At 34.0% G+C, this 72,089-nt stretch overlaps 2 protein-coding genes and 2 long non-coding RNA genes across 4 annotated transcripts; 2 read left to right on the forward strand and 2 right to left on the reverse strand.

Moving 5' to 3' along the window:
* The first annotated feature begins 3,393 nt into the window (after positions 1–3,393).
* On the forward strand, positions 3,394–12,111 carry LOC135127111 (uncharacterized). Its single transcript, XM_064053442.1, has 4 exons — positions 3,394–3,534; positions 3,587–3,777; positions 3,833–3,943; positions 11,949–12,111. The coding sequence occupies exons 1-4, from the start codon at positions 3,394–3,396 to the stop codon at positions 12,109–12,111; spliced, it is 606 nt and encodes a 201-aa protein (XP_063909512.1).
* Positions 12,112–12,192: 81 nt separating this feature from the next.
* LOC135127112 (uncharacterized) lies at positions 12,193–12,772 on the reverse strand. The gene is made up of 3 exons (XM_064053443.1): positions 12,754–12,772; positions 12,408–12,702; positions 12,193–12,358 (listed from the first exon to the last, which is right to left on the reverse strand). The coding sequence occupies exons 1-3, from the start codon at positions 12,770–12,772 to the stop codon at positions 12,208–12,210; spliced, it is 465 nt and encodes a 154-aa protein (XP_063909513.1). The 3' UTR covers positions 12,193–12,207.
* Positions 12,773–14,380: 1,608 nt separating this feature from the next.
* LOC135127408 (uncharacterized) lies at positions 14,381–15,261 on the forward strand. Its single transcript, XR_010280217.1, has 3 exons — positions 14,381–14,482; positions 14,543–14,618; positions 15,241–15,261. It is a non-coding gene; the product is annotated as an uncharacterized LOC135127408 (long non-coding RNA).
* A 34,512-nt stretch (positions 15,262–49,773) lies between these two features.
* LOC135126677 (uncharacterized) lies at positions 49,774–53,548 on the reverse strand. Its single transcript, XR_010280117.1, has 3 exons — positions 53,170–53,548; positions 52,639–52,857; positions 49,774–50,420 (listed from the first exon to the last, which is right to left on the reverse strand). It is a non-coding gene; the product is annotated as an uncharacterized LOC135126677 (long non-coding RNA).
* Between the last annotated feature and the right edge of the window lie 18,541 nt (positions 53,549–72,089).

Here is a 72,089-nt window from a genome sequence, read left to right on the forward strand (position 1 = left end):
GTTGGTGATGATGTTTTTAACATACACATAAAATATGACAACAATTGGTCCATTAGTTTCGGAGATTATCTATTTTAATAAAAATTGACACAGACAGGCAAACAGATGGTAGCGGGAGACCACTTTTTTCGTACTCTAGAGCTCGTGAAAAGTAAGAAAACGTGAAACTGACAATTTGTCCGATGGACTCGATTACTACTATTATTTTTATTACTAAACATATGTTGTTTTTGGAACTTTTGACGACGCTACCAAACAAAGCTATACTAAAAAAGATACTCTTATTTAATATTTATGTATTTTTTTGCGTCTGTTAGATTTTTAGGAAAATTGTATTTGTAATCATAACATCCTGTATATCTGAAATATAAGATTTGAGGCCCCGAAGTACAGTGTTTCGCGGCCCACGGGGAAATTTCCCGGTGTCTCGGCGGTACAATCCGACACTGACTAACGGATGCATGAATGTACTTTTATTATATTTTTAAGATGTATTTATTTAGTAATTTTTGGTAAAAATAAATTTGAAAAACATAAAATTAATTGTAGTAGGTAAATAAAGTCGATGGTATTCTATCCTAACAATAATATGGGAGAAATTAGGCGAAACTGTTTGTTAAATAGATAAAAATCTCCAGAGGAAAGATTCCGAGGATCGAAATCGTATATAACGTTTCGTATTCAATGTAGAAGGTTTTACCAATGCCACTACACGCCTTATTTAAAAAGATTCGTAATTCTGTTCATCGAAGAATAAACCAAAAACACTATAATAAAAATAAATTTTAATCGTTACACTGTTCAATCAGTCCTTGTGTATGACCAAAATTGGCACAGACAATGGAGTTAAAGTTACAAAACAGATTTATTCAATAAAATTTTGATATGATGTCATCAAATTTTTGGTCGTGATAAACAGACAAATTTTTCTTGCGGTTTTATCATCTGCTGGATAATTTTAAAGCAACATTATAATTTTATTCTAATCAGTACAATCGTTTAGGAAATTTTTTACCCAGTAAAATTACCAACAATTATTACAATATTTCTCTAGCTTTTGCAGTAGCGCTTAAAAAATCCGGACACCCAATTTTTTTAAGCATGATTAATCATTAAAAAATATTAAAATTGTCAAGAGTTTTTGCGCAAATAGTTTTTAATTTCAAGTATAGGATATAACCCACATATCGATTCAGTCATGCTTGGTCTAATTATGCTTGAAACTGAAAAAACATGGGGTGTCCGTTTCTTTAATAATATCGATTTTTTAATAAGTAACTCATAATAAAAGTTTTTTTTAACTACACTGCCTGACAAATAAACCCGAACACTTGAATAATTGTAAATTTACGCCAATGTTTAGTGTTATAACTTTTTTTACTTTTTTTCTTTTTCCACATGTTGTAGAACAAAGTAATGTTTTCTATTAGTGAATACATTAATGAGTTGCCTTTTTGGAATATTTTTTACAGAAGCTCGATCAGTTGCAAGTAATCACAAAAAATTCAAGTGTCCGAGTTTTTTTGTCTGGCAGTATGGTCAAATGAGCCAGGTGTTTTAATTGTTTTTAAATTAACTTTTAATATGTTAGGAAAATTCCTAATTTTTATATTAATCGCTGAACTCTAACAAGTAAAGAAAATTAAGTAATGTTGATTTGTTCTTACAATTATTCAAGTTGGAAATATGAAAGTCGTAAAATCTTTGAGAACGTTTGCTAACTACTGTTGACTCTAATTTCAATATTTAAATATTGAAAGACATGTTAGATAAATTAAAGTTCCATTAGAATACACCATCTGATCTACATAGCAATTATTTGCTGATTAAAAATTCATGACTAGGACGTTAAAACTGGAAGTGTTGTTTCAGTCTGTAAAATAAATCTTGGGAACGTCGGCGAACACTTTTTTAAATGTTTATCCGCAAATTACTTGTATCACTTTTTGTTTTGCTTTTATATTCTTCATCAATAATTTGTAGTCAGTATGTAAAAAATGTTGTAAGCCGAGAAAAGCGCACCTTAATTTGGCAAGAAGGAGCCAGCAGATTACAAGTCCACACTCTAACAATTTTTACAAAAATTTATCAAAAATTATTTTCAGGTGATTACAGGTTTTGGCATTCCTCTTGATTTAAAAAGAGAGACTGTGATCGTGGGAACAGTGTTTAAAGCGAATTATGTCGTACCCATGAACATCAGCCAGCTCGTCAATCCTTATGTCTTCTATCAACGGAAAAAAAGAGCCTCCAGTAGATGGGACATTTACAAATTGTTATCTCGAGCCATCGAAATGTAAGAATTTTATTTGCAAACCTGAAGTAATAAAGTAAATTGTATTTGTCGCAAGGCGAGGATTTGAAGGAAAACCATGCATTTTAAGAGCCATCTGTGAAGTGGCTGGTGCACCTCTAGAGAAAAATTACGGACTTTTCAACGAATTGATTCACGTGCTTTTTACGTAAGTGTTACGGTTTTTCGTTTCGTAACAAAAAGATACGGTTTTAGGCCTTCGAGCACAAACGAGAAAGTAGAGCATCATTCTGATAACGAATACTATGCGGCGCAAAACATTGGTGAAAAGGATGGGAAATGCGACAGAATTTTCCACGATTGCAGTTCCAGTTTGATGGATATGTTCACAGTTTACGGGAATGAAATTGGGTCTAATTTGTTTTAGCGTATTTGAATTCTTTCAAGATTTACGACGCAAATACATTCTTTGGTTGAAATATATGAATTCGAGAAAATAAAAATTGCATTGAAACATATCTAATTCGTGATGTTGAAACAATATGTGAGTAAAGCTCCAGATTTGTGATAAATAGAGAAACAGAATTCAGATAGAAAATGTTCTATATTTAATTTTTTTTCATATTATGAATATCTGGAAAAGTTCTGGCGAGTTAAAATTGCTATAGAATTAGTTATCGTACGTATAACCGCTACCTCTTTGAACAAAATTACTGCGTCAGCTCTCATTGTTATTATCGATTCTGTCTTCGCTCTTTCATCACTTTTTTGCTCGTTCTGGAGCAGCTTAATTACATTTTTAATAGACACATTCCATTAAGTATACTCGAGTTGACTTGGTTGATTTTTGCTAAAGCAAATTTTTTTTTAACTGGTTTTCCGCGTTCCGACCTTCGGCCGAACGTTGTAATAGAGACATCAAAGATGACATTTCAAGAGTTCAAAGCAACGGCCTGTACTTATTTCAATATTTAAATAGTGAGACACATATTAGATAAATTAAGGTGTTTAGTGCTTCATTCAGTACAATAAAAATTTGTATTTTTGATTAAGTCATCAAAGGCTCTCAAATTGAAAATGTAACTACTCATAACTTATTAAGATCGTTGTAATCAACGTCACCTCTATTTCGTCGCAAAATGATTAACTGCCAGTCACTTTTATGCGTTCTAATTTTATCTGATGTTGCGTGGATGAATTGCGCACAATACGTGAAAAATAGTGCTCTAAGGAGAGAAAAAAGGACTTTAATTTGGCCTGAAGGTGGCAGCAAGCTGCTGGTTAAAATTTTCTTGTTCGGTTTTTTGTCGTTTTAATAGAAAAAATTTGTAGGCGATCTGTGGCTTCGGCATTCCAGTTGATTTAAAACCAGAAACTGTTATAGTCGGCATGGTACTTAAGGCGAACTATAGGTTTCCGACAAATGCGTCAGAAATAACTAACCCTATTGTTACGTACGCAAGAAAAAAAAGAGCCCTTAATAGATGGGATTTGTATGCTTTGTTGTCACAAGCTTTGGAAATGTAAGATTTGTTCTTGTTACATTGGAAACAAATTAGACTTATAAAACGTTGACAGGAAAGGATTTAGGGGAAAATCTTGTCTGCTGCGAGCTATTTGCGAAGTGGCTCATACGCCTGTGGTAAGAAATTTTGGATTATTCCATGAGTTGGTTCACACCTTTTTTACGTAAGTATCTGAAGATGACTAACTGAATCTGTTTAAAGCATAAAAAAATAATACCCAAGTAAGAAAGTTAAATACTTTTTATTCCAAAAATATCTAACTTAGAACATTATTCTTATTATTTCACTTACTTTTAATCTATATTTCATTCTATATTTTCCTTACACCAGTAACTGAATGAATAAGATGCTATTACCATAACCCAGATTTTATCTGACTTCAGAGTTTATATAAAATTCATTGAAATAAATGAAATATACTAATTTTAATTATGCTAAAAAATCATTATGGTAATTTAATTAGTTACATAAAGTTAGATAAATGAGTTATGTAATTGCGATCAAGAAATTGTTTAACGTAGGTATTTAAAACGTATAAAAGTCGGAAACCAACCAAGTATTAAAAATCTGAAATTTTTTTTTCGTTTGCACAAATACATATATTAATTTAGATGTATGTAAACTACAACTTAACCATATTTTCGAAATTTAGAGAAATTCAGGTGACACATTTCTGAGTTATGTATAAAATAATAGGTTATATAAAAGAATTACCCAAAAACTCATTCCTCCGTATTAATTTTTATTAATTTATTGTTGTCAAGAACAATATGTAGGACTTATTACATATAATAATACTAACTACAGTGGATGTGAAAAATCCATCGGTGTGAGAAACAACAGAAACAAGGTTTAGATTCGTTATATCCATGAGGATAATGTTTAGATGGCAGTGAAGCTTCGGAATTCACGGCAGACGTTTTTTAGATTGAAAATAAATTTGTTACTGAAGGGAAAAGTTGTTTGAAGACTAACAATGTAAGCAAGTAGCAGATTATTTTTAAAAATTCTCAAAGAAAGATGAGTCAGTTTAATATTTTGTATAAATTGAAAGTTTTCATATTGGTTTTTTAATAAGATTTAAAGGTAAATCTAGTTTCATTTAAGCTATTTAGTTTAAACTCTTTTTTAAAAATCTTAAGCAGCTTATTTATACAATTTTTTGATGCACTAATTTAAGATCATACAATTATTTAATTCGAAAGTGTTTTAGAAAACCTTTGGTCTAAAATAAATTCGTTTTTCTCACACACGATACGAAATCATATCAATTAGGAGTAATAAATAATGCTCTGAATTTCAATAGCTAATTTTTAGCTAATTTTTAAAAACAAAAAATTGATCCGAAGTTATTTCGACAGAACTCCCCTCGCCTCAGAAATATAATAAGACATATTGTAGATTTTTTGAGGGGGGATACACAAATACATTTTGAACAAAAATTTACCATCCTTACGATAACTTTAAAACATCTGTAACAGTTCAAAGCAGCCGATTTTGCGGATTCAAAATTCAATTTCAAAATGCTGTTATACAATGTTGTTTTTTTTTTCAAAAAATCTGGATGTTTCGTGTAAAAACTTAATCTGGATTCATAAACTATACGTGTAGAATTATGTTATTTTATACAATTTAAAACCTATTTATTATGTACAATTTTGAGGTGGCGTCCTAAATTTTGGTTAGCTTTTTAGCATATACAGGGTGTTTCAGAAATAAGTACATTAATTTTAATCAGTTATAGAGTTCATCGAAATCTACAACTTTTTTAATAGGGTTTTGTCACAAACTTTTTAATTATTAAGTTAAAAATTGTTAAAGTTTGATCCTAATTAAGGTTACCCGCCCATTGATCCTCAGTCACCTATGGACACTAATAATAATTATAACAATTAATGATTTATGGTCAAAAACAATTACTAGGATAGGTATTTTTCTAATCATGTCAACATGACAATCATTTAGAGAGAAATTGAAAGTGCTGGTCCCTAATGGCCTACGGAATTTCATCAACCCAAATGTGGGTGTTGATTACACCTTCCCTCATGTATCCGGCCTCATCAGTTGACGGTACAGAGATACAAAATTTGCTTGTTCGTTTATTTTTCTGTTAAACTACTCACAAAAGTTTTGCCTACGTGGTAAGTCTGTTGGTGTCAATAACTGAGTTGCTAGTCCTGAAAGAGGTACAGTTGTTCTTTGAATATCCTCCAAACTACTACTCTCCGATACATCACACTGGACAGTGACGCGTCCTAGTGTCCGGTCGAGCTTCGACAAAACAGCCTCTTCAATATTAGCAATTCTATTACTACGTAACCTACCCCGATCTTGAGCTGCAAGTTTAAAAGATCCGTACTCTCGAAGATGCTGCAACGTTCTTACAAGTGCCCACATTTGGCAGACGACGATTTGGGAGGCTTTCTGAAAAAATTCTTTGGGTGCGAGCGCCGTTTCCCTGAGCCTCACCGTAGGTTAAAACGACATCGGTGTATTCAAGATTTGAAAACAAAACCATTTCAACACATTTCGTCTATAAAGTAGAAATCTGTGCCAAACAAACTTTAAAGAGACGACATTTAATTACACTTGACAAAAAAATGATTGTCAGTGTCAAAACAGTTGCTAGGGTACCTTATTTATTGTTGTAGTGTTGTTATTATTTAAGTTATTATTTAAGGTAAACATAGAGGGTTCGTGAATATATGGGTGGGAAAATTCTAAATTCGACTTGAGTTTTCGAAAAAATGCTATATAAAAAAGTTGTTCCGTTTCACGAGTTCTGTCACTGGTTAAAATTAATCTACTTATTTCTGAGTCACCCTGTATATGATATTCCTAATATACATCAAAATTTGATAGCAATCGATCCGATAGTTTCGTAGATTATCTGTCTAATAAAAATCGTCACAGGCAGACAGGAAACGTCGAGAAAATATGAAACTGGGAGATCGTCCGATGATCTCGATTAGTATATTTCTTTAGCTTACGATCGGGAAGTAAAATGTTGAAAGATATATGTAAAGTTTAATATTTACATTGTCGCAATCGGCTGTGGAACTATTAAAGCAAGTATGACTTGTGACGTAAAAATAGATATCATACTTTTCCGAAAGGGACAATAAACTCTTATGTTTCAAAGGGATAGTGTATATTTGTAACTGGCTGTATTGGTGACTATTTCTTCTTTTTGCAATAATGTAATTTTTCTTGATATTTTTCTATCTTCGGAAAAACTTGATACTTATAATAATTATTCTTTGTATTAGAGTAAGCGTGGATCATATAACGTATTTTTCAATAAAAATGTATTCATTTTAATCGGTGTTGGTCTTTTTAAGACAGTTCTAAATAAATTTCAAATTCAATCTGTAATTCAATGTAAGAAAATATAAAATCGGTCCTAATATTGTCTAAAATGTGTATGGTTAATCGTTTTATATTCGGTCTATTTTATCTGCAACACGAGCCGTTAGGAGGCGGTTGTTGGGATTGTGGGGGTTATCGAATATGTTGAGAAAATAATTTTAAGTCCTGTCTTTTTTGAGAAAAGACTTAAAATGTAAAAACTAAAAAGGCAACACCGCAGACGGCAGCAATAAATTTAATTGCGCCTATTTCCGTTGTCGAGTAAAATTAGAATTGAAAGACGTGCATTGCAACAATTTGAACAAACATTTATTTATTTTTAAGCTAAATAAAAAAAAAACAATAAAAACAAAACAATTACAAGATTACAACAAATGGGAAAATCCTCTACCGATAGCCAACCAACAGGTTTCTGATCGTTTTCGTAAAGCAGCAGGTATTCTATGCAAAACTTCAGGTGTTACAGTTACAATAGCATGAAAAATTAACTGCCTTAAATCTTCTAAATTTTTTGGGATTGTTTGGTAAACCAGATCTTTCATGTGACCCCAGATATAAAAATCAATCGAATTAAAGTCGAGTGCGACCCCCGCGACTTAATCATCAATCTGGGTAAATTGCGTTTAAACACGTCCCAACTGGCACAGTATAATGTGGTCCAGCGCCATCCAGTTGTATAAACATGTCGCTACTAATTGCCAAAACAATCTCATCCAAATGATTTCCAAGCTTATATTGAAGAAATTGTAAAAAATGGTTTCCGGTTAAATTAATGGGAAGAATGTAAGAACCGATAAAACAATTCCCTATGATTTCTGCCCATACGTTCAAACTAAACCGATGTTGATGCCTTATTTCAAAGTATTTCCGTGGATTATTATCAATGGAGTAAAAATGTTTATTATGTCTACTGAATATACCACTATTCATAAAGAGATTTATACGTTCACAAAACCTTGGACAAAAAATCATCGTCCCTGAAGTATCTATCGACCAAATTCCATTCTGGAGGCATAATCGGTAGGAAATAGGACTTTTACTTTTGTGTAATGATGGGGATGTAATTCTTCATCACGAATAACCCTGTTCACAGTTTTGAACGGTACATCCAATAGCCCACCTACTTGCCTAACACTAGTTGTAGGATCCTCAAGAGCAACATCAATAATTGGTTCTTCGGTTTCCACATTGTTTTTGGACTTCCAAGTCCTTTAAGACTTGGTACAGGTTGTCGATTTGCTCTTAGACGTTGGTTAAGCCGCCTAAAAACATTGGAATTAGGATCATTTGGGTAGCGCTTATATAACGTACTTGCCCACCGCTTGGTCACTTGCACCTCTCCGAGCATTAAATACATGTCACAATATTCATTTGTTTAATCAAACAGTATCGATTAATTTAAATAAATATTTGAAAACTGTCATAATAACTTTCTGACAGTTGTTGAGAATTTATAATGCAATTTTTGTTGTTGTTGTGATGCCTAAACCATGTTGCAACATTTTAAACTGACAATCTTCCACCAATTTTAAGTGACAAAGAACGTAATATGTGGTACTTTGATGTCATGTAACGGGTGTTCAATTGAAAAATCACTCAGACTAGGCGCTAGAATGTCATTTGAAAAGGATGTTATAAGAACAGACATGCCGTTTGTGTCACATGAAACTCCAACGCCTACTTTGCGAGATTTTTCAATTGAACACCCGTTATTATTGAATATCTACTCACAATACAGTTACAGATCGAAAAAAAAAAACTTTCGAAATCACACACCACGATACTGGGATTTGTTAACGTTTGTTCGCAGAATTTCCAGAAGCTCTAACATTTAACGAAAAACTCTAAGTAAAAAATAAAACTTGTTAACGTTTCTAGAGCGTTTCGAAACTCGCTTTTTTCCGATTTTCCGCGACTTTTGACACATCCGATATACAGGCTGAATCACCAGGCGCGCTCCTCGATATCTCATTCATTATTAGAAACAGAAAAAAAGTTACAGACTAAAGTTATACGTTTCATTTAGGATTATATTCTAAAATTATTTTAGGTTCTGTATGTAATTATAGATAATTTGATTGACCTCTTCTTAGGTTTTACAACCACAGTTTATTCCCTACTACATACTTCCTTAGCTTACGCTGGGGAAATAAAACAGTAATACATTAACAAACCTCAACTATCGACCCACAATATTTTGCATATTTTAGATAGAATTTATTCGGTAAAATTTTTAAATCATGTCGTCAATATTTGGGACGAGGGCATAAAAGGATATATTTTGATTTACCATGCTTTATCTAAACATCCCCAGCATCTTCAAAATTTATAATAGTGTATGTTATTTAAATTTTACAAAATAACATACACCCGCAGTTGTGGTATATCAATTTGTGCACGAGTTTTTACAGATAGCCATCCAGACTTTAAGAAAAAAAAAATCAAGACCTTTTAAGGTTATCGTAAGCATGATAAATCGTTAATCAAAATTTATCCGTTTAACTACGCTAAGAAAATTGATAAAATGATCTCCAAAGGAATAAAACATACCCAAAATGTTTAAAAATTCTGAGTTTCTGAGTCTATATTTGCAGTTTATCAGGGCATTCATAGTTTTTAGAATTATGTATAAAAAAATAATTATAACTGAGGTAATCTATTTTATTGATCAAAGCATGAACGACTCACCCCACTTTTCCGAAACTTTGAGTACACTGTTATGATTACAATGTATATATTCAAATGTATATATGCGTCTTTGCTAAAATGTCGATGACGTCATTACAATGAACAAGTGCTTATACTATAATTTTAGGCCGATTTTTTTACAATAAACCACTGGTAAAGAAGCATGCAACCATATGAGAAGATCTAGCAAATTTGGAAATGATTTGGTCAAATTTTTGGCGGGAAAAACAAACAAATTTAGGTTAGCGTTTTTCCTCTTACACGATAATCTTAAAGTATAATTAAAATTTCACTGTCAGGAAACTTGGAATATTTTCTTTTTACTAAGCTCGTTCATGGATAAATAGATAAACGACAACGTTGTAGAGACATGATTTTAGACATTTGCCAGAATGACTACGAGTATATTAACAAATACACTACTTCTTTAAGTTTTTCTCAAGGCATATCTAAACGCAGGTCAAATGTTTATAATTATTATTTAACAAATACACTACTTCTTTAAGTTTTTCTCAAGGCATATCTAAACGCAGGTCAAATGTTGATAATTATTAAAACGAATTCAAATGTTTTAATTTTCTGTAAATGTAATATTTATTACCTACTACCAAAACTTCTATATCTAAGCTTCAGTAACAGGTATAAAGTTCTATTTATTTCTTGTATAATATATTGCTTCAGAATTTATAGGCTGTAATTACATAAATTAGGGAATTGTCTGTTTATACAATTAATGTTTTTGCACAAGTGACGACCCTCTTTTGTTGAATTTCTTTCACGCGTGCTTTTTACTTTCCGTTACCATGGTAACCTAAAATAGCCTGGAAGCGATGTGTTTGCAGCACTGTCAACGTCTTTGTTTATGAATAACTCACAGTTAATATTTCAATTTTAAAAATTTATTTGTGGCAAAAAATGTGCACACAACACGTTCGTGAAACCTGTTTTCCGTATTCAAGCGTTCATGCGGGAAGCAGTAATTTACACAACTAGTTAGGGATAGCCTGCTTCCCTCATGAACGCTTGTTTGCGGAACGATTGAAAGGAGTGCCGCATTTGCTGGAATGCGGGAAGCAGGCTTTACGAACGTGTTGTGTACAATATTTTTTGCAACGAATAAATATTTAAACTGAAAAGATTAACTTTGAGTGATTTATAAACAACGACGTTGGCAGAGCCATAAACACATCACAATGTTGACAGTTCCCGACTACTTTAAGGTTACCATGGCAATGGAAAGTATCAAAAATGGTCATGAGTGCAAAAATTACATTTTTTCACTAGCAGCCTTGACGCATGCAAATGTCGACTCCTTTAGTGGTAGCAAATTCAACTTTTGCGACCACCGGTTCAAAAAGAAAAATTGAGGTTATGTACGGAATGTTTGATGTGATTATTTCTTAAAAAATGAACAAATGTGTGCTACAAACATTACTTGAGTATACGCATGGTAGTTGGTAGACGGTAGAAGATAAAATGATTAACTCAGCGACAAGTATAAACGGTTTTCTTTGTGTTGAAGATTTAGATCAAGTTTGATTAGAAATCAAAACAAAATCATGTTGCGTCAAAAAATTGAACGTTTATTTTTTCAGTTTATTGTCTTATGGTTTCTACTAGTGAAAAAAATAGTATATTAACCACGGTTGCAAAGCCACTTCTAGACCTCGCGCTTCAGAGCCCTCGACGCTGCGCGTCTCGGGTTCTAATTTGCGCTCGGTCTAGAATGCTTGGCTCTGTAACCTTGGCTAATAATATACTATTTTTTTTCAACTCACAGTTAATTTTTTCAGTTTAAACGTTTATTCGTTGCAAGAAATATTGTACACCACATTGTCGTGAAGCCTGCTTCCCGCATTCCCGCAAATGCGACTCTCCCTTCGGTCGTCCGCAAACAAGCGTTTATGCGGGAAGAAGGATATCCCGAACTAGTTGTGTAAATTACTATTTAATACTTTTATTTAAAATAACGCGTCAGTTTAAGCATTTTTCAACTTAAAATTAGAAATGTAACTTAACATAATTTGGTAAAAATAGCTGTGGTTACTTTTTTACGACTTTTTCCCTTTTATTTATCGTTTCATCAATTTTAAAGTGAACATAAATTTTAGACCCACCAGTACCAACGATAAACTTAATCGGCACAGCGATAATGAATATTATGCTGCTCAAATGTTTGGTAAAAAGAAGCAAAATTGCGAAAACATTTTCAAAGACTGTACCACCAGTTTTTTGGACATCTTTACAGTACTTGAGAGTACAATTTTGTTGTAAGTCACATTTCTTCCATAAATAAAAAGTAAAATAAAACTCTCTTATTTTATTTACATTTCACTCACATTCCAATTTCTAAGTTCTATTATGTATGTTTTACTCTAACATTCTCGTAAACTGCTGGAAAAAATTGAGAGGACATTCCGGAAACAAAACGGCGCAATTGTCGACTTCTCTTCCAAATTTTTCAGCTGCGTGATACTCGCAGTTCGAATGATTGTCGAGAGGTTCACGAGTCGACGACGGTCTGAAAATTACATTGTAATGGAATTTTCCATAAAATTCTTATTGCTCACGTCAGAACTGCGTGGATTATTTCGGCTAAAATTCCCGTTTTCCTTTCGAAAGGCTGTGCGGCTACCTCGCAAATGCTTCTCAGAAGACAAGCTTTTCCATCACCATAACCACTTCTTTGCAAAAAATTCTCGATGAGTTTATAAGTAACCCATCTTGTAGAAGAACGCTTTTTTCTGACATAATCGATCGAGGGTTGTGTGTAGTCAGTGCTGTTCGTTGGTAATAAATAAAAAGCTTTTACGACAGTCCCTATGGTGATGCTTTGATCACGTAATTCAATCGGTATGCCGATTCCTGCAATCATCTTTTGAGGGTTTGTATTAGTTATATTTTAGCTGCCCTTACTCCAAGTTACCTGTACCATTATTACCTGAACCCAGTTGACACCTTCATGCCAGATTAAATACCGCTTTTGTCGAGATAGTAATTCACCACTTGTGTCCAAAAGTTTGCCGAAATTGCAATTTACACAAATTATAATGACTGTTAAAAATATTAATACTAGAGAGAATTTCATGCTTGCAATATATTTAGATTTAACTTTAGCAATAATGTTGATTTATATTTCATAATCATGATTTAGTTAGACACGGTGAGTTAAATGACCCGTCCACAATGTTTAGTATGTAAACATGAAGTTTAGCAGCTTGGTACTAATGAAAATTATTTTCTAAGTAACTACGCATAATAAGAAGAGAGTAGGAGAATACGAAATATGATTTAGAGAACGTCATATAAACCTCTACAAAGGGTAGCCCAGATAAAAATTTGCGGTATTAAAACCTGTGATCGGACAGAAATATTGAGATTCTACAAACGTCATTATTTTTAGCTTGAAGGGGGAAGCTTAATTGAGTAGATTGCAAATATGACACATTTAAATTGCAACTTACATTTTTTTGACGGATTTTTATAGATAATTAAAATATGATTGATTATGATACTTTTGAAACACTTAGATGCGTTGTATTAGTTTTAAATATATACAGGGCTTATATAAATCAGTCTAGCTGCGTAGTTGGCCATGGACTTCAAAAATCCCACTTCGGTGAAATTATGCTTCATTATGAGATTATGAAATTCTTACTTGTTATTAATGTCATTTGTATCTGTCATTTAAAGTCATCCCTTTTATTATTCTAACGTTTTTCAAGTGTGAATTACTACAGTAATTCTCATTGATCCAAGCTCAAAACAACAAAACAGTCGTTTTCAAAACCCTTGGTCCTTGGTTACGAAAACTTTGTTTTTATGCTAGGAAGCAAAGATGAAAATGGTTTATTCTGTTGATAAGACATTTTCATTGTTATGTCTTTATTATCGCAATGCGACATTCGTAAACGCAAAGTGTGTGTATTCTATAACCACTTGTAAGTAAGAATGCCTGGCTAAATACCCTGATTTGCAAATTCAAGAATCATCGTTAGAGGCTTACATTAGAGAAGTAATCAACAGATTTGTTCGAATTGGCAGTGTCAACAAAGGGAAATCTCCTGGAAGACCTTCGGTCTCTGAGGAAGTTGTGGATGATTTGGGACGACTCGAGCAGAAGAAATTTAGTTTACTAATGTAGAATAATAGTCGGTTTGCATAGTTCATTATTTATTTTTATTTATACTATTTTGGTGGTACCGGTTTCAGGGTTCATCTCCTTCCTCAACTACGTCGTCAAATAAACTTATAACAATTCAAAAAACTCAATATTTGGTTAGATTTCTAAAACTTATTAGTGTTAATACTACCAGGAACTGGATCTACTGTTTTTTGAGCCTAAAGGAAGAATCGCTTCACTAACGAACTGGTTGTTAAAATATCTTTCGAAATTACTGATAAAAATAAGTTTTCAGCTATGGTAATGTATCTGGGACTGCGAGTTTCCGCCTTTCCCGCTTTTTGACTTTAAGGCGCCTCCGAAGGGATGATCACCATCAAGACACTTTACTTTCCACTACCCCCTCAAGTCCAACTTCAATGAGGGTTAGTGCAGAAGAACACCCGTCCGGTGGGGCTTGGAGCCCGACCCGAGGTCCTAGGTTTTGTGTACGGAGGGGGCACCTCGAACAAATAGATACTGGTAAGCCTTCGCCAAAACCCCTTTGGCTTGCAAGGTAATGAGCATCAATGTTTTCCCTAGTCTGTACAACAGGAGATGAAACTGACGAGTTTGTTCGATGCGAAATAAATTTCGACATGCAAATCTTTTGAAGTAGGTATGTGAAAAAAACGAATAATTTGATGAGATGCCAATCCCATATACTATCCGAATAGCTCCTCAGTTTGCAGGTAGACCTTTATCAGAACACAAGTGCTCTGCCTCGGGCTAGACATCTTTACACTTTTATGTACCAGTTTTGTATGGAGTTAGTCAGTGACGACTGTACCGGCCTGGGCCAATGCATTGCTTCAACATTTAGTAAACCTCGCGGTCCGTGGCCTGCAAGTAGGTAGATTAGTTAATCTCTAAGACGTGAGAGGCAATATTTTCACATATACCGCCCCATAAAGTTGCGCTCCGAAGAAATACATGCCTCCCTTGCCTCCCATGTGGGTAAGGTTAACTCAGAACTATCATCCAAACAGGCTTGTCAAATTCTAAGGACCATCTTCTAGGCACCATCGGTCCGATGACTAGTCTTGGGAGCCTATGCCACATCAGGTCTGGCCTGGGATCGGGTACCGGCAGAATTGGCGTGATAAACAGCTATTCTTATTCCCCGAGCCCCCAAAGACACTTCGCCCTCTCAACCCTCTGGTTTCCACCCTTATCGCCCCTAAAGCGTCTCACTAGCCAAGTATCAGTGTTACCAAAGTACCTGTTACTAAATGTTGTAGGTCTTTTACAAGAAACTGAAGGGTATGGTTGGTCTCCTCCATAGCTCCTCTTTGCGAAAACGGTCGGCACCCACGAGAAGGTTCCCCAATCCCGAAGACGTCCGACCTTAGTTAAACAGTCAAATAGTGTAAAACAGGTTGTATGTACTGCTAAAAAGACCTTGCCTAACTTTACAATATCTAAATACAGGGTTTCTATAAATGATTATATGGTCGCAGTAGGTGATGTAAACATGCCGCCTCTGCGACTTGAAATGTACATACTAAATGAACAAGGACGCATGACAAAGACCACACGCATCTGTATAATTGGTTGCCTAAATGCTTCATATCTTTTTAAAAAATAAAACTAAATCATTACAATAAAAAGGAACAAAATTTATTGCGGTAAACATGACAGTAAATGTTGAAAATGTTCATCACTTTGTTTAAGGTCCATTGTTCAATTTCATGTTGCAACATAAACTCCTGACTGCAGAGGAAATTTTGTCAAACATATTTGCCGATTCTGCCCAAATCGTCTCAAATCATCAACTTCCTTAGATACTCAACGTCTTTCCCGATGTTTCTCTTTGTTGACACCGCCAGTTCGAAGAAATTTGTTGATTACACCTTTAATGCCTAATGTGAGCCTCTAACGATGTTTCTTGAATTATTAAATCACGGAATTTGGCCAGATATTCTTGGTTACAAGCGGTTACATACTATTCGTTTACGAAGTCCCATTGTGGTCACAAGACACAACAATGAAAATGTCTTGTTCAACAGAATAAACCATTTTCACAGTGTACGCAACCACCAAGAGTTTTGAAAACGACTGTTTTGTTGTTTTGAGCTTCGATCAACGAGAGTTACTGTAATTCACACTTGAAAAACGTTAAAACAATAAAAACGATGACTTTAAATGACAGGTAACAAATGTCATTAATGACAAGTGAGAACTGTCATAATGAGGCATAATTTCAACGAAGTGGGATTTTTTAAATCCATGGCCAATTACGCCCTTAGAATCATTTATAAAAGCCCTGTATAAAATTTCTATTGCTGAAGCAATGATAATGCTATGATTAGTTTCAGTGAAGGTACCGAAAAAAAACAAAATCTGTTATTAGTTTAGTGCCAATTATTATTAGATCTGTAAAATAAAACGAAATTACGAAAGATCAAAATAAGTCACTTACCATTAAATTAAATTTTTACTTTTGTTGGACTCGTGAACTTTTTCACAAGTCGTAAAGACAAATGTGTTTACTTAAACACTTATTAGCTTATTTTCTCTACGTGTACATGTTATTTGCAGTCGGTACTTGAGCTATCTCACTCTCTCCATCATTCCTCTGGACTCGAGGTGTGGGGGTGCATGCGCATACAGTGCTAACAAAGTAGGGAAAGCGTTAATTCACTAACATTACCGTAGGCTTTAGGAAGGAATTGATGTTTGGCGCTCTTTTGTCTATTCAGAGTTTCTGTCAGTGCGATGAGAATAAGCTTACTTGTCCTACGTCCCAAGTATATGGGTACATATTTATTGAAAAAGCAGATACGAGACCATTCTTCCGATTGCGATTAAACTGTGATTCGTTTCTGCGTGTGTGTGCGCATGCTGCGTAGACTTTAATTGAAGCAAATGTAAATTGAAACAAACGCAAATAGTGACATTTTGATTGCCGGTAGACATTAATAATAATAATAGTAGTACTTTAATGCCCAACAGATTACACTGGTCAACAGCTAAGTTCTAACTTTTATTATAGCAGTCAATTATTATTTAATTAGCAATTTTAAATGATATTATAAAGGGCTAAACCAAAACTTAGCTCTCATTTAAAAGTAATCTTAAAATATTATCCTTGAAAAATACAAAAATCGTACTATTAAGTAATAGGAAACTTTATATAAAGTGTATTTTTTTGTAATCAAATTGCTACAAACTTCTTGGGAAACAATAAGAAAACTACTTTTAGTAAGTAGAAGACATGTTCTCATCATATAAAAAATTTAAAATTAACATATTCTTAAAAGTGCATTTTATACACTCGCACCTTGATTTTTTCCCCAAAAATTGTGACGACGTGAGTGACCATCATAGAGAACACATTCATCTGGGCATTTTGTCGATAGAAAAACGTTACCAAGATCAATGGAACACCTAAATGCTCGCAGAATACTGCGGGACCATCAAGCGAGAGATCTCCAATAAAATCTATAGGAGGCAACCGAAAAAACGTCGGTCTTCGCTGTTTCTTTTGTTTTTTTCGTTTTTTAAACTACATTCGTTGTTTTTTTCTTATTTATGGTTGTTTTTTTGTTAAAACTACACTTTTTGCCGTTAAAGATACAAAAATTAAATTATTTTACCTGATTTTGTGTTTCTAACATCAAATATGCATATTTTTTTTAATTGAGCTAAGTTATAAGATTTATGCTCTCTGTTACAAACACAGAGACAAATTAAACGAAAACATTACAATTATGTCAAAGTTAGAGAGAAAAAATTAAATTTTGTTGACCAGTGTTATTATCCAATGACACGACCATAAATGTATTACGAAGTACTTCCCTCCCTGATTTTGCAAATTCTGCTTTTTATAATAACCCTTACAAGTTAAAATAAAGTGTAAATGTATGTAATGTTCTAGTAAAGATAAAGAAGCGTGCTACACGTTTGCTTCATCTGAGTTTTTCCGTTAGAAAAGAGATGAATCTAAGGGCGTAGTTGGCCATGGACTTCAAAAATACCGCTTCGCTGAAATTATGTCTCATTATGACAGTTCTCATTTGTCACATTAATGTCTAATGTCATTTGTAACCTGTCATTTAAAGTCGTCGTTTTTATTGTTTTAAGGTTTTTCAAGTTCGAATTACAGTAATTCTCGTTGATCCATGCTCAAAACAACAAAACAGTCGTTTTCAAAACTGTTGGTGGTTGCGTACGAAAATTTTGTTTTTGTGCAAGGAAGCGAAGACTGTGAAGATGGTTTATTATGTTGAAAAAGACACTTTCATCGTTATGACTTGTAATCGGAAAGAGACTTCGTAAACGAATAGTTTGTGTATTCTGTAACCGCTTGTAAGCAAGAATATCTGGCGAAATACCATGATTTAATAATTCAAGAAATATCAAGGCTCACATTAGAGATGTAATCAACAGATTTGCTCGAACTGGCAGTGTCAACAAAGAGTAATCTCGTAGAAGACCTTTTAGATATCTGAGGATTTGAGACCACTTGAGCAGAATTGAACAAAGGATGTTAGTGATGTTACAGAACATTTTTGAAATTAAAAAGAGAGTGAACATGTGCCTTGAATAAAATAATGAACATTTTCAATATTTACTGTGATGTTTAACCCCAATAAATGTATTTCTTTTTATTCTAATGAATTAGTTTTATTTTTTAAACGATATGAAATGTTTAGGCGACCAGTTATACAGATGCGTGTGGTCTTTGTAATGCGTCCTTGGGCATTTAGTTCAGATTTCCGTACAGTTAAATCTGAGAGGCGGCACGTTTACATGACCTACTGCGACCCTATAAGCATTTATAGAAAGCCTGTATAATTACATAATAAAGAACACGACATCACAAGAATTAATTACCTTTGTTAAGTAGCATTGCAACGTGTACCGTGTAACAGCTAGTTTGTAATAATGGCGAATGTCAATTTAATTATGTTACGCAATTTTGTACGTAAGCAATATACCTATCTTTTCATTGCCAAGCTTTTAATGTCTCAAAAATGTTGTCATTAGCGCATGATTGACTACTGAGCAATATTTTAATATTTGCCAACTTACTGTTATCACTTCTCGTTGATAAACAAATTACATTTTTAATCTTTTGATTACGTCAAGAGGAGTGGAACAAGGAAAAATAACGCCTCACGGTAAGATAATCCGCTATGATGTATGAAGAACTGATTGGTCTTTAAAACATCCGAGGACACTGTTCACCGGAAAAAAAAACAGTAACTGTAATAATCTAATAATATTTCTGCCTGCAAACCTATTCTTTAAAATATTTTAGGAGAGACAATCTTGTTTTTTCAGCATCAAAACATAAGTAATCGTTACGCTTCAGCACCATAAATATGACAAGAATCCGATATCTTGTAGATGCCGTAATCACATTTCCTAGACTATTAATGACTGGGAAAACATTCTGAGGTCGGATGAATCTAAATTTAATTCAAATTCTGTCGACGAAAAAAGATACTTTAAATAAATAATAAATAAATAAATAAACTTTATTTCCAACAGGTTTTACACCCACTTACAGGAAATAATAAAATTAAACTATATGTGATTAAGAGAGTACATAAGTTACTTAATTTAGAAATTATTATAAAAAAGAAAAAAAAAATACAGAGAAACCTGGCTAAACTGCACCAAAATTAAATAAAACTTCCTAAATTTAAAGACCAAATTCTTCAATAATAGCACGGCTTAACGAACTCGCCTTGTCAAAATTAATATCAAACTTCCTACATATTTGGTTATAGTAATTACACATTAAAGATATGGGGGATTTATACATAGCATTGGTTCTATTGAACGAACTATAAAAAGTATAAACATGCCGTGTGCTCTGACGCGGAATAGCAAAATTTACTTCATTTAAAAGTGATGAACAGTTAATTTTATAATTAACTAAATTATACAAAAATCGGACCAGCAATATTATTCTTCTTGTACTCAGCGAGTTAATATTAAACCTAGAAAGCAAAGTCTCATGATCGAAGCCTCTTGCAGGGTACGAGCCGTCTAAGAGCAAACACACAAATTTTAAAAATGATCTTTGAACTGATTCAATGCATACAATATGTATTTTGTATATAGGAAACCAAATAATTGCTCCATACTCTAACCTAGATCTAACTAAAGAAAAAAACAGCAGAAATAAAGTACGTATATCAGAAAAATCACGACAATTCCTATAAATAAACCCATAGGTTCTGAAAGCTTTTTTGACCATGTCTTGTATGTGTCCAACAAAAGTAAACTGATTATCAAACAAAATGCCGAGGTCTTTGATACACTCTAAACGATTTATATTGACAGAGTTAATATTATATGGATAGTTAATGGTTTGTTTTTTTCTAGAATAAGTTACAACATTACATTTAGAGACATTTAGCGACAGTCGATTCAAGTTGCACCATCTCAAAACTGCATCAAGGTTCTCTTGTAAAGCTTCACCGTCCTCTGTCCATTTAATTTCAGCATACAATTTATAATCATCGGCAAATAAGAGACTTTCACAAGTAACAACTTCTGGCAAATCGTTAATAAACAGCAAAAAAAGGAGAGGTCCTAAATTGGACCCCTGGGGTACTCCCGAAGATGGTGAAAATGTCGAAGAAGTATAGTTGCGATATCTCACATACTGTTGTCTACCAAGCAAATAAAACTTTAACAAAGCTAGTAGTTTCGCAGAAAAACCCAAGGCATTTAACTTGTTAAGCAAAACAAAATGATCAATCTGATCAAAGGCTTTTTGGAAGTCCGTATACACCACATCAACTTGACTGTTATTGTCAATAGCTTTAGATACAAATTGCGATAGGCAGGCTAAATTGGAGATTGTAGATCTTTTCTGTACGAAGCCGTGTTGAACTGGAGTGATCAAATGACTAACAGATGAATAAATGCGCTTATATATAATAGACTCGAAAACTTTAGCAAAATTGCATATTAAGCAAACTTGCCTATAATTTTCTACATTAGCTTTGTCACCCTTTTTAAAGATTGGACAAATAGCAGCATTTTTCCATTGAGATGGAACCGAAGATTGCCGAAGTATTAAATTGAATAGCACATACAACGGGTTAACAAGAACCGATGCACAGTCTTTCAAGAAGAAGCTTGGAATACCGTCAGGTCCAGATGTCATAGTATTTTTACAGGACTTTAATGCTTCTATTATTTCATCTTCCGATATGTATGAGATGGTTAGGTTCAAATTTTGAATTAAGTGTAAAGTAGATGGTAAGTTGTTAGGGTCTGATTTCACATACACGCTACTAAAGTATTCACCAAAAGCATTCACTATAGACTGCGGTGATTCCAACTTAACATTATTGAACTCCATTGACCCAGGAATCCTAGTTCTACCTTTCTTGTAGTCGATAAATGACCAAATTTTTTTTGGATCACTTGAGACAACAAGTTCCATATTTGAGATGTACCTTCTATAGGCGGTAGCCATGAGAGTTTTAATTTTAGCTCGATGACAGCTAAATAGTTGATAATAATATTGCGTTTTGAATTTTTTGTATTGCTTTAAAATTTTGTTTTTAGTATGAAGACTTCTAATAATTTCTGAAGTAAACCAGGGTGGATAGTAAGCCTTCCGAGATCTGTTAACTTGCAGTTTAGGAACACTTGCGTTAAAAGCTTGATGTAATAAATTTTGAAAAATAGTGTAGGCAATTTCAACATCATCGCACGAGTCACAGCTCGACCAGTCAGTGGAAGCTATTAAGCTATACAATAAAGGAAAGTTGGCCCTCCTAAAATTATAACTTTTTTCGTTATGGTTCATGCAAAAATTAGTGGACTTATTGGGAATTATATTATAATTAATTATATACTTTAGCTAGACCCCTAACGTATCTTTTAATGCAAGGTATGCATGTGCATATCATGATACTCAACAGATAGTGTGAAGTATGGTGGTGAAAATTCCGCACGCAACCATTTTCCAGATCAACACGATAATGAGTAATGACTATACTCTGTACACATGCTAAGAGCGTAAAACAAATGACTGCTACAAAACAATGGCTGTGTTAACTATAACATTATATAATACGACACAAACTGGGAGAAAAAATATTTCCCAACTCTGTTGTTGTTGTCCAATTCATATCTATAAGTACGGGCATAAGGTATGCGGTTAATAAGTTATGGTGGTTGTCTCTCATTCAAAAATCTTGTGTTTCATATTATTTTAGAGCACAGTGGTGTAATCGCTCTTTGTGTAAGTGAAACAATACAATAAATTACACTGGTCATAATTAAAAAAACACAAGTTTTTTGTTACCATCACCCTCAGTTTGTTTGCAACAGCACCATATTTAATTTCACCACATTATATACGTGTTTATGTTTAAAGAATGTTATTAAGAAGGTGAGATAGACAAATTTTAACTTATTAAGACACTTTAAGTGAACATGTGCCAAGGAAGTTGTGGTGACCGAATTTGAATAGAAATTTCGCGCTGAAAACAAGCGGCAATCAAGAAAATCGTTAAACATAGGCAACCATGAGCACATTTAGTTCGTTTTCTGGTAGTGGGTAGTTCTGCTAGGCAATTTTAGTTAGAGGGTTGGTAGCGAGAAGTTGGCTTTGCTTGGTAGAGGGTTGCGACCCTTCACTTTTGGGTTGTTTGTTGTGAGTGCAACCACGTGGTCAGTTAGCTAGGTGAAGTTTACTTGGTTTGGTGGTTAATAAAAGCGAGAAAGCCTTTGTTTAACGACAATTAATGGTAACGACGACGACGTCACAGTTTCCCCAACACGCGTAGCTAATTATTGCGGTTTTTCCAAGCGGAAATAAGTGAATTTTTAACCGACGCCAACACGTGGTGTAAATTTGTTTTATTTTTTGTAAATTCACAGTTCATCTCAGGATTTTAATCACTAACTGGTTCTAACATAATTTGACAGTCATAAGTTTGTTCAGATAACAGCATTTGCTAGGACATTTTAAGAAATTCAGTTAGTCACGGCTCATCCTTTGTTTACCAAATTAGGAATAAGTTTCTGGATGCCTATACTCAAGTGTTACACAAAACACTTCTTAATTCCTCACACAAGATTGCTAATAATTCATTTACGTCAGTAAAAATAACCTAACGTTACCCCACTTTGGGAAAAGGATTGTGCAAAGTGCGGTAGAATTTATAATATGCACTGAGGTACGGGGGGATTAAAAATTCCTCTTTTTAGGCAGTTATTATCATCATATATTGTCCTATAAAGGCAACTCTTTCGGTTGGTCGGTTGCAGTGAACGGTTGAAACGAACTTCTGCAGTAAATTAAATAGTGCCAATAACATTATATTTTGTACATACTTAATAATAACATTGCGGGACCCTAATCTCAGTTTGTGTATATTAGTAGTGAATATTTCTTTTTTGTTGCGAAGCCACTTTTCCTGGATTGGTTTGCCTAGGTGCTGTGACCTTTGTGACCCCTTAGGGGGTCGGTAAGTTATATTTTTAGGGTTCTTATTTAACGTAAGCCCATTTTTCCTCCTTCAACAATATTAGTGATTCACTAGTGGATATCAGTATCTATAACATCTTATCGGAGAAAAAGTGTGACTGCAGCACTTTTTAGTTATCAAAATCTGATTATTTTGTGTTTTACTTGCTGGTTCGGTGTTAATATTTTTATACTGAAATAGCAATCAAATGCAACAAATGTAATCGGCAAATTACCAGAAGTGAGGATCACATAACATGTTCAGCTCAATGCGGTGGAAATTATCATTTATTTTGTGCAAATCTGGATGAGGATACTTTTAATCGCCTTAAAAAATCAAAGCAAATCACTATTTGATGTTTTAATCTTTGTGGCGTGAGCAGAATTGCAGGAGCTGCCTCTAATGTGCAAGATTCTTTTACAAGTTCTTCTCTGTCGGAATCTTGTCTTGAAGATATGTAACATAAAGTTTTTTCTATTTATATTGATCCTATTATGGTCCAACTAGATACTTTAAATGCCCAGGTTACAAAGTTAACTGCAGAAAATAAGTCTCTGCGTGACGAAGTATTCAGTTTAAATCAAGTGATTACACACACATCTCAAACAGGTTTATCAAAACTTAATGAACAGGACTTGAATTATAAAAGGAGTTATGCGGAATCTCTTTGTGAAAAATCAGCTGAGTCTATAATAGTGAAGCCTAAAGACAAAGAACAATCGGTTACTAAAACAAAATCAGATATTATTCGTTCTATTGATGCTTTGAATTCAACAGTTCAAATAGGCAAAGTAAAAAATCTAAAAGAAGGGGCTGTATTATTGGGATGTAAGGATGTCAAAGAGCTCAAAAAAATAACTAAAGAAAAATTGTCTGACTTATGAAATAAAAGAAGTGAAACCGCTTAAACCTCGTCTGCGTATAGTTGGTATATCTACTGATATGAATGAAAATCAGATACATTGCGTTTTATTACTAAGCAAAATGAGGTTATTTTTACTCCGGGTTCTTACTGTAAAATTCTGAAAATCTTTCCTGTCAAAAAAAAGAATGAGTATTTGCAAGTACTGTTAGAGGTTGATTATGAGTATGACACTTACAAGAAAGCACTTAACATTGGGCACTGTATGGTGGGTTTCGATGGTTGCAACATATAACTATGATGCAGTTGAAATTAAAAGATGTTACCAGTGTAATGGATTTAACCATACATTCAAGACTTGCAAGAGTAAAGGGCCATCATGTCCTCGTTGTGCTGAATCACATTTGCTAAAAGACTGTAATGCCGTTGAATTAAAATGCTCAAATTGTGCCGCTGTTAACCGGAAAAATCACAATGAAGATTTAAATAATGGTCACGCTGTTTGGGAGTATCAGAAATGTATATTATATTAGCGAATGCTTGAGAAAATTAAACAAGATGTGTTTGTTGAAGTTCCATAGCAATTACAGTCTCCCAAGGAAAAGATTTTTGTCAATGTACTATCAGAATGTTCGTGGTTTAAACTCCAAATTAACCCATTTTTTTAATTCAGTATCTTCTTGTTACTTTGACTTAATTGCTTTGTCAGAAACATGGCTTCACAGTGGTGTTTTTAACAGTGAGCTTTTTAATAGTAGTTATTTGGTGGTTCGAAAAGGTAGAGACTTCTTGAATACCAATAAATCAAGGGGTGGAGGAGTAATCATTGGTATCAGATCTGATCTCATATTTTCAGAGGTGAACTTGTCCAGTACGCCTTTTTCTAATTTACATCCTGTTGATATTTTAGCAGTAAAAGTATTAATATCTTCTTTTTCCGTAATTTTAGTTGTCATATACATTCCGCCTTCTCTGCCTTTAGAATATTATCACCAAATAATTGACGCTTTTGTAATGCTAGATTCGGCATATAATTCTAATGTAGTTATTACGGGTGATTTCAATATTCCCGAGTTTTTTGCATCTGCTGATGGCCTGGTAAGTGGTAAAAGTCTTGCGCGTTCTTCTCTTATGGACACTCTTAATGTGAAACAATGCTATAATATTCTTAATAAAAATAATCGATTATTAGATCTGGTTCTAATACATCTTGTTCTGTGCTAAAATCAGATGATCCACTGGTAGAGGAAGATCCAGTACATCCTTCTTTAATTGTATCCATTTTAGTCAAAACTTCGTCAGATAATTTTTTACACACTGTTACCAATGAAACATCTTACAACTTCCACAAAGCTAATTAGTAATTATGTTGCTCTTTATCACGAGATTTTAAATATCGATTGGTCTTTCCTTCGGAATTACTGTGATGCGAATGCTGCTTGTCATCTGTTTTATGATGTTTTTTTTATGAACTTTTTGATAAGCATATGCCAAAATATAAAAGAAAGAAGTACGCCTACCCTATTTGGTTTACCCCGCAACTTATCAGTAAAATTCGTTTAAAAAATAAGACAAGGAAAAAATACTTGAAGTATGGAAATCCTGCTGATGAGTTGATTTTTAAAGAACTAAGGCGTGAAATTAAGCAAGAGACATTAGCGGCTCACAAAAAATTTGTTGATGAGGCTGAAAATCGAATTAACACTGATCCAACTAAATTTTGGCAATATATACGATATAAAAGACGCGGCACCGGCATTCCAGTTTAATGACCTTGGATGATACCACTATATCAGGACAACAAAAGATAATTAATGCCTTCGCCCGATTTTATGAATCTATATATATTCCAATTTCGACTTGCAGTGTGGATGAATTCGAATCTGATCGTACGGGGTTCTGTGTGAGTCTGCACACGACTGACGAAAATAAAATACTAGCGGTTCTTAATAAACTTTTTTTCTACCGCCCACGTTTTTTGGTTCTCTATTAGAGCTATTAACGCACGCAAATGACGTCACAGCAGTTCGTTAATAGCGGAAAGGCGTTCTTTAATAGATCTGGTGTAATTTAGATCGGTAAGATTGGTAGCCATGACGAGAAATGTCAGGTGAATGTCAGTAGCAAATGTAAACTTAAAATTTCCCATGTTTCCGGACGCGTAACTTCTTCGCAAGACATTTTAACCAATTTTAAATTACAAAAACTCGAATTGATTCGAATTACAGTTGTTGTTGTGAAAATTCCAACCTCAAATATTTCGTGGTTAGTGTCAGACCAACCCATCACCAACCACGACAAAAGTCCCCAGATTAAAAAAAATGCAAATTTCAATTAAATTTTGGGAAAAAACGTGTGCGGTAGAAAAAATAGTATAAATAACTCGTTCATAAGGCCATTGAGGCACTCATCCTTTATATAACTCGCGGCTTCGCCGCTCGTTCTATAAACTTGGATTCGTGCTTCAATATTTGCCTTATGAAACTCGTTCTTTAATCTTAGATCATATAATAAATAGATACCACCATGCCGTGTTCTTTTCCTAGGACAGCCTGTGACGACATCCTCCTGTCACACATCTCTCTCGTGCATGGAGGGATTACAATGAAGCTATCCTTGCCTGATCACTATTTGAATTTTGCGAGCCTAAATTTTAGGAAGTATGTCTGAACTAACTTCGGAAGAAAGATGTTGACAGCTTGATTTTATAAATAATTCACAGTAGATAACGAAAGCAATAGTAAATTATTGGGCAGCAATTGTGATCCTTTATGACTACATCACTTAAAATAGGATCTTTGTTCTAAATTCTAAAATTGTTTTTTGTACAACAACTCGAAAGAGAGGTTAGAAGAAACATCTGTCAAAAGCGACTTGTTGCGCTGGTGCGGTACAAGGATGGAAGTGAAATAGACATATACAGATGAAATGCATATAACAAAGATGAAGATGTGGTGATCACACAAGGATAGCATTATACTACTCCCCTGGACGTAGAAAACGACAACAGATAGCTTCATGTCTAGTCACACCTTTCAGTTTGAGTATTGGTATCTATTTATTATATGATCTAAGTCTTTAATATACTAAAATCTAACAATGTTCAGGGTCGTGACGGCATACGGGCGTTTGTTATCAAAGATTGTGCATCTGTTTTAGCTGAACCGTTGGCAATTCTCTTTAACTTGGTATTTCTACTGAAACGTATCCAGCTCAATTGAAAATTTCTAAGATAATTCCAATATAAGGTACGAGACAAAAAATTATCACGCATCACTTTTTGTATAAAAATCAATTAAAAAAACGTAGTATGCGTAATTGTTGTTTATTTGTATGATATGCACGATATGCAATTGTTTGTTAGAACTGATAAAGTGTCGAAATATAATTGGCTGAGCTACAATAATTGTCTTTCGCCATAGGCAAAGAAAACGATTTAACAGAACGTGAAAAAGGACAGATTGAGGCATACTATGACCAAGGTTTGACTTTTGCGGAAATAGGATGAAAGATTGGAAGAGATCGGACCACAATCTCCAAGTTTGTAAGAAAGAAATACAGTGAAAATGGACGACAAAATTGTGGAAGAAAAGAAAAACTCACTGCACGTGCCAAAAAATCCATTGTGACTCCGGGTATAAAGGATAACATGTCGCCTCAAATGATAAAGACGACCCTAGGACTTCCTGTTCACAAAAGAACAGTTTTGCGAGTACTGGCTAATGACAAAAATGTTAAATATGCCAAATATAAGAAACAACAAATGTTAACAAAAGAACATATTCAAAAACGTCGTGAATGGGCCAGAGAAATGCAGACGAAAAATGAAGAATGGTTCCAGATAGTTTTTTCAGACGAAAAGAAAGTTAATCTTGATGGTCCTGATGGTTTTAGATATTATTGGCACGATTTACGGAAAGAACCAAAGTATTTGTCAAAACGAGTTCAAGGAGGTGGCAATGTTATGGTGTGGGGTGCCTTTAGTAGCTTAGGAAATAATAACTTAGCATTAATCAAATCGAATGGACTCTCTGAATTACCAAGATGTGTTGGAAATGCACCTCAAACCACCTTTGAACGTATTTCAAGACAGCAAAGTGATTTTTCAGCAAAATAATGCGTCGATTCATGTGTCTCATTCATCGAAAACGTGGTTTTAACGACAAAATATAGCTTTGCTATAATAGCCTGCGAAAAGCCTACATCTCAACCCTATTGACAATGTATGGAGTTCTCTTGTACTAGAGGTTTATAAAGATGGGAAGCAGTACGCAACAGTTAATGAATCGAAAGATGGTATCTTGGGGGCTTGGGAGAATTTGGACGTCAATTACTTGATCCATTTGGTCAATTCTATGAAGCAGCGCGTCTACAATCTCATAGAAGCAGGTGGAAAATACATTGGGTATTAAATTAGTTTTCATTTAGTTATAGTTAGTTATTTCCCTTTTAAGCGTGATAATAATTTGTCACAATAAGTCTGTTAACAAAATTACATATTTTCAATAAATTTCGTTTAGTTTAGTGTTTTCTGTGAAAATGTTTTATTAAATTAATTAAAAATGGAATTGCTCAATCAACCAGGTATCTTCACTTTCTTTTAATACATTTAGGCAAAAATTCTGCACCGTGATAATTTTTTGTCTCGTACCTTATAACGGCAAAAGTCGTAGTGCTGTTGAAAACTATCGACCTGTTTCAATCATAAATAACTCCAGTAAAGTTTTTGAAACAATTATTTACGATCAGTTATATCTTCAAGTATCACATTCCATTTCACAGCATCAACATGGGTCCATCCAAGGTCGTTCTACGACTACAAATCTTCTTGATATCACAGGGTTTATTGCAAAGTCCATTGACAACGGGTTACAAACTGATGTTATATGTATATCTTGATTTCAGTTGGGCTTTTGATAGGTTGGACAATGGTGTTTTAATTAAAAAGTTATATTCGCGTGGTTTTACACCTAATTTGATTCACTTGTTTGCGTCGGATATGCAAAATAGGAAACAATATGTTCATTGTTTTGGACATAATTCTGGCTTTATAAATGTTACATCGGGTGTGCCGCCAGGGCTCTGTCCTAGGCCCTCTTCTTTTCTTACTGTTTGTTGATGACATTAGCAGTTGAGTTGAATGTAAGCTATTCTCTTTATGCTGACGATGTTAAAATATTTAACAAAATTACTGCAGTAGAGACTGCATTAAACTCCAGTTACATTTAAATAAAATTACATGGTGTGATATGAATAAGCTAGTTGTTCAGTTTACCTGAACAGGGGTTTGGGCGTAGCCAATTTGTCTATCCTACTCCCACCCGTTTTAGGATAGTTTACCTAATTTTATTATTTCATGCTCTCGGGGAGTCGTCGAGAAGTATCGAGAGGGTAAAGACGTGCCGACCCGAGAGACCGGCAATTTATAATTTTTGTGCGATTAAAGAAACCGTGTAACTAAAAGGTGATTTTTATTTCGCGCAAAACATTTTGGTCCTTCGAGCCGGATTTCTCGCGGAATTAGTGGTACTGTTCTCGCCTGTATCGTCGATAAAAGCTTCACGTCCAAGATAATCTTGAGCATCGTGACATTCGACGACGACAGCATCCCCAGAACTTCTGCAACAGCTTCACGTCCAAGGCAATCTTGAGCATCGTGACATCCGAAGACGACAACATCGCCAGACTGTAGAGGACTTCTTCAGCAGCTTCACGTCCAAGGCAATCTTGAGCATCGTGACATCTGACGACAACCAGTTTAAATATTAAGCGGAGCGTAGACGACCGCATCGCCAGACCGTAGACGACTTCTTCGGCAGCTTCACGTCCAGGGCAATCCTGAGCATCGTGACATCTGACGACAACAGTTTGAATATTAAGCGGAGCGTAGACGACTTCTTCAGCAGCTTCACGTCCAAGGCAATCTTGCGCATCGTGACATCTGACGACGACACATCGCCAGACTGTAGAGGACTTCTTCAGCAGCTTCGCGTCCAAGACGACTTCGCCAGCAGCTTCACGTCCAAGGCAATCTTGAGCATCGTGACATCTGACGACAACAGCATCGCCAGACCGTAGACGACTTCTTCGGCAGCTTCACGTCTAGGGCAATCCTGAGCATCGTGACATCTGACGACAACCAGTAAGTGCAGTTCATTCCTTTTTTCATTAGTCCTGTATTTCGTATCAGTGTCAAGTAGATTATCGTTGGATCATTAGTGAACAATGACTACTGAACAACTTTCTGGTTTAAATATTAAGCGGAAAGCGCTAAAACGCAAATTAACCATGGCTCAAAACTTTATAAACGATTTAAAGTCATCTAAAGAAAGTACAATCTATTTGTCAAAAATACAAGAATATTTGACTAGAACCAGGTCAATTTATGACGAATTTTTCGACATTCAAATTCAAATTGAGAAATTGGAAATTATTTTAAAACAAACATCTACCGCAGATCAGTGTATCACTTTTGACAAGGAATTTTATAACGTTGTGTGTGAATTAAAGGCATTGGAAGCCAAATATTCAGCCAAATCTGAAAAAAAATATGATATTCCTATCGTTCAAAATAGCGCTGTTAATGTAAAACTGCCAGAATTAACATTTAGAGTAGCAACAAAATCAACAAATAAAAACAAGAAAACAAATTTAAATACCATTTCAAACAGATCAGTAATGTGCCCATATTGTTCTGACCCTCATAATTTATTTTGTTGCGCAAAATTCATTAACCTAATGGTAACAGATAGGTTAAAGATCGTGAGCTCCAAAAAACTATGTTCTAATTGTTTTCAGAACAGTCATAAAGTTACGGAATGTAAATCATCGTATGTCTGTAAAATTTGTAAAAGACATCACAATACGTTGTTGCATGTAGACAATCCCGAGCCGAACGAAATACCAAGTACTAGTAGTGACAATAATCAAGTCGAATCAGATCAATCAATTGTTCTTAAGGCAAATTCTCAACAAGTTTATTTTAGTAAAGTACTTCCAACAGCCCAAGTACAAATTTATGGTAAATTTGGAAACAAACATCAAGTGCGGCCACTGTTTGATAGCGGCTCCGAATTAAATTTTATTTCAGAGCGAATGTCAAAATTATTAAATTTTAAGTCAGAACCGATCGTTTTGCCAATCGCTGGTGTCAATCATTGTAATATTAGTGCCTCACAATTAGCAAGTATTAAAATTAATTCTAATTACCGACATTATGATTTAAACCTTTCATGTGTTATTTTGCCACAAATCTCGGAATTTTTACCATCCACGTCATTTTCAATCGGTAATTTAGAATTTCCGCACCACAACAAATTAGCGGATCCCGCATTTCATGTCAAAGGGACGATAGATTTATTGTTAGGTGCTCAACCCTTCTTCGAAATTTTACAGCCTAATCGGAGATGTTTGAATAAGGATTTTATTCTACAGGAAACTAAATTCGGTTGGGTAGTGGTTAATGCTCATGGAGATAATCCGGGGGTTGTAAAACAGGGTTCTTTTTATTATACCCAACCCATCCTTGAACAGATGGTTGGAAAGTTTTGGCAATTAGATGAATTTAAAACTTCCGTAAAACCTCAATCGGCCGACGAAATCCTATGCGAAAAGAAATTTATGAAGGGTCATAAACGCTTAGAAATGGGAAGGTATTCAGTACCACTTCCGTTCAAGGCGGAAAACCCAAACTTAGGTACATCTCAGGAAGGGGCCATAAAACTTTTTAAATCTTTAGAATGCAAATTCCGAAAGGACGAGAATTTTAAATTATCCTTTTCGGCAGTAATTACAAACTATTTACAACCAGGTCATGCGGAACAAGTTCCTGAAGACGAAATTGATAATCCACATAGTTATTATTTACCACACCACGGTGTTCTTAAAGAAAGTACCACGACACAATTACGTATTGTGTTTGACTCATCATTTAGATCATCTAATCATAAAAGCTTAAATGACGAGTTATTAGTTGGTCCAAAAATCCACTCGTTTTTATATCCAATTTTATTACGTGAAAATGTCACACATTCTAATGATCTTAAGGTACTAACTAATATTATTTTCGAAATTGAAGAACGACGTCAGACCGTCTATTCAAAGGCAGTAGTACACAATAAGGGTCAATCACCATCAGATTTATTATTAAGGTACTCATCATTTTCAAAATTAATTAAGGTAGTAGCCTTTTCTTTACGATTTTTGTACCATATTATAAAATTAATTGTACAGCAGACACACTTGCGTCAGTTACATGCTGGACCGCAAGCGACTTTAGCAGTTATTAGAGAAACATATTGGCCTATCGGCAGACGTGAAATAATTAGAAAAATTCTCCACGAATGTGTACTTTGCAGACGTTCGAAACCGATTCCCTATGAAGAAATAATGGGAAATTTAGCCGAAGGTAGAGTAAATCTAGTACAACCATTTCTTAATTGTGGGGTCGATTACGCCGGCCCAATTCTAATTCAAGAAGGGAGGGGTCGTGGAAAAAAGTCTATAAAGGCTTATATTTGTTTGTTTATTTGTTTTGCCACCAAGGCAATTCACCTAGAATTAGTCACCGACTGTAATTCGTCAGCCTTTACTGGAGCCTTCAAAAAATTTATGTCTCGAAGAGAGAAACCTTCAAATATTTACTACGATAACGCATTAAATTTTAAGGGAGCCAGTCGCGAATTACGAGTCATACATTTCGGTGTCATTAAATCTGATGCATTTTATCCCACCTCGTTCACCACACGTTGGTGGAATTTGGGAAGCAGGCATTAAGACCATTAAATATCATCTAAAACGAGTTATAGGGCAGTCATTGTTCACATATGAAGGAATGTATACCTATTTGACATTGATCGAGGCGTGTCTTAACTCTCAACCTATAACTCCCATTATCCTCAAATCCCGACGATCTATCCGTACTCACCCCTGGCCATTTTTTGATCGGTACTGCACTTACGTCACTTGCCGAACCTGATGTGGGCGACATCGTCATCGTGCACGAGGATAACGTGCCCCCGTTGTGTTGGTGTCTCGGTCGGGTTGAAATCGTACATCCAGGTCGCGATGGTGAAATAAGGACTGTGTCAGTGCGAACCAGAAACGGGATAGTGCAGAGATCAGTGCGGAAATTAAGCCCCTTATCAATTTAATGCGCAATTGGGCTATACATGTGTATATATATTTCATTTTATTGTTGTACTCTTGTTAATTTCAATTTAATTCCTGTTGTATGATCTTAGTTGACATGTATTCATTTAATTAGGCATTTTTTGTTTCTTTATTATTATGTATTATTTATCTTAATAAGTAGGTCATCCTTGAAGTTAGTACTTCAACGGGGGGACTATGTTCAGTTTACCTGAACAGGGGTTTGGGCGTAGCCAATTTGTCCACCCTACTCCCACCCGTTTTAGGATAGTTTACCTAATTTTATTATTTCATGCTCTCGGGGAGTCGTCGAGAAGTATCGAGAGGGTAAAGATGTGCCGACCCGAGAGACCGGCAATTTATAATTTTTGTGCGATTAAAGAAACCGTGTAACTAAAAGGTGATTTTTATTTCGCGCAAAACACTAGTTTTAAATAAAGACAAGTGTCGTGCAATCTCATATTCTTTGAAAAAGAAGATACTTTTTTTTAACTATGCGTTAGATGCAAGTATATTGAGCAGACCGGAAACAATTTGTGATATTGGTGTTATTTTTGATCCCAAATTGTCATTTGGAAGCCAGATTAATAAACTTATCTCTGATTGCATGAAAACGATGGGTTTTATAATAAGAAATGTTAGAGATTTTCAAAATGCTCGCACCATCACACGCCTTTTTAAATCTTTTTTGGAAAGCAAATTATATTGTGCATGTTTAATCTGGTGCCCCCTTCATAACATTTATGTCACTAATTTGGAACGTATCATCCACAAATTTTTGAAGTCTTATCGGTAAGACGGAGTGTATCCTCCAATTGGTTTGCCTCAGCAGGATTTAATAAATAGATATAATTTTACCAGCTTTTTGAATACGTGTAAAAGATTTTACATGGTTTTTCTATTTAAACTTCTTAATAATGGTGTAGATTGTCCCATCATATTATCACAAATTACATTTAATGTGGGTTCGCTCAGTGTCCTGTTCAGTTATTATGATCTGCTTTATTTGCCAGTCCCAAGAATGGATATTGCAAAGATTTCACCGATGTTTACCATGTGCAGAATCGGTAATGTGTTCCATCGTGAAGTAGATCTCTTTTCATCTTCGCGTAGAGAAGTACTTACGTGGTTTTCATTACAGTAAACTTTAGTACACTTTGGTTAGACTATAAAATATTTTATAATTGGGGTCTCACACTGTAGAATATTTACTTAATAATAATATTAATAATAATAATAATCATATCGTCATCACATCACCGAGACATTTTCTCGCAACGTGGAAAGCTATATTACCGAGACATTTTCTCGCAACGTGGAAAGCTATATCACCGAGACATTTTTTCGCAACGTGGAAAGCTATATCACGGAGACATTTTCTCGCAACGTGGAAAATTACATCACTAAGTAGCTTTTCTCGCAACGCCTGATGCATTTTGTATTTTGTGTTTATTTATCATGTGTTTTGTTTGGGATAAGCTGGGGACAGTGCATGATATAAACTCTCAGAGCTAATTGTTTTAAGTAACCAGTCACTTGGATAATGGCATAATTTAAAATCAGGTAAATTCTTTGTTCTGGCAGCGGCCATGTTGAAAGAGTATCTTCAAACCGAGCACATGTTTCAACTGTAAAATCTCCTTAAACAAATCAACAACATTGTGGGTTATGGGGAGCATTTTATTCCTTTGATTTAGACCATTATTTGCACAGCGCCACAGAATTGCTTACATTTCTGGGGGACATAATTTGAACCTCCAGATTGCTTGCTATGTTTTTTATGTGTTTGTTTGGGGGAATGTAAACTATGGGCCACAATGCAGTTGAATAACTTCACTTTTAAAAATTAACCAATAGCTCGAATGGACATAAAATATTAAATTCATGTAATTTTTTTAATTTTGCAATTTTTTACCTCAAACAATTCTTCATCTCTATCTCAAAATTTTAGCTTCAGTAATTTTCTTTGCTGTGTAATTTAAATTGAACATAAATTTTCATGCTCTGCAGTTTTTAACCTCACGTATTTTTTTTTGTCTGCACAAGTTTTACTTCACACCAGATCTTTTTTCTTTTTATAAATCTTTGCTAGTTTTTTGTTTTGTAAATATTTTGTTGATTAATGTTTACTACTAGTAAGGCCCCTTCAGGACACTTTGTTTTTTTTAATCATTTTGCCCTGTTTTTAAAGGTCTATCTAAAAACCAAATACTTGAATGATTTACCCCATGGTCCCTTTATAGCGATTAGGTTAGGGCAAGGTTAGTTAATAGAGAGATCTATTAAATGACTTTGAGGTTAGGGTATATCATGACCTTGAAGAGACATGTTGATGACGTAGAAAGTACCTCTTACGCGGGTAATTTGAAATCTAGTTACTTTTTGCCATTATATTGCAAGAGCGATTTTGCCGAAACTTACATTGTGTTTACAAAACCTTTGTAGCCAGGACGTAATCACAGTCAGCGTAGTTCATAACAAGACGCCAAAAACCCTAGCGAGGTACTTTCTACGTCACAAACGAGTGGTGGCTCCCCTTCCCCCTGTAACAGGTCTGTCTACAAACTCGCTGTATGCACTAATCTAGTCACTATTAAGGAACCTTGGATTTACCCATAATTTTATAAGGTAGAAGGTATCCTGTACAAACTTATGTATGCAGATAACGCTTTTAAAAGAAAATTGATAGATTTTCAGCGGTCGGCTCGGCAAAAAATCGACTCATTTTCCCAAAAAATTGATGTTTTTAAAAAAAACTGAGTTAGAAGCTAGGGGGTAAAAAGTTAAATTCAACGTGGTTTTTGATGTTTTAGTTGAAATACGGGTCTATGTTGAAAAAAAAAAAAATGAATAGAAAATAGAAAAATGACTAAGAAAACTAGGTATAGTACCCTGAGTTAGAACATATATTAGACTACTAATTCATCAAACAAAATAAAGAAATATGTTACACACATTTTTATGGAAATGTTAAAAATTGATCTTACAACTCTGAAATCGCACTGATTTAAAATAACCAACAATAAAATGTCAAAACCATGTCAAAACGGGTATATGGGAAAACATGGGGAAAACCAAGGAGGTTTAAATGTATAGAGAGAGTACTGGGCTCGTTGTTTTGTGTCGCACATATACAAACCAGAGAACATAGAGAAGCGCCATAGTTTAAATTAAATGACGGTTGAGGACTTCTCAATTTATGTTGGTAGCAGTGTTTGCTTCTAACTAGGAATAAAAGTAACTAGAAGAAATGTCATAATATTTTTAACGACGCGTTTTATTTTCGACAAATTGACATTAGATTAACCAGAATATTACAAGCTGCTTACTGTTTCCTTCACTTTCATTCAGGTCATACGAATTACAATTATAGTGAAGCACGGTTTTTATTGGCATCGACTATTTAAATTTGGCGCTTGCCTTTGGCGGTTGGGGACTCCAATGGCAATAAGGGTGGTTTTGCAAAATCAGTCTCTATGTCGCTTCTCTATGTTCTCTGTACAAACCCTCTCTGCTGTTCGTGTGGTGTTCGTACACATTCGTGAATTGACGGATAAGCAATTGAACGAGTCAGTGGCGGAACTAGATTTTACTGCTGTCTATTAGTTTTAACACATTTGTCATTGTTCTAGATTTTAGTGGATGTTTGCAAAGACCAGATACGCGAACGTGTGGGAAGTGTATTAACCACACATTTTGTTTAAAAACCAATATTTTTTGTTTTTCTTGAAATTGTATGAAATTGAAACTCGTCAGCCACTGTACTGCAGTACAGTAAACCTCTCGCGCCTCACTCCTCTCAACCGGGAGATGTTGGTCACACTTTGATATATGGAAGGTACGCGGCATACTCTCTCCTTGGGGAAAACGAACGTTCTTCAAAGTGGGTGACAGCCGTCAGCCGGCAAAACCACAGTATAACAATCAGTAGGGACAACTCGCTGTTTTTACTGACCCGTCTTCATAGGTTGTCGTTTGTCTTGTGACCGTATGAGGGCGCGCAACGCAAGGTACTTCTCTTTCTTACACATTGGGACATTGAACTGCGGTAGTTTGGTTATATAGTGACTTTAATGTGAAATATTTGAAATTTGGCATCTTAGTTGCATTGGTTTTGATGATTTAAGGCTGATCTTCCGGTGTAATTATTGCAGTTAAGTGTAATTTTCACAGAGACATTTTAAAAAGCGTTGTTCACGTTTTCATAGGACCAATGTTTACTGTTTCATTTTTTTGTAAAAAAATTAAATGTACATATATTAGCATTTTCTAATAACGTTGAATTTTACAACCATTTACAACAATCATGAAAAAGAAATTAATGAAACGTAAAATCCTAATCAGAGAAGCGGGACCACATCTAAATTTCAACAAGGACGCTTAATTAATTATTTATTATAATAGACTGTGTGGTTTCTAAGATCAACGAGTTACAAAATATTATTCTTATTAAACTATTTTTAATTCTTTTCCAAAGATTCATTTGCACAAAGTGTAGTAAATTGTGTACACAAATCAATTTTAAAATGAAGCGTTTATAATAATAATAATAATAATAATAACCTTTATTGCCCTACAGTTCCTAGAACCTCTTACAGAGCAATATTAATAATTATAAATAAACAAAAAATAAGATCGAACCGACGATTTAAATATTAATTAACACACAAAAAAAAACATAAATCAAATCCTAAGTAAGAAAACAATAATGTAACAAAAAATAAACTAAACTAGTGTCATTAATTTAACATGTTCCTCGCTAATTTCCTAAAATTTATTTCATTAAGGTAAAAGACATCCAAATCCTTAAACTTGTTATTATATAACATACAGATTAAATTAATTGGAGATCTCAGTAATATATTTGTATGAGCTGCAGGAAAGTATAAAGACAATGCTCCTCTGCAACATAGCCGTGGAACATGAAATGAAATCTTTGCTAGTAACTCAGCACAATCAATTTTAAACTGAACGATTTTATGAAAGAACGTTATAATGGCGATTTGTCTTCTACTATCCAAAGATAGCATTTCAAATTCAGCTAACAAAATGGAATTATCAATTCCACGCTGCGGATAGATACCATGTTTTTTGAACCAACAAAATTTGAGAAATCTTCTCTGAACTGCTTCAATAGCACTTATATGAATGAAATAAATTGGATGCCAAATAATACATCCATATTGTAAACATGCAACAACATAAGAATTAAACAAAACCTTAATTGTTGAAATATTATTAAACGACTTACCTTGTCTTATTATAAAGCCTAATAATGAAAATGCTTTCGCTATTATATGATTAATATGATACACAAACGTTAACTTACAATCAAAAAAGATACCTAAATCTTTGATGACGCTTTCTCTAATTAGTGGGTCATTACCAAACTTATAATCATAAATTGTAGGAGAGGTCTTACGTGTAAACGATACTACTTTACATTTATTCACGTTCAAATATAGTTTATTGGAAGAACACCACAAATTAAGTCGGTTTAAATCATCTTGCAGTAATTGTGCATCTTTGAAATCATTAATAACGTTATACAACTTGGCATCATCAGCATACAGTAGAAGGGGGCATTTTGATATAGTTGGTAAATCATTGATAAATATTATGAACAATAACGGCCCCAGATTGGCTCCTTGCGGCACACCAGAATGTATTTGATATGTAAAAGAAGAGAAACCATTGTAGAAGACATACTGAGACCTATGAGAAATATATGATTTTAAAATTTTAAATTGGGTGGCGACATCTAGAAATATTTTGGGCAACGACCACCGATGACGGCTTAAAACTCGGGTCAAAAGATCAAAGGTGCCGACACGAGTTGTCCCTACTAATTGATGTCTATACTATGGTCAAAACAACAGACTTTCTGAGATAGGCAGCCAATTTAACACTGCTAATTCATTCAATAACAGACTTTTCGTTTATTATTAATTTAAAATAACTACAAACAGTTCTCGTAATATGTGGATGAAAGTGTCTAAACACGGTTGTGAAACAAAGGAAAATGAATAACAAATTTATAATAGTGTTCGTAATAGACAACAGGTGTTGACTTAAAAAAAATAAAATGATGAACTTCTTAATCTATCTTAAATATTTATACTTGTTTGAAAGAACAAAGTAAAATAAAAAATGTATTATTAATATGTTTGATGATGATATCAAATGGAAATGATTAATAAGGTATTTAGCACAACGGCACAACACAAACCGATTTTTGGCTTAGATAGTGATAAGCAACTAACACACTAGAAACTCGATTTAGGGCCGGTTTATCAATGCTCAGTTAAAAGTGTCTGTTAAGTAACTGTCAGATAAGGGTAACTAGCAGTTAACGGAGGTGAAGTGTTTATCAATGCACGATGTTTCTTCCAGTTTCGTAGCTCGAAGTTTAGCTGTTACTCTCTTGTTGTTATTTTTGCTCTTTTACTTGAAATATTTAGTGTTTCGCATGTAAAAGACTATAAGGGCCGGTTTATCAATGCGCAGTTAAGTTAAAGTAACTGGCAGTTAAAGCTTGTCTGTGAGTTAACCTGTTTATCATTACCCGCTAGCTCAAAACTGGTGGTCAAAGTGCCTGATAAATTAACTGACAGTTCAAACTGTCAGTTAAAACCACGGTTGTAGAATAGATAGGTTGATACACTAGCATACATTTGCATATCCCTGGTTAGCGACGCCAATTGTCGATCGCGTCGCCTGGTTTTTGACGTTTTAGGGACACAGAACTCTATAGGCATCTGTCTATAACCGATGTAATTAATAAAAGAAATCCTACTTATCGATTCCGATCAAATGTCATTTACAAATTTTGTATTGTTCATAAAGCAATGTAAACGAAAATCCCCAAAATAACTAGAATGATTTCCGCTCGACAAGGTAGAGGCGCTAGCTGTATGTGTCCTTTCCATGGATATAGGGATCGAAAAGAAGCGTCGCCATCCCAAGCCATTAGTGTACAAACCTATCTATTCTACAACCGTGGTTAAAACGTTATCCACCAGTTAGTGGCAACCACGGTTGTAGAATAGATAGGTTTGTACACTAACGGCTTGAGGAGGCGACGCTTATTTTCGATCCCTATACCCATGGAAGGGACACTAATGTGACTCGATCTTGAAATGTGTGGCAATTAGTAACTTTTATGAAATAGAAATATATCTGTGTCCTTGTTATGCTCCGTCTTTTCGACAGCAGGTATTTTTTGCTTCCAGTATGGCGATCCTGTTACTGTCATTTGGCCGTCAATTGCCTTGGTGGTAACACGTCTTCCACGACTGTTTGCTGGTTACCGGTGACACTTTCTCGTTGAATAGGGCTGGAGTTACTTTGGGACTGGAATAGTGTCCTTTCCGGTCCGTTAACTCAATAATTCTAGTACAGTCTGTCGTAACCTCAAATCGTAAACACATCAAACTTTCGTTGACAGATAGCGAAAATTACTAGCCTCGCGCTATCTTTGTTTAACACATAGGTTAGGTTCCTCTCTGTCGAATTCCGACCACAGGCAGTTTGCCGTACTTTCTAAAAGTAATAGTAGATCTAGTGACTTTAAGGGACACGGACATGTAGCGCATCTATCGGACACTACGAAAACTATTTTGTGGGGATTTTCTTACATTTACAAGTGTCACTCTGTCAATGACATTTAACTGGGGTGGGGTGTAAGGTCTGTAAATCGTTTTTTTAGGTTACGTTCCAAATCGTGGGGCAGAACTCTTTGCTAAAAAGCAGAAAGGTATAACGTTTAACGTTTTTTTTTTATTTTAAAGTATCAACGGCAACAGCCACTGTATCTTTTAATAACACTTTATAATGTTTGGTAAAAAAAGCAACCTTGCATTACATTTTCGACACTGCCTGTTTCTAACATTTTAGATGCTCTGTCGTGTACACAGACTACACTCTGTTGTAGTCCTGTGTAATATGACCAGTGACTACATTTTTGTGTCCCACTGAAGTGTCTGCAATTTTAAAAGCAGTAGATACACTTTGAATTTTGTTTGGTGGTGTGTAATCAACATGAAATAGAGTAAACTTGATTCATCACTTCAGTACTGCTATAATCAGGGAAAATTAATTTACGATGGATTTCATTTAGCTGTTGATGTGGTACTGGCACTACTGTAGCATTGCTTGTTATATTGTTCTGTTTTAGCTCTTCCGTTAACTTGTATGTTGCCGAAATTGTTACAGTTTTTTTGAAAGGTTTATATGAAATAATGAACACAATAGTTACTGTTATGTCCTAGCGGGATCAGACTTAATTGAATTTTTATTTTATTATCACCATCACTGCTAAATAAATGTGTTAAATATAATGTTAATTAACGCAGTGGCTGCAGCATTTAACACCTGCAAAGATAAAGCAGGTAACTCAAACAGTGTCATGTTCTTATCCATATTGTTGCTGGATATACAACAATTTAGTTGTAACTCTATACGTCTATACCAAAATTATGCTATCAAAAATGAGGCCTTTTGCCTCATCTGAACCTTTCTTACCTTACAATTAAATGCTTTTATTTTATGTAAGATTGTGAGCGTAATCGTAAATGAAGGAAGGAAACGAGTAATAATCATGGAGGTACCTCCATGAGATTAACAATTGTTGAAGTTAGTTTTATATTTTTTGTATTTGGATTAATTTCTTCTTCGAGGATCACTCTTTCCCGAACATTCAGTTTTTTTTTTCCATTAAGATACATGTATATATTTATTTTAAATACACTCACTGCTTGATTGGTTCACTACAAAGTATCCACAGTTTAGGCTAAAAGAAAAACATCCTAAATTAAAATCTAAAATAACGTTAAAACACGATGATATAAAAGTATAAATAGATACAAATATAATTTATTAATTGTTAATTTATACAAAATTTTGCAAATATGAAAAGATCTACAGTCACTACAAGAAAAATGAAACCCCTGTTATAAACCAAGAAAATACCTCTGAAATATACCTAAAGATCTGAACTGTAAAACGAAAACAGATTAGTTTTAAACCTTAGCTGTATTTTGGGAATATTATGTATATGGTAAAACGCTGACTAAAATTGGTCTGATTATCCCCTATTAAACATTTGATGACGTTATCTCAAAATTTTGCATAGTAAAGGTTATTTCATTTTTATAAAATAATATGTTTCTATACTTGAATTTATTAATGCATCCTTATTTTTTACGTTGGACATTCAGATTCTTGAAAAAAAAATATACAAAAGCGACTGCTATAAAATTTTTCAAATCTCTTAATGTTATCGTAAACTCAGCAAAACGTTAATTAAAATTTATCTGTTTATTCTTTCAAAGAACTGGATGACGTTACCTCAAAGTTTTGCTAAATAAATCCTGTCGAAATTGTGCAAAGTATGGCAAGGCTATATTTGTAATTTATCCTTGCATTCATATTTTATACTTCCTGAGCGTAAGCTAAGGAAGTATTGTAATCGAGTTCATTGGACGACTGGCTACTTTTCTGTTTTCTCGACGGTCCATGACCCCTATAGTACGAAAAAATAGGTTTCCCGTTTCCGTCTGTCTGTCTGCCATTTGTCCGGATTTTTGTTAGGACAGATAATCTTCGGAACTATAGGACCGATTGTCGTCAAATTTTGTATGTGTATTAAGAATATCGTGTAGATGGTAAAATGCTAACCAAAAATTGGCTAATAATCCCCACCAATAATGTACATTACTATAAATGTATAATACATGGTAAATCGTTAATTAAAATGTTTACGTTTATGCCCCCCTAAACGTACGTCATTTTACAAATTTACAGAATAAATATACCTTACATTTGATAGATTATAAACTCCTGCATGTGTTTTTTAAGAGTCCGTATTGAGTTTTTACCCTAGATATCCAGATTTTTGGGAAAAAATTCAAAACCTGTATTTTACAACTTAGCTTTGAAAGTGCATTCCAAATGCTCTAAAGTCTTGCAAACCTTTTCCCCAAAAAAATGATGACGTCATATTACAATTCTGCCAAATAAATGTTTTTTGAATATTGTAAAATAACATGCTTCTGCATGGGTGATTTATGAACCCATGTTGGGTTTTTACCTTTGGCATTCAGATTTTTAGGATAAAAAATTAAAATTTTATACCAGTGTAAGTATTGCAATTTAACTTTGAAACTGCAAAGTGCAAATCCGAATGCTGTGAAATCTTGCAAATATTTTAAGATTATTAGAAACATGACAAATCGTTACTAATCAAAATTTGTCCGTCATCTTACAACTTTGCCGAATGATTGTTCTTCAAATGTATTAGTGTTTTTGGGAAAAAATTGATTGTGGTTAATGAGATTAATTCGGTCCTCTCTTCTGCGTTGAGGAGACAAAATCAAACAAACTTCGTTTTCTTTTAACCGCTGTTACTTGTAATCTGAACGTGGTAATAGTCGAATTCTTTCGAAGTATAAACATAAGCAGTTAAACCGCCGTGGCGCAGGAGCTGCGGGAGTGTTAATTACGCCACAAATTTTTATTTTATACATGTTACTACAAAACGAAAATCACAAAATCAAATTTTATCATTTTTAACGAAGCGAGATTGGTCGGATACTTAAGCACGAAGAAAGTTCTGTCGAAATAACCTTCGGCCAATTTTTTAAATAAAGGGTAAATTATTGGTTAACAAATCGAAATATTTTGTTTTTTGGCTTGAGACAAAAATTGAAAAAAAAGTGGTACCGTATTTCTATTTCTCTGGATTATTTAAGAAATCTCATGCGATTTAGTGGAATTAAATATAAAAGAAAGACTTTAACGTGAAATTATGGACTTTAAGTGTTTCAGTACTTATTATTTCCTAACACTATTTAAAAAAAAAACCGCTTTCAGCTAAATTGACATATGAAGTTACTAAATTGTTACAACTTTTATTTGTTTCTCACTTGTAAACATCAATTTACCAAGTCACTGTATTCAACATGAAAATGTCACTTAACTGGCTATAGCCTGTAAAAAATGTTACTGGCTAGCCAGTAAAATTTTTACAGCCCTGCTCGTGCTCATACAGCCATGTATTTTAAACATTTTAAACTATTATAAGTTGAAATGACAGCCAAAATTGATTCAGGTAAATTTTCACTCACAATTGCTGCTTCCTCAGTAATATAGCTTGCGCCACACTCATTTCAATATATCGACATCGAAAAATCTAAATGACAGAACTAGACAACACAGTAAATGCTATGACAAGTGCCATGCTGACATGCGTTTCCGTGTAAAGCTCATACGATGTTTCTTCAAATATTGGACCTCCTAGAGTTTTTAATAGTTTATAATAGTTATTTACAAGTGAGAAATAAATAAAATATTGAACAATACACGCAAGGTAACGGGTTTTTATCAGTAATGAATGTTAAATACTATTCAAGCACATTAATGTTTAGCAAATTTAGATTTCTTTCTTCTTTCTGCACTTTCTTTTTTATTTTCCTTATTATGGTCTCTTGAAAATTGTTTCATTCTCATATTTAAATAATATTGTATAACATAAATAAAAATTTCTTCTTTATGTTCTGCACAAGCAAAATGAAAGTCGTAAGTGTCAATTAAATAGTCCAACGTCTTTTCAAATACATCTGCTTCATTTACGAAATTAGCAAATACTGTTTCTATTGTATTAATTAAATAAAAAAAAATTATATTAGGATGAATTAATCCTCCATAAGTTTTTAAATTAGTTAGCTGTGCTACCGTTTCTCCTGAGTATTGTTGTTCTGTTCGGATACTCTGCAAACAAACTGGACATTTTGTATGTTTTTGAATTTGTTTGCAGAGATATCCAGTGATATAATAAACCACGCACTCTTTTACGTCTGCAAATGAAGTATCGTGTTGCAGAACTTCATCAACTTCATGATCGGTATATTGAACGAGACCATTCAGGCGTTCTTTTAGATGTTCCATAGCTGTAGGTGGCGCGATTTTGTCCGCATAAGCCATTTTGACATCTTCTAACGAGAGAAGTGTACGCGGAGCATTATCTGCAGTAGTTACCGTGCAGTTGCCATACTTTGGAGGCTTAAGTACTGCATAAACAGATAAAAGTTTGTACAACTGCAAAAAAGTAGGCGTGGCCGGATGGTCGTTTTGACCTCCTGCTATTCTTATGGTGCCAAAAAATTTCTGAAAGGATAAATGACATATTAATTGACAACGTTGTAAAACATTTACATTACGTTACCTCCAAAGGATCTTGATTTACTTTTCCCGTCAGTAGGTAAGCAAAGGAGTACTCCTGGGTTAGATACAGGCAAAGATCTCGAGCTGAATGCAAAGTAACTCTCAATCCTTCTGTAGTGTTCTTAGTGAGAAACTGGTTTTCTTCAATTAGGCCATCCTTTAAATTACTTTCCCAAGTATCTAACCATTCAATGGAATCTTCTAATACTATGAAGTCGGAGGAACCTGGTTTCACTCCCTGAATAGGAATTTTCCTATTTAAGGCATCAAACATGCAATTAATGCGTTCGCACAAGGCAATTGTGCCATCGCAGGATTCTAAACCAGGTGTTCCCCGAGATGAATAGAATTTTAATCCATCTGCCGCTGACTTACTGAAAATCTAACAAAATTATTAATTAGGTAGTTTACGTAGTTAAAATAAACTCAAAATAGAACTGCATCTAAGGTTACCAAATTTATATAAAAAAGTACTCTTAACTGCATGAAAACGCCATTAACTAGGCACTGTGTATGAAAATATTGAGAAAATGCGTACTTCTGAAAGAACCGCTGTGAAATTAAACAAGACTATCCAAAAAATGCGACTTATAGTTATAGATACCGCGTTTTTAGTTAGAATTCAATGAAACTGACTGATTTACTGAATGATCATTTATACTGCATTGCTTAAATCATTTAGCGAAAGACAGTTAAAAACTTGTAAAAATATTTCTGTTGAAGTAACAATACCGGTACGGTCGGTAGTGTCCTCTAAAAGATAATACAAGTTTGTTCCCTTGTTAGGTTAAAGCATTGGCAGGATAGGAATTTTTCCCTTTATCATATCCCTATGTAAAGTATAATCGAAACTTATTTTTATGAGTACCTGAGTTGCCAATTTGACTCTCATTTTAGACATGTTGGTTAAATTAATATGACCACTAGTGATTTTTGGGCACACTCGTAGATTTGCAGGTAGCTTTAAATCTTCATTGTGGATTACTCTAAAGTGGTTCCATTGTATAATATTTTCCGTGGGAGATATCTGCAAAGAGAACTTATTGCCATTATCGTTACAAATCAAACCAAAGCTTTAAATAAGGTGACGTTTACAAAACTCAAATTTTTGATAAAGTGAGGTAACATCTTTGTTGTTCTGTGTAGTAATAATAATAAATAAATAATAAAGAACTTACACGAAGAGAACCCTTGTTAAATAATCTATTTCGTATATTTTTCACCAGATGAGGAGTATCAGAGAACATAAATATTCTTCTTTTAGCTGTCAGTGGATGTTCGAACTAGTTTTTTGTGGAACCTTTTCCTCCATCAATCCCCAAAATAGTCCAAGCTTTGCGATTAGTTTGTGCGCCGTCGGATACAACGCCATGAACATTAGCACCAGCATTTTCCAATAGTACGATTGCCTTCACGATAAGCTCGGCAATAGTTGTACCTTAAAATAAATAATAATAATTCCGACAGTAAGAATATAATTTAACTTAATAATACTGGTCTACGATCAAAAATCATCCAGCAAAAGAATAGGTGGACTTTATAAATTGGACATGTTGATCCTAAATCTTCATTTAGTTTCTTCTAGCACGTCAGATAATAATCGACATGACTAGTAATACGCGTTCGTGACTTAGAAATATTCAAATCGGTACATTTTTGACAAAAATGTAATTATGTCGAAGACTTAATGAAAGTACCGTTTAATTTATGATTGGCTGATGATGACTGACTAATTGAATTTTATCTCCCTTTGAAGATGCTAATGATTTGACTCGCCTAAATACCTTCTTTTATGGTTTTCTCATTATAAATATTTTGAAAAAACTACAGGTGTTAGAAAAATCTAAAACCAGATTTGTACTCGAGTAGAAAAAAAATAGATTAGGAACGTGTACTTTCATTTCTGATGATTAGAAAAAGTTTCATTTTATAGACCAGTACAACTTTCTACCTTTTATTCTTTTTCTTACTGGGCCATGCACTTAGTCTTACAATATTGCACTAGTATTTTGTCATCTTAAGATGAGTGAAAGTTTATTTAAATATATTTGTTTCCTTTTAGTACCTAATTGTGACAAAAATTTATAAAATGCTTTACTGGGACACATTAATAAAATCGGTAGGACAATTATACAAAATACTTGTAATTTATTATTATTATTAATTATTATTTTATTTTGATCTTACTGCATTTTTGAATAAATGTTGAAAAACAGTTCTATTGATAGGGCCTAAATCATAAAATTAGGTCCTTTTTGTCAGTGAAATAAAACAACTATACTTTTTTTTTTCTACAGAAAAGTTATGAATGCGCTCAAAATGTCATAATGAGTTTAATCCATTTAAATAAATGAAAAAAGGAACAAGGAAAACTTGAAAACTTTTATCTTCGTTAGAATCTTGATAGAAATTCAACATACTCTTTTATTTTATATAATAATGTTTTCATACATACCGTCTACTGGTCCTTTAGAAGCAAATACTCCAATCGGTTGTGTGTACTGGTCGCTTAAGGCATGGAACATAAACACAAGACCGTGTGTCGCTTTATCTGCGACACATTTACCTTTCTTTAGAGGTACATCATCTCCAAAATCAGTAAGCCCCACATACGTTAAATTTTTGGAGTTTACGCCCAAACTCTCGCGTACCTGAATTTCATCCAGCAACAAAACACCGTGTCTTTGGAAAGGCTTTTTCTTCATAATTTTCGTTTTGAACAAAGTGAAAACATTTTTGTCGAAACCACACTTGGTGTCCACAAGTCTTAAATAATTTCGACAAGTTTTCGGTGCTGGTAAGGGAAGAATATTTGCATTCCTCAAAAATTTATACCCGGCAGGAGATCGAATGTGGAACAGTAAACACAGCAATAACCAATGCTCAGAGTAACGTCGACCTTTTCTACTTTTTGTCTGCGCGGCCTTAACAATTTCTGTTAAAGTTGTTTTCTCCTCAGTAGACAACTCTAAATTTTCAATGCAGCTTGACAAGAAAGGTTTTTGTGCTTTACTTTTGTAAGACTCAATTATTTTATCCAAACACTCTTGTTTCTTTTTAATGCGCAGTCTTTGTTGCCTAACCCGACGATGTAATCTACACATTTTTGTCTTACTAGTCGGAACAGCCGTCTTCTGAATTTTCTTCATTCTGCGGGTGAACTCAACACAAAAGTGACACACACTTAAGGACTTATTTAAAATAATTATGGGACATAATTTATGTCGATATACTTCTGTGTTGTCCTTGATAATATTAGGATGGTTTACCGAAACCTTTAACCCTTTACAAATTTTCAGCAAGTCAAACTGAGAAATTGCCTGTTCAAAGGTATCTAAACTGGTAAACCTTTCCATCAGTCCCACATTAACTACTTTTCCGTAGCAACGATAGCTAATTTTCCCATCATGACTAACTCGTATCTCCTTTTCAAGAACAATGTTATTCAATTCTCCCAGCGAGAAATTGGCAAATACGCTATCATCACAACCTGAGGGAAAAATTTTTGACCAGGAAGGCGGGAGTGTTATTTGGTCACTTTTGGAGAAAATGTTTTCTATGAAATCATTTGGTACAAGTTTAACTTGTTTAGATGAGGTCGGAAAAGTGGAGTCGGGGATATAATCTTCGGGGAAGGTTCTCTTTTTACTGGGTCCAGGAGAGATCACATGCTGGTCGAACGTGAAAGGAACAGCATGGTCGACTAGACGTGGAGCTTTAAAAGGGACCTGTAAAATCAGAATATTACAACTTTTTTAAAGTACTTTATTCATACCAAAAACTGTTAAAACGGAAATCTTAAACAATAATATCACAATACAGTAAACCTTTAAAATTTGTATAGGTAATTAGAAGGTGTTGTGAACAGATGTTATACTTATGCCACGCTTTTTACAGTTATTTCGTTTTAATTATGAAGAATCACGAAATTAAAATATCTACAATTTAAATTTAAAGTTTTAACTAAAATATATTCTCTACCATAATCAAGTTAGTTTTAAAAAATAAAATAATATTAACAAACACGGTAGAAAATGAGTGCATGTTCAGACACGTAATACCATGATCATAAAGCCAAACGACAACAATCAATCTACATATTTTTTTAATGTAACAAAAAATCGAGTAAGGAACAAAAATATTGGAATTTATACTATATGAGATCACTATAAAGTCTGTAGTAATTACATATTTGAAATATTTTCAGGACTAATTTATAAAATGCAAATGCAAAAATAAATATGGATTTAATTCAAATAATGAATAGCTATTTACATAACCAGTTATGAAAACCCTCATTTTATACAATGAGTGTAAATGTTACGAAACGAGCGAAGCGAGTATTGTAAATGTACGAGTTACCCAAGCAAGAGAGGCTTTCGTAACTCGTTTAGGAACAACTTTTTTTTCTATTTTTTTTTATTAACAGATTAACTTCAATTTTATAAAATCTTAAAATCTTGCATGTCGATAGTATTTTATCAAATTATATAACAGACTCACACTATCGACATTGCTGTTCAATCAGTATTAGAGGAAGTCATAACTCATAAGATGCAGTAAAATTAACATTAATGATTTGAAATCACAAAAACCAGATAAGCACTTTTTGTCACTGTATAATATAATTTTTTCTTAAGACAAATAAAGAAAAAGTACAGCACAAACAAATCCGATTCTGAAAATCCTTCGGATATGGAGCAAGCAGCTACTGCAGCAGTCTCTTCATTAATACCTGAAAAATCCAAAGAGAGGTATGATCTAGCTTGCCAAGGTTAATTTCTGTGTTAGTATTTCGTAACTACTCTCTAAAATACTTCATAAAGTGCGAAAAGAAAACCATTTCAAAATGTTAGTTTTTCATGTCAAAATTAGAAAAAAAAAAACATGTAACTGACTATCTGGGGATGCTGTTATCCGGTCACCATCTTGAAAAGAAGGGTGCAATATTTTTTTAATGCAGGGTGTTTTTGAATTACAGGGAAAGAAAAAAAATGGTGAGTTTAGGCCTTCATAGAAGTTAGATGAACGGTTGTTGCTAAGGTAGCATTTTTAAACAAAATTTAACCCGTATCCAGACATTCCCATTGTTAGATAATGGCTTTAAGACCCTAAAAAGTGACGACGTGTAACTAAAGTATGGTATTATCATTGTTGATAAGCATAACCAACAAGTATTTTTTAATTCTGCGTTTTTCAAAATTAGTCATATTACTATGGTACTTGAGTTTATTTTTAAACTCAGTAACGTACACGTTGTCTAGTAAATGCGGCGTTAAAAAAAGAACAACCGTATATTTTGCGTCGGCAGCGATTTTTACTTCCCCAGCGTAAGCAAAGGAAGTATTGTATTTGCAGGTGTCCTAGAGTGGTAGGCCGTGAACATAAAACAAAGTTTTCGGGACTGGGGGTGCTGTCATTCGGCCACCATTCTAAAAAGAAGAGTGCAGTTGGTTTTCTTAATTTATCTCCGTAACCATGAGTCTAACAAAAAATTTCCAAAGGGAATTTTTGTAGGTAATATAATTATTTATAAATTGTATTCATAACTTTTGGCGTAACATCAACAGTAAAAAGGTATGAGCGGTAAAATATGAAAAACTCAAGGATGAAAAAGTTTGATGAAATCTTCTCCAATTATTTTTTTTCCCACTGTACAAGCTTTTTATATCTTTTTGTTCGTAACTTTTTTAATATTAACGTTACGCCGAAAATGTATTAATAAAGGTTGTAGATAATGGTAGAATCTAAAAAAAATTCTTTTCAAAATTTTTTTGTCAGAATATCCGTTACGGAGATATAATATACAGTATGTCCCCGGATTGAGTTCACAGAAGGAAAAAAAACTATACTTTCTATTTAACAAAAAAATGACATAGGAATAACATTTTTTGCTTAATTCAAAACGAATAAATCTGCAATTAAAATTTTAATATTATCAAGCTGTGTCCTTAAAATCGAAAAAAACTAAAAGTTACGAGAACTTAGAAATATGAAAAAATTAATTTTAAGAATACAGACCAGGAATATTGAAGTGTTAATTGCAGATTTATTCGTTTTGAATTAAGCAAAAAATCTTATTCCGATGTCATTTTTTTGTAAAATAGAAAATACAGTTTTTTCTTTCCTCTTGTGGACTCAATCCGGGGACATACTGTATATATATATATATGTATAAAAAACAAATTGCATCCGTCTTTTAATAATGGCGGCCAAATGGCAGCAGCCCCAATCCCGATAACTCAGTTTTAGACTCAAAGCCAACCCCTTCATGAAATCCCTCAAAAAATTGCTGCCTACCCAAAATGCACGGTTGTCCTCTTTTTAATGGTGAATTCAGTAAACTATAAGTAATTTGTTGTATAGGTATGGTACCTAAACTCAAACAATTCTTGGTCTTATTTTATCTGTATGAAATAAATCTTGATCGAATCGAGACATAATCGGAATTAAGTCGTTTAGTCAAATATATTCTTTCAAATACCATCCTACTTTATATTCAAATATTTAATAAATAAATCATATTAAATGAGAATTTACTAAAAAGGTGATATATTAATTTTTCAGATGTGTCAGATGGTGCATTATGTTGACTGTATTTGTCATTTCTCTACAATTCCACATCTAATACTGAACCTTCCGAATACCCACAAATATTAGCATCACTAAACTCAGTGCTCGTCAAATCAATAAAGTAAACAAATAAATAATAATCACATCATACACCAGAACATTTGTTTAACTCTGAACATACTCTGGCGTAGACATTTACTTTTTTTTCTTAAATCAAGCAGGTTGATGTAATAATGGTTGCATACTTCCAAAGTGTTCATCTGTTTTTTTTTATGAACATAGGAATTAAGCATGGGATACGCTCAGTTAAAAAAAATGTCCCGGTATAACAGAACCGTAATTTCAAAATTTATATCTCTTTTTCCAAAAGTAATACACACCGTCGCGAGAATGCTTTGATCTTCGCGGTAAAAATGTTTCACCCTTATGACCTCCTCCTGTTTAAAATGTAATTCACAAATAAATTTTGTATTTCCAAGAGTAAATCCTAAAGCTTCTTCCCAAACTTTCCTTCTTTCAAGTGACTTCGGAGGTTTGAAGAAAGACACTTTTGATTTAACAGTGGAATTACAACCCGGCACTGCACATGTTCTAGGCATCTGTAAAAAACATAAAATTTTAGAGACGTAAACTGGGGTCAGTTTGCAGTGATTTAATTAAATAACAAAAGTACTACGCTTGCAATAAATATAGATCAAATGAAACAGTATTGCAAATCATAAATATCTTAAATAGTAACTATAAAAGTTCAATAATTTCTCATAGATTTTAAACGAACCAAGTTAACGTGAACTGGGCACGAGGCTTTATTTATGACAATAAAGTATGGAACCTTTATAAGATGTTTATGCTAAATAATGCATCTAATTGAGATAAGAGTCGTAGCACTTTAGTTGATTAACATTTATTACCTTGACAGTTCTGTTTAAAGAACACGAATATTAAAAGAGTACATAAACAACACTAAATTAATATAATTATTATTGTTAATCGGTTAGCAGGCACACAAAACAACACGAACAAGTAACACCAACTATAACTAATCCAGAAATCTGGTACTAACGCTAAAACTAATTTTATAACACAAACATACACTAAATAATAAACAAAGGCAACGAAACAGATATCTGAACTATGATTAAGCACAAAAACTTTAATAAACACCCGAAAAACGCTAACACAATCCTAGGACGCTGTCGAATAGCGGGAAGCGGGAAACAGCGAGAAAGGTTAATAACACAGTTAATACGACAAACGTCAAATTTGTTAGTGACGTGCGCTTATTCTGAGTCGATAAGTACTATTTCTTTTATTAATTACATCAGTTATGAACAGATGTCTATACAGTCCTGTGTCCCTAATACGTCATAAACCAGGCGACGCGATCGGCATTTGGCGTCGCTGACCAGGGATATGCAAATGCATGCTAGTGTATCAACCTATCTATTCTACAACCGTGGTGGCAACATAACCTAACAAATCCAAATAAATCTGTTATGAATTTAACAATATTTTGATGAGGACTTATGTTGTGCAACAAACTGACAGAGAAAAGATGAGAAAAACACTCATTATTAGCTGATTATTTTCCAGGTTTAATGTGGGTACCAAAAATTAAAAACCTATCTAATAATACCGCGAGATCGAAAAAGAAATTAATCGAAGTAGGCCATGCACGACAAGCCATTTGTCGTAATCACGGTGGTAGGGTAATTTAATTTTTTTATTAAATGTCAAATTGACAGTTTAGAGATTAGAATTATGACGCCTACTTTTAAAACACATAAGAATGAATTAAAATCACCGTTTTCCAATTTTGTCTAAAATTTATCCCATTTCTGAAGATTCTAATAACAAAAAAGCTTTAATTTCGTTTGATAACAGTGCAAATTACTTTTGTCAACGTGACGATTAATTAAAAATTATTTTAAACTAAGAAAAACGCCTTTTCGTGCATGTCCAACTTTGACTAATTTCTTTTTCGATCTCTCTGTATTTATTTATAGGTGTACCTACTTGTTTCATTTTTAATTTCCAATACTTTTTTTCTAATGCTAAATTTTGCTTTTTCATGATTGATCACGTGAAACGCGATATACAATCGTTGAATACCGAATGCGGATCGAATCTGACGGAACTTTCAAGGTCGGAGTAGTTTTGAACTGACCAATCACAACTCATTTCCAGTGGGGTGCGCGTTACCAACTTAAGAGAGTAACAGCTAAACTTCGAGCTACGAAACTGGAAGAAACATCGTGCATTGATAAACACTTTACCTCCGTTAACTGCTAGTTACCCTTATCTGACAGTTACTTAACAGACACTTTTAACTGAGCATTGATAAACCGGCCCTTAAGTTGGTAACGCTCACACCACTGGAAATGAGTTGTGATTGGTCAGTTCAAAACTACCCCGACCTTGAAAGTTCCATCAGATTCGATCCGCATTCGGTATTCAACGATTGTATATCGCGTTTCACGTGATCAATCATGAAAAAGCAAAATTTAGCATTAGAAAAAAAGTATTGGAAATTAAAAATGAAACAAGTAGGTACACCTATAAATAAATACAGAGAGATCGAAAAAGAAATTAGTCAAAGTTGGCCATGCACGAAAAGGCGTTTGTCTTATTTTAAAATAATTTTTTATTAATCGTCACGTTGACAAAAGTAATTTGCACTGTTATGAAACGAAATTAAAGCTTTTTTGTTATTAGAATCTTCAGAAATGGGATAAATTTTAGACAAAATTGGAAAACGGTGATTTTAATTCATTCTTATGTGTTTTAAAAGTAGGCGTCATAATTCTAATTTTAAACTGTAAATTTGACATTTAATAAAAAAAAAAAAAAATTACCCTACCACCGTGATTACGACAAACGGCTTGTCGTGCATGGCCTACTTCGATTAATTTCTTTTTCGATCTCGCGGTATTATTAGATAGGTTTTTAATTTTTGATACCTACATTAGACCTGGAAAATAATCAGCTAATAATAAGTGTTTTTCTCATCTTTTCTCTGTCAATTTGTTGCACAACATAAGTCCTCATCAAAATATTATTAAATTCATAACAGATTTATTTGGATTTGTTAGGTTATGTTGCCACTAACTGGTGGATAACGCTTTAACTGACAGTTTGAACTGTGAGTTAATTTATCAGGCACTTTGACCACCAGTTTTGAGCTAGCGGGTAATGATAAACAGGTTAACTCACAGACAAGCTTTAACTGCCAGTTACTTTAACTTAACTGCGCATTGATAAACCGGCCCTTATAGTCTTTTACATGCGAAACACTAAATATTTCAAGTAAAAGAGCAAAAATAACAATTTTAACAAATTTTATGAATGTATGCACGTGTTCTTTCACCTTCTGTCAGATCAAACAGAATTTCTTCGTCATTTGATCTGCAACAAACTGTAGATATTCCATTGTCTGAAAATCTCACAAATGACATTACAAATTTTACAGTTGTATGCTCGCCTTCATCTTTTATTTCTCCGTTTATATTATATAAATCTTTCAGTTTGATTAAATATAATTTCATACTAGCTGAACTTCGCTCTCTTTGTATTATGTTAAGAATTTTATATGTTCTATCTATATTTTCATTTTCATCTATCTCACCTATTATAATTTTTTTATGATCCATTTATATATAAAAAAAGACTTTTATTTTTCACTCGTATATAATGTTTGTTTTATATCCATGATTTGATAAACGTAAAGCAGCATCTTACATCCGGGGCACAATGAGCGGGCATAAAGAGTTATTATGCCCTCTCATTATGCCCTATTTTGCTAAACCGAATTAAACAAAAATTTTAAAAAATTATTGTTTATTTTTAACTACTTTAATGCAATGACCAATGACACATGGGAATTTACTGATGTCAACTTCTTCACGTAAATTTATGGTTGATCTTAGCATGGAATACTTGCTCCATAATGTTGAACTTTTATACGAGAAAAGCTCTGTAGTGAAATATGCCAAAATACTCTCTTCCGACGTTGATTTGACATTCTTGTTAGAGCACCACTTCCGACAAAGGTTGTAAGTTTCTTCGTATAAATGTCTTGATTTTGATGGTAGTAAAGACTCTTTAACACTCCTAGCAATCTCTGTTATCTCATTTTCCGCTTGGTTAGATGTACTAGCTTGCATTTTTCTCCCTACTTCATTTCCAAGTAAATCTTTTCATCTATGATATTCATATTTGCAATTCTTTGAGATTCAACTACAGCATATATATAGTAATTAACATTTTGATAATCTTTTAATGTCCAGTTAACTTCTAGTTCAGAAGATTTTGTTTAACTAAATAAATTTTCATCATTTTCTTTTGTTACATCAAAAGTAACAATTAAATATCGGTTACAAAAATCTCTATAGCTAACACACGTGCCTTCGTCTAAATCTTTTTTATAATTACATGAAAGGAATGCGGCATACAAGCGTTGTAAATCCTCATTATTCACCAGGGGTCGATTCTCGAACTCGTTCGCAAAAATGTGAGTACGAATAGATGCGTATGCCAAGATGCTATTCGAAACGAAAATCCGTCTTCTTGAACGAAATTCAATGCGAATAGCAACTCGATGCGCATAAGAAGTCCTCTGTTCGAGTGAGGATATGGCAACAGCGGCAAAATACAGAGGAAATTTAAATGCAATGGTTGGCAGAACTCACGCGGTGTCAGTTTGAATCCAAGAACGACTGTTTTAATCTGTTGCCTCCAAATTTATTAAGCAGCAAAACACGTATTAGCAGGGTCGGCTGGATTTAAATTATTGCCTTAAAGTAATATTGTTTTTTTAAAGTTTTCTTGACAGTTTGCGAATATGTCATGTATATTACTCTCCTTTTAATGCAAATTTAAATCAAAATAAGTTAAACACAAAACTCTAATTTTTATTATTTACTTTAGTTGGCACAAAAAAACTATTTTCACCCTCTGCAGTTTAGTGTGCCTCGTTCTCGGCTACATATACGCAGTGTCTGTTATCATATCTCCGGGGCTGATTGTTGCTACTGCGACGAAACACTGGCGGACGGTGACGATCCGGAATTTCGCCGATATGGCGAGGGGGTGGGGTGCCACGGTGCGAAGCCCGACTAGTGCCGCTGAAAAATGAAACACGTCTGGCCAACCTACGGTTATGGGGTCACCTTCACGCCACCGGGGGTGTCACTAAAGCCGGAGACACGGATCTCCAGGTGGTCTGGTGCGCGCCTGCAGAAACAAGAAATAAAACGGAGGAAAGTTTTAAACAATCGGGTTTTTATTCCCTGCCACCAGGTGCACGGCATTGATAATCTTATCGCTAAAATAATTTTAAAGAATTACAAACCGGTTTTATAAAATTAAAAAAAAAGAATCAAACGTCCGGCACGGTCGTTCCTCCTGGACGGTGACTACCTTCGAGCCGGGCTCCTCCTGGTCCTGGAGGCGGCGACTCTGGAACGGAAAATTGCGCGCGGGCGGTACGGCGGTACGATTCGAAAACGGGTAGACCATCCAAAACGGTATTTACGGAGGTCGAAGGGTCGGACTGCACAATCTGTCACACTTCCCAAAAAAAAGAACTTCGAATCTCTTCCACATTCACAGCACGGGGCGTAGGCGAAGACTTCAAGAAGGAATCGCATTTTCCAGCCGCGTCGGCGGATTTATCCCTGGCTCTTGGTATGCGCCCCAGATTCTGGCTCGCGAAAATTCTCTTCGTTACACTACTTATATGGCCGCGATTTGATTGTTTAGACACATTATTTCGCCCATAATTAAAACGGTCACCTCTATTGCCTCTATAATTACCATTGTTGGTCTGTAATTGGGTAAATAACCTGTTGACCGACTATATATCTATAATAATAATAATAATTGTAATTTCTACTTGAATAATTACTCGTATTTCTACGATTATTATTGTTTTGTACTCCTCGATTACTGCTGAAACAATTGTTGCTATTACAGTTACGACTTAAATTTTGTTAAGACTGGGACCGATTGTTGTTAAAATTACCCATATTAAGAATTTGCTGAGACAACGATGTTGTAGGTTGTTCATCTACCGCCCCCCTATTGGCGTCTGAGAATTTGGAATAGTTTAGAGTCTTAACAATAGATCTCAGTTCTGTGTTTCGAACCTCATTTGCAAAAATATTGATGGTAATTTTTTCATTAGCCGATCTTAACACATCGAACACCTGTTAATTATCGTCGGCTTGAGCAATAGATAATTCCGTTACTAATCCTCCTATGATTTTACCAAATTCATCTATGGTCTTGCTGTTTTGCCGTGCATCATTTAACGAGCTGACAAAACAGTTGCCGATTTTTGGGAAACGAAATGTTTTTTCAGATCCACTATTAATTCTGTTAAGCGCGTTTTTAAGACCACAGGCCTGGCGCGGATCTTAAAAAAAATTCTCCCCTATTTTTAAATCATCCAATTCTGAATTTAGATCATCCCCTTCGGTGATTTTCCTGCGTTAGTACACATTTTCAACATAGTATCTAATACTTTATTTATTACATGGAAAAATTTTAATATTATGTAATTCTACATATTCCTTAAACCTCTTTCTTTATAGAATCACTATGCTCATACTTGTTAAAATTATCTCTAATTTTTTTAAGGTCCGCATTTAATTTATTTATTTTCTTAAACTTCGTGCGTAACGCTTTTGAGCCCTGACGCCGAAGTAGAAGAGTCCTTGCTCAGATGCGATGAACGACTTTCAGTTTTTCGTATAAATGTCTAAAAGCGGTGCGTCGGACATGATATTGCAGTGTTTGATGCAGTACACTTTTTCGGAAATACCCATAACACTCTCGCACGTAGGAGACGATGCCGGAATTACTCCCGTACAATCACAACTACACGTTTCACAACTAACACTGCAGTCAATTAAAACACTCAAGATGTTAAACCTCCTCTCGACTTTTACACATTCGTTCTCCTAATTTTCCACTTCATTCAAATTTGCAAAATTGGTAAAGCACTACCACCAACATCAAAATTATTCTGTCACTGTTACCAGCTTGAGCGATTATTATTACCTCTTCTTTTGATTATTCTTGCCTACTTTTACGTATCAATTTTCTTTAGTCAGAAGCCTTGCAGTTTTCTTTAACGTTCTTGGCTAGAGCTGGCAGGATCACCATGAAGTGTTCAAAAACTTTAAAAACTTAATATTTTGTACTAACTAACGGGCCAATGTCAAGTCGGATTTGCAATTTCGCAAGTCCCTGTTGCTATGGAAGATGTGATGGCAGCAGTCCCGAGGTACAAATCAAATCGCAAATCGCAACAACTGTCATCGAAATTACCATAGCAACGGCACTTGCGATTTCACAAATCCAACTTGAAATTACCCTCTATAAGTTTATTACCACTCGTATCGGAGATTGAAACATCACTCCTTAAAACTTTTCAAATTTTCCATTTTCTTACAATTGTAGACGAGCGAGGTGCCCACTTTGATAATCAGTTCTTTGACCACGGACATCAAGAGAAAAACTGAAAACGCGCAAGATGTCCGACTGACAACTCTGTCCGCAACAACAGACACTTCCCTCGCAACAACAGGAGGTTATCCGCTACAACAGATAGTCACACTAGTAGTACCGGACTGTGTAATGGCAAGGGGGAAAATATGCGCCCTCACCGGCCCCACATACTACCCCGAGTTGCCAGTTAGGTAACACAGGAAGGCGGACAGCTAATTAAATTAGCTCGACATGTCAAGGCATTTCACCAATTATTACATTCTCAATTTCTCTCAAGTTCTGTTAACATTATTTGACAACTGACTCGGTACCACTTATCAATATTCGGGTCAACAGCAGTAATGATAAGGAACGGACTCACCGAATTATTGCAGATTATCCAATTAGATTTTCGATGATTAGCAGTACGGATTACACCCTTGTTAAATCTCGCTCACATCACCACACCCTCAAGAACCGATAACTCAGTGATAACACTCACCTCAACACTTCTTTTTTAATCACACGGTCACGAAATTGTTAAAGTTGTCTTATTCGGTTCGCGTGCGTTTTAAAACTGAAATCCTTATCCAGGCCTTTTTAGTTACACCCTCTCAAAACAAACACAGCCAACCAATCAACCCCAATCAAATTTACTTTTTGAGTCACACATGTGGTTTCTGTTTTTGCCTGCGATTGCGATAATCTCAGATTTGTTTCGCTCAAGAATAAGCGGCTGGACCACATGCACCCCTGTATCGTAAGCCATTAGTAGGCGTGTCAAAGGACAGGCCATTCCCCAGTTTCTGGGAAATACCTATATATTTTTATGAGACCCAAATTAGCATGAAACTCTTAACTGCATACTTTTACACCCCAAATATAAAATATATGAAGGGAAACATATGTTAAGTACAAACTGATCTTACACAACATTTTTTTTTATCTCCTTCATGGTTTACTAAAGCGATAATAATTAACAATATGTGTCGAAAACATTAATAAGACAATTTTCCAGTTATTCTGATTTGTAAGATTGGCAACTAGTTCACTGTTACCACTCTCGATACCATCTTGACGATACCGTGTTACAAATGCCGTTAAATGTTTGTTTTAATTGTAATTTCCGGTTAATATTAATATATTAATTTTTCAAAGTAAGTACACTTGTGAGCATTGAAATCGGGCCCCAAATCGGGCCACTATTCACATCTGACTTTGAATCAAATTTTCCACTGAACTATATTACACTTAAAGAAACGAAAAGAGCCATTAGAAAGACCAGATGTTTGTCTTTAAAACAAAGTTACGAAAAACTTCATGAAATTGTTTTTTGGGCAAAAAAGAAAATTGTTCAATAACGAAATTTTTTATGTTAAAAAATTTAACAATTTAAAGAAGAAAATGATGAATATTCGGTGTTGCCACCCCTCTAGCTCTAATAACCGCTCGCATTCGTCTATTCATATATGGACTCAATTAAGGTGACGACAACTTCTTGCGGGATATGAACCCATTCTTCTTCAATGGTTATTCTGAGCTCTTGGCAGATAATCTGGAGACTTTACCTGTCATTTAATGAAGAAAAAAAAGAGCTTTCAGATGATGTTTCTTGCAAAACAGCCAAATATAAATTTTGAAAATTTTTCATTCAAAGTCAGATTTGAATAGTGGCTCGATTTTAATGCTTAAGTTTATGTAACGGGTGATCATAAGGTTTTCAGATTAGAGTTGGCTATGGAGTTGGATTTTTGACATTTGCATTTTAATCAGAGGCATGACAAATATTTCCATGGCCAACTCTGATCTGGGAACTTTTTGATCACTTGTTAGATAAGTTATTGCGTCACCCCAAAAAACACAACATGCACTTATTACAGACTCTGAGGAAGCCTCAACCAATAGGAGCGAAAGGTTGATAAAATGAAAATATTATAAAAAAAGTTGAAAATTGCTTGAGCCCACAACCTGAATGAAAGAACAAAATTTGCGTTTATTTAAAGGTTTTCTGGAGCAGTACGGCTCAGATAGCCCCTAGCGCGGCGCAGCGATAATGCTTATGAATACAATGCTATCCGCAGTCACTTTGTGGATGGGTGGCCAAAATCGCCATACCTATCTGAGCGGTTCGATGCGTCTCCCCCCTCGGCATCCAATGGGTAAAAGAGGGGTAAACGTTTTCCATGTTTCTTCTAGTGGTCATTTCTACTTTTCCATTTCCGATTGTTCGAATTCTTTGTTCGCTTTATCTTGATACTTTTTTTATTTTCTTCTTTATGTAATGTATATGTATATTACTGTTTCATTGTATATTCTTCTTTTTCTGCTAGGTGGAAAATCTGTGTTAGCTTTGTTGTTACTAACCAATGGTCCATTGCTATTTCTGCTTCTTTCATTGATTTAACTTCCTGCAGCGTCTTATTTCTTGTGTATACAGTAGAAAATCTATTGTGATCCTATAGCATTTCCTTCTCCGGCTATAAATGCATATTTAATTTCTTTGTTCCGATATCTTAACATCTTTACTATTAGTAGATCGTTTGTTAGACAAAAATCCATCATTTGTTGTCTATTTCTGTTTAGCACTTACCCACACTTTCCCATACATCCCATTATAGTCTTTACCAATACTGATATTCCAATTTCAAAATCTTTGTAATGTCTGCCGCACCTTCTACTGCTGCATTTGTATAATTACTGTTAGCGTTTTCTCGCCTAATTTCATTTTCACTGTTATTATTCTAGAGCCCATATGCCTCATTCATAATAATCAGTAATCACCAGTACGCGGAATTCTATCTCAGGGCTGTAATTCCCCAGTTGAAGTAAGGTGTGTTTTACGGTGAGTAGTGGGGACGCTTAGATCTGGTCCACAAGGTCGTAGCCAGTGCGTCGCTAGGAGTGTTTACAGCTAGTAAAAAAACTACTTCTATATTACTATATTACTTCAAATAATAATACTGGATGCTCTTTTTAATTTTCCAACCACAGGACCACAGATTTGTGATTTTGAAATGTTATATTATGTTGATATAGTCCACAAGAAAAATATATTTGTAATCAAACTATCGACGCAACAGCACTGGATCTAGCGTATGAGATATTATTCCGCGCGCTGGTCATCACTAGAGAGCGGATTTATAAGCACAAAAAAAAATAAGAATAAGCGCTTAAATAAGCACAACATTTTCAATAAAAAAGTTTTATTTTAAGCAAAAAAGCATGAAATAAGCATAACACTTTCATTAAAAAAGTTTTATTTTAAGAAAAAAAGCATTAAAAACATAATCATATTACAAATCAAGAACACTTCTTAGAACTTTGGATAAAATATTATTACAATAATCCTAGACTTTTAAAATGTGTTTAAAATTGGAGAATGTGCTTTCAACATCCACACTCGTTGTTGGCGCAAATTTGAATTTTGCAACTAATGTTGAATCTAACTCCAAATTTTCCACCTTCTGGCCTTGTAAAACACGAGCAACGTCGGAAAGAACACCGAAATCTGCATTTTTATTTAACACTTCGTCAAGTTTTTGAGATACTCTAGTACCAATATCATCCCTTACTGCGTTTGCTTGTTGTTTAAATTCTTTCGCTAAGTTTATGGCATCTACCAACAACATGTTGGGTTTTTCCAACTTTTCTATTACCTCATATACGAATTGATAATTGCTTCTTAGAAAAGCTAGATCTTGTCGCAAATCTTTGTTTTCCAAAATATTTATGCAATCTTTAATCGATTGGGATGAATCTTCGCTAAACTCCGTAACTACTTCCTCAAATTCTTTGATATATTTGTCATAATAAAATGTGGCCTGTAACCATGTTCCCCACCTCGTTATAATCGGCTTTGGGGGCAATGGTGTGTTTGGAAATTTTTCCTTAAAATGTTGCACTCTTAGTGGGGCTTTAACAAAAATCTTTTTACCATTTGACACTAATTTATTAACAGTAGGAAACTGCAAACGTATTCCTTCAGCCACTCTGTTTAAACCGTGGGCAATGCAAGTAGAGTGAATTAAATGGGGTACAATATTTTTAGATTATTCCCTGCTTTCAACATATAACGAGCTGCATCCGAGATCATCAATAAAATTTTATTCGCCGGTACGGCATTTGGCAAAAATAGTGACGTAAGACTGTCATTTACAAATCTGGTAATCGTATTGCCATTTGTTTTATCTAACATTTTCAAACTTACTACATACCCTCGACTAGGGAAATTTTCATTTAAGATTCCAACAATTAAACTTGCCACGTATCTTCCACAACTATCGGTTGTTTCATCGACAGCGAACCATAAATAATTATCTCCAATGCGATGTTTAATTTCGTTGTAAACTTGCTGAAACACTGGGCCTACATAATTTTTTCCGAGAGTACTTTCAACCGGAATATGTCGATTGCAGTGTTTTTCAAGGAATTCTTGAAGAGGGCCTTTCTCCATTTTTTTATCACGCTTTTATTAGCTTGGGTTGTATGTAACGGAATCTTTGAGCTTAATTTTCATCGGTTTCTAAACGTCTGATCATCTTGAAACTTTGCACACGTCTCAAGGATCGATGACAATGCAATAATTTGATAACAGTTTCCCATTATCCTTATTAGGACCGCCAGGATTTATAAATTCTTTTATGGATCCTGTGTAGTGGAGTAAAAGAGATAAAGCTAGCGCGCGATCTGCGCATGCCTGTAGTATCTGGTTTACTCTTCGTTGTAATTATAGTCTTGATTAAAATACAAATAACGGATATTAAATGAAAAAAACAAGAACGGACTTTTAATTAACTAAACGTGTGCAAAAATGGCTGATGGCATCTTAATTGTGTCAGTATATACCACGGTTATCTCTCTCCGTGTCGATTATACCGATCTATACCGATTATTTCTGTTTCAAGGACAATTTCTGCATAGCTTTGGTTTTACAGTCGGTAAAGAAGGAATTAATTATAATTAAAGCATATCTAATCATGAATTCTTACCAACTTAAATAAAGATAACAAATTTTGATTCAGAAATACAAACATGGAGGAAAATTAACTATTTGGGGGGTAAAACTAACCACAATGATGAATTGTGTCCCGTTGGTCCGTGAGGGCGATTGATTTCGAACTAATTCCCGTTGATCGATCATACGGAGACCACTGAGTGGTTCTTTCTAGAAAAATCTAAATAAGTAATTAATTCCCCAATTTATGAATTTGTCGCAGACTAAAAAATGAAAAATAAATAATAGTTTAAAAAACTAAAAAAACACGCTTTTATTGCTAATCGAACTAAAAACTAGAAAATAATTTTTAATGACAGAGTTTAATATTACAGTAGTAGAAGATCAAACAATCAATCATAATAAATCACCTCAAATTAAAATTATAATAAAATTTAAGTTATTAACAGAATAATTCAATTCAGAGTAAAAAGCGTGGGGTGCATTTTACTGCGGTTCATAACTATCCTCTCATAGATAGTTGCCAATAGAATGATTGTAACATTTGAAATATCAAGCACCCCACGCTTTTTACTCTGAATTGAATTATTCTGTTAATAACTTAAATTTTATTATAATTTTAATTTGAGGTGATTTATTATGATTGATTGTTTGATCTTCTACTACTGTAATATTAAACTCTGTCATTAAAAATTATTTTCTAGTTTTTAGTTCGATTAGCAATAAAAGCGTGTTTTTTTAGTTTTTTAAACTATTATTTTTTAAAGGTATACTGGACTGGATCATCATTTTACATAAATCGAAATTAAACTGAAACTGCTCATCTTTTGTGGAAGTAGATGCAACAGATTCATGTATGGTCTGCTGTTTAATTTTAGAAACTTCAAACATTTTCTTCCTTTCTACATGAAGAGTCGTTCTGACATGTTGCGTCACGTTATATTTTTTATCACTTTTTTGAATCTAAAACAACGTACATATACAGGATTAACAAAGGAAAATAGATAAAAAAAATTAGTGGGCTTACGGTTTTCACACAAGCTCTGCAGAATATTTTGTTGTTTTCTAATTTTAATTCTGGAAAATCCCTTATCCACTCATCCGGCGTAGATTTTACTTTCGGCATTCTTTTAAAATATTAGTAATATTACCAAAAAGAACTCAACATGTAACAAGGGAGAACCACGTATAACACTGTACTACGACAGATGCGATAGACTGATGGTTGTGAAATAAACGGTTCATTTACTTAAAAGTTTCCATTAGAAAAATTTTAAGGTAGGTAGTTGGGTACAATAATCCTTTTTTCTAGAAAATCTTCAACGGTCTTGCCGCAAGATGACGAAAAAGAACATCTGGTTAAAAGCTTTAATTCATTATCAATGGAAGTAAGGATTTAAAGTCATAAAATCTATGTAGTATTTTTCCAATCCTATAATAAAATTTTATTACCCAAACGACCGGAACCTATTCACAGAAAGGGTCTTGAGTAAGTGTACTTCAATGGTCAAGTCCAGGTAAAATGCATACGATACGATACGGCCAACTAACAAGTATTTGTCATCCCGACAAGGCCGGTATTTGAACAAAATATGCATTAAAACTCATATTCGTCGAAAAAGCATTAAATAAGCATATAAGTTTTAATATGCATAAAATTGAAAAAAAAGCAAATAAGCATAAAAAAGAATGTGTCAAATGACTCCAAATTGTATCATAGTTACAGATATAAAAAAGTTTTGAAGTGCTTACATTTTTCACAAAAAGCATTAAACCTAGAAATCCGCTCTCTACTAATCACCTTTTGGTTTAGTTCCTCTGTTATAATATTTATAATAATTGACAGTTTGACACTCCCTCTTTTAGTGGAATCCAAGTGTGGCGATCTATGTGTTCCCCCACTGTGCCGAAAAATCGTACTTTCGCGCTCTTTGGGGAACCAACCAGCGGACGGAAACAGCTACTTCTCGGACAAAAACCCCTGCCGAACGGTGAATTACACATCTCTGCACTGGCGCGCCACTTTCGTGGATAGCGGCCGCGTACCTCTAAACTGCAAAGTGTTAATCACACCGAAGGCTAGACAACTGGATGGAATATGCTGTACTGATGAGATCCAACAAGATCGAAACTGTAGTCTACAGCTCTCCAACGGGTTGTCTAGCCTTCGGTGTGATAAACACTTTGCACTCCCTCTTTTATTGTTTGGCCTGCTGAGACTTCCGTATAGTATAATATTAATAAGTTATGTGAGTCATTTTTAACTTATTTAAGATTAAAAATAAAGGTGGATTAATAAATCAAGGCTATTGATGCATACTGCTTCGGGCATTTTAAAAATGCATCAAACATTGTTACAAATTTAACAGATTTGGTTAACAAAATTTTCAAATGACGTCATTAAATTTTTAGTGAGAATTAACAGACAATAGAGAGACGGAAACGGCAACAAAACATAAAATTAGTCATTTGTCAAATGGATTCTATTTCAATGCCTTCTTAACTTCAGCAAGAAATGAACAGTTTTCGTTGTAGTCTTAAATACAATTCGTAATCTTATTATTTATCAACACTGTTTTTATCACATTCTGTTCCTAACTTAAAACAAATTAAGAAAACATGGTAACTGTCATACATAATAATAAGTGATATTTTATTACTGTGTGCTTTTAGCAGATGTGCGTTAATTTTAGTTTTTTTGTATTGTATTACTCAAGTAACGGTGCCACTTTACTTAAGAATTCTTACAAGCAACAGTAATTAACGAATGTCTTAGAACAGTATTCAAACATGTTAGCGGGAAGATTTTTTCTGATCAACATTTTAATAGCACTTGTTTCGTCGCAAGTTACTAAAGTAGTTAGAACAAATCCTTTTCTTTCAAGAAAAAAACGTTATTTAACATTTCCTGAGAATAGTAATTTTGTGGTATGTAAAGGTAAAACTTGGTATTTTATACATCTGATAATAAAATCCTTAACACATCTGGCAAATTCAAAAAATATAAAATATAGAATAATCACACATAAATAGAGTCTAACAAATGTTATTTTAGATTACTTTGTCATATATCAAAGCTATAATGGTGGAACAACCAAGAGGATGGAATGCCTTAGGAGAATGTGATGTGCCATTCGCTTTACCAAATGACACCAGATTATTTAAAAACGATTTGAAGGCCCGTGAATTACAAAAAAGAGCAATTTTTAACAACCTGAATAAAGCTTTTTCCCAGTAAGTAGGCTGATCATGTTCTTATTTAGTCGTAGTAATTACCACAAACCCTCTGCTACAAATTGGTCACTTGTCTTTTTATTATAATGGTTGACAATGTTTTTTGCGTTGTATAATTCTTTGTCAATGAACGAATTAATTAATAAACTTATTGAATTCGTATCTAACTATTTAATTTTCAATTTCTGAATTCATTGATAAAGTACAATTGTACCTACTTTCTTTCTTATTGAAATGGCAAAATAAATTATATTATTAAACAATATTTATTTAATTTTTTTTTTAGTTTCGTTAAAAAGTGTTACTACTTGAGCAAAACTTCGTCTTTTGTCACCGTAACCGTAACCGTAACCGATAATCTTTATTTATAAAAGGCAATGTCCCGACTGACCTATCAACGCCCAGCCCAAACCGCTAATGCTAGAAAGTTGAAATTTGGAGAGAATGTTTATTTTATACTGGAGGCATCGTTTAAGAGCCGTTTGACACGGGACTAATGCTCGTACCTACTTATGAAATTGTATGCGATAGATTGCGCGCGCCTGCTTCTGTACAAGAATTTAGAACTAGTTCTAATTTTTCGCATACAATTTAGTACGAAAATTAGTCCCGTGTCAAACGGCTCTTAGAAGGGATTTCTCGAAATTCATCCCCCAAGGGGGTTAAAAAGGGGTGATAAAATTTGTATAAGACCAATATGTCTACTGTAAATTTACATCATTACGCGAAATCTGGTACATTTTAATTCTTTTCACTACAAATAAGGAAATACGTATTTAAGCATTTTCGGACATTCGACCCCTAAGGGGGTGAAAAATGGTGTCTAAGTTTCGGCAGCTAAGTTTGTATAGGAACAATACATCTTTCTACTATAAATTGAAATTTTTACGTGAAACTTGATATTAATGTTCTTCAACACAAATAATGAAACTCGTCTTTAAGAATTTTCTAAAATTCAACCCCTAAGGTAGTGAAATGTGGAGGCTAAGTTTGTATGGGAAAATATTTCTATTATATATTTAAATTTTTACATGAGAATTAGTATTAATACTCTTTAACACAAATAATGAAACACATATTTAAGCATTTTCCGAGATTCAACCCCTAAGGGGCTGAAAAGTAGTGGTTAAGTTTTTATGGGAAAAGTATTTCTATTGTAAATTTAAATTTTTACCTGAAACTTGATATTAAATTAATGCTCTTCAAAACAAAGAATGAAACCCGTATTTAAGCATTTTCCAAAATTCAACCCCTAAGGGAGTGAAATTTGGAGGCTAAGTTTGTATGGGAAAAATATTTCTATTGTAAATTTAAATTTTTACGTGAAACTTGGTATTAATGCTCTTCGACACAAATAATGAAACAAGTATTAAAACAAACATTTAAAAAAAGTTTCGTCAGAATTGTATCTGTTTCTGAGAATTATATGGTTTTGACAACTTTTGAACTTCATTGACTCGACTTGCTCATATCCGTTTTAATGGGTTCATGATTTTGTCTTTTCTCTCGTTTACGAATAAATAGCATCTTCGGTAATAAAGTTCGGTAAAAGATATAGCGCAGTTATGGCTTACCTAATTGCTATTCAATTTCTGCTAATTTTTATGAGTTCGGCACAGTGGGAAGGAATAAATCGGCTTATCTTCTCCTACTGTAAAAGTAACAAACAAAAATTACATATTTCAATACGGCACGTGGTCTACCGAACTGGATGTGCCATGTATGTATGGAATTTTATAGGGATCTGCTATAAAATAAAGTCCTAAACGCACTACATCTTTGGCCAAACTTTAACTAATACCTTTAAACAGATAAGCCAGTCCTGTTTAGGACAAACGTATCGGCCAAGCACAACAAAGATCTGCCACCAAAGTTTCGGATGGTGTCATAAATTTTCTGCATTATTCGTTGATAAGGGTGGCGAAGGAGTCAAAGTCATAAAACCACTATTTTTCTAGATGGGTTATACGAAGGTGTGACAGTCCTTGTACTTAAGGTGTTAACACGATGCGTAAAAAGGCTTCTACGTGTGACTTGGGAAGTAGAAATACAAGCATTGTTATTAAATAATTATTATTGAAACAGTTTGTATCTGAATCGTGATATAATTTAATTCTCTAGTGTGTAACAGTTTATACTTTAATTTTTCAGCAATTAGAAGAAATTGTTCTCTTAAGATTTTTTTTTTCAGAAAAGGATTTAATGGTGATGCTTGCATAAAAAAAATAATATGTGAAATTTGGAAGTATAAAGACACGGAAAGAAAATCCTTAATAAAAGATATCCTGACGACATTATTTTTGTATAAGTGTTATCTATATAATTTTTTAATATTGTATAATAACATTGATTACATTTTTAGGTCAGCTGGGGATATTTTAAATATGGATGACAAATGCGATGCAACCTTACTTTCACAGTGTGAGATCTCATTTTTCGGTCATATCCTAAGCAGTATGAGAAGTTCCATCTATGATTAAAAAACAATAAAATTTAATAATGCATTTAATAGTTATTTATGTACCTATAGCGTTTTAAGGATTGTAATGCCCGGGGAGCAACAGTTCATTATAATCTAATAACATCCTCGGTGCGAAAAATATTTTATTTTTCACTAGTTGCAAGTATTAAGATAGGTTTAGACCGAGTTATGAAATATTTTGGAACTAGTAGGCTTGTTCATACGGTTTGCAGAGAACTACTACGGGTTGCTAAGGGTTGTTTATTTGAAGCCTCATTCTTCAGGTTTAAATTAAAATTCCATTAAAAATCATTGAAAAAGTGACAAGGACAGAAGAAAATTTAATTTAGCGGGCGTTATAAAACCATAACGCTCGCTAATCTTTTCTAGGGCGCTAAGAGCTTGCAAGGTATTATAAGTCTATAATTGACAATTGAAAAATAAAAGGCAAAAGATTTACTACAAGTGATGTGTAGTATCACAGAATCAAGGAGTATAAAAAGGATTAGCCGTGATGGATTCGTACCTGATCGCTACATTGTGGGTCGCGTCTAGATGACCATGAGATGTGTGTCCAGGTTTGGGTTTAGGGTATTTTAACATAAATTACCGCTTGATCGTTGCTGTAGTCCGAAAGAATTTTAGGACAAAAAAAAATCGACACCGCTGACATTTTATCATGTACAGTAGAAAAATAAAGGTGCAAACTATTCACTGGCCGCAATTGTAGCTGGCCTTCAGAATTTTTATATGCTGATAGCTTTATCTGTGTGGAAATATTGGAAATACAAATTTGGCGGTCGTCACATAATTTTTTAAAAGACGCAAAACTCACAGTGAAATGTATTTCTGTTGTAGCGATAAACATTACTACTTTGTTATAAGTTATAATATTGCGGTGTTGCTTCAGTAGCTAAAATAGTTATTTATGTATTAAGGGCATAATCAGGGAGATTGTGGCACGAGGAAATGTTTAAAGCCCGACGAAGGAGGGCTTTTAATTTCCCGAGTGCCACAATCGACAATTATGCATGTGGTACATACAACGTTTTATTCTATTTTAATTTCTAAACTATTTCTAACGAAATATTGAGTATTTTCAGCAAGACTGTGTGATTGTGCCGATACTAACTTTAATACATAGCTGGCTGTTATTTTGATGTTGTTATAGATACCACGTTGATTATTTGATAATTCGTTTTTCAAAATGCAAATTAAAGAAGCGGAAAACGTTTATTCAAAAGAAAGTTTAGAAGAATTTGAAGTCGGCCAGGTAATGATTTGATAAAATATTATTTTTCCAATTTTAATAAAGATGTTGAATATCGAAGCTTGTTTGAATAATTAATTAATGAACAATCAATTGGAGCTTAGCAATTTTTGACAGATTTGTGCGATAAAGGCCAACTTACGCCCGCATTTGGGTATTTATAATAGCTATTTATGTAACAAGTACATAAACCAGGTCTTTATTGACAAGCCGATTTTAGTAGACGAGGGAGCGTAGCGACGGAGTCGATAAAAAAGGCGCGTCAATAAAGCCGGTTTATATACGCGTTACATACAAGGCTTTATGTCTGATTGCAACAATTATTATAATTTAAAAAAATAAAAATTAGGGAAAACCGATTGCAAAATAAATTTCTAAAAATCTAGTCTACTTTTTCATTCTTACTACGTAACCCAGTGTC

The sequence above is a fragment of the Zophobas morio genome, unplaced genomic scaffold (genome assembly GCF_036711695.1).
Source record: "Zophobas morio isolate AGI-343-1 ecotype UQ-CSIRO unplaced genomic scaffold, CSIRO_AGI_Zmor_V1 ptg000011l, whole genome shotgun sequence".
NCBI classification, from domain to species: domain Eukaryota; kingdom Metazoa; phylum Arthropoda; class Insecta; order Coleoptera; family Tenebrionidae; genus Zophobas; species Zophobas morio.

Excerpts from the sequence above, each read along its gene's own strand:
- LOC135127111 (XM_064053442.1), top strand. The coding sequence starts at position 3,394 with ATGATTAACTGCCAGTCACTTTTATGCGTTCTAATTTTATCTGATGTT. Across the intron at positions 3,535-3,586 it reads AAGGTGGCAGCAAGCTGCTG|GCGATCTGTGGCTTCGGCAT; the intron begins GTTAAAATTTTC and ends AAAAATTTGTAG. Across the intron at positions 3,778-3,832 it reads TTGTCACAAGCTTTGGAAAT|GAAAGGATTTAGGGGAAAAT; the intron begins GTAAGATTTGTT and ends AAACGTTGACAG.
- LOC135127112 (XM_064053443.1), bottom strand. Across the intron at positions 12,359-12,407 it reads ATAATCCACGCAGTTCTGAC|ACCGTCGTCGACTCGTGAAC; the intron begins GTGAGCAATAAG and ends TGTAATTTTCAG.